At 37.5% G+C, this 71478-nt stretch overlaps 4 protein-coding genes and 1 long non-coding RNA gene across 7 annotated transcripts; 3 read left to right on the forward strand and 2 right to left on the reverse strand.

The window, feature by feature from the left end:
• Positions 1 to 1409: 1409 nt before the first annotated feature.
• LOC148188122 (uncharacterized) lies at positions 1410 to 3779 on the reverse strand. Its single transcript, XR_015778140.1, has 3 exons — positions 3656 to 3779; positions 3097 to 3186; positions 1410 to 2104 (listed from the first exon to the last, which is right to left on the reverse strand). It is a non-coding gene; the product is annotated as an uncharacterized LOC148188122 (long non-coding RNA).
• A 6330-nt stretch (positions 3780 to 10109) lies between these two features.
• On the forward strand, positions 10110 to 12022 carry LOC121951879 (apolipoprotein D-like). The gene is made up of 5 exons (XM_042498365.2): positions 10110 to 10229; positions 10364 to 10497; positions 10611 to 10732; positions 11472 to 11557; positions 11654 to 12022. Exons 1-5 carry the CDS (start codon positions 10178 to 10180, stop codon positions 11893 to 11895), a joined length of 636 nt encoding a protein of 211 aa, XP_042354299.1. The 5' UTR covers positions 10110 to 10177; the 3' UTR covers positions 11896 to 12022.
• Positions 12023 to 12553: 531 nt separating this feature from the next.
• samd7 (sterile alpha motif domain containing 7) lies at positions 12554 to 36710 on the forward strand. 3 transcript variants are annotated; one of them, XM_088085721.1, is made up of 11 exons: positions 12558 to 12709; positions 13885 to 13938; positions 20962 to 21021; positions 29959 to 30093; positions 30929 to 31052; positions 32553 to 32677; positions 32770 to 32851; positions 33663 to 34327; positions 35074 to 35189; positions 35277 to 35387; positions 36009 to 36710. In XM_088085721.1, exons 4-11 carry the CDS (start codon positions 29991 to 29993, stop codon positions 36243 to 36245), a joined length of 1563 nt encoding a protein of 520 aa, XP_087941847.1. In that variant the 5' UTR covers positions 12558 to 12709; positions 13885 to 13938; positions 20962 to 21021; positions 29959 to 29990; the 3' UTR covers positions 36246 to 36710. The 3 variants fall into 3 exon arrangements, with proteins under 3 accessions (XP_042354246.1, XP_087941847.1, XP_087941846.1); XM_042498312.2 differs by lacking the exon at positions 13885 to 13938 and having other exon boundaries at positions 12554 to 12709; XM_088085720.1 differs by lacking the exons at positions 12558 to 12709; positions 13885 to 13938; positions 20962 to 21021 and adding an exon at positions 23707 to 23975.
• On the reverse strand, positions 15297 to 23181 carry LOC121951829 (apolipoprotein D-like). The gene is made up of 5 exons (XM_088085722.1): positions 23059 to 23181; positions 17046 to 17179; positions 16726 to 16847; positions 15727 to 15815; positions 15297 to 15606 (listed from the first exon to the last, which is right to left on the reverse strand). The coding sequence occupies exons 1-5, from the start codon at positions 23138 to 23140 to the stop codon at positions 15365 to 15367; spliced, it is 669 nt and encodes a 222-aa protein (XP_087941848.1). The 5' UTR covers positions 23141 to 23181; the 3' UTR covers positions 15297 to 15364.
• Positions 36711 to 38265: 1555 nt separating the features above from the next.
• sec62 (SEC62 homolog, preprotein translocation factor) lies at positions 38266 to 52557 on the forward strand. Its single transcript, XM_042497693.2, has 8 exons — positions 38266 to 38395; positions 43593 to 43701; positions 44945 to 45050; positions 45623 to 45824; positions 46692 to 46787; positions 47297 to 47357; positions 47499 to 47618; positions 48586 to 52557. The coding sequence occupies exons 1-8, from the start codon at positions 38312 to 38314 to the stop codon at positions 49116 to 49118; spliced, it is 1311 nt and encodes a 436-aa protein (XP_042353627.2). The 5' UTR covers positions 38266 to 38311; the 3' UTR covers positions 49119 to 52557.
• The last annotated feature ends 18921 nt before the right edge of the window (positions 52558 to 71478 follow it).

The following is a 71478-nucleotide window of genomic DNA, read 5'->3' on the forward strand; positions in this document are numbered from 1 at the left end:
ACTAAGTGATGTTATGCCACTTTCCTCTCAGGATAACAATCCAAGAAGCATGGGATGGATGTCCAAAACATTAGCAGGTTTATTTCTGTTGCAGCCACCGCACTAACCGTCATTATTTCCAGTCAAAGGCAATTTAGGCCTGTTATGCGAGTGATTATGGAAAAGCAAGCCCCTAATATATGGGAGTGGCCACTTTTCAACTTTTGAAGAGTTATGTGATGCAATAGCAGCTCTTATAGCTCCTGCTGCATCATGAGGGAGCCAGTTCCTAATGACAAGCCCATAGCCACAGCATCATGTGACCTATAATAGCCAAAAAAGTGTTTCCATTGCAGCTTTGCAAAATATGGCTTTTTCGAATTCCCTGACTTACCAACTCATGCGAGTGAAAAACTTTTTTGTGACAAATGTTTTGACATGTTTCCATTTGATGTATGATTAGGATTCACAATTTCACTTTGTGCAATTTGAGGGTTAATGGAAATCCGCCTAATGAGATCTGGGAGCTCTTTATCCTCAGAGCAGAGGACGAGAAAAACCATCACATAACCGGGATGATAAACTATCATTATTGCCATGTTATGCCATTGAAATTTAGAAAGCACTGCCTGACACATATGTTATGTGGTATGTTACATACTGGCCAATGCTGTTACGTTAAATGTGGTGCCATCACGCCTCTTTTGCTTCTGCAATGCCAGCATGCTATCTCCAACACCATTTACTCTAACAAAATGTAGATTGATAATTAGCAATACAGGTAAAAGGAAAAATAAGTATTTTTGATTTTGGGTGAACTGTCCCGTTAAAAAATATATCAATATGACCATTACTGGTTTAACTATCTGCATTTAATTTTTGTTACAATTAGCATTTACAACCTCACAAGGCTGTAGAGTCGTAGTCTTGTTTTCAAATATCACGTTGGTGTCTATGTTTACCACATGTCTGACGCATGCACTCATGATTCTTCTTACGCCCACATATTTCAACGCTTGTCTGACCTTTTTTTTTTTTGCTCAGCGTGTTGTGAGCTGAATCTGTTGCTCCATTTTCATCCAATCTGACCGACTCTCATCCTGTCAGTCATCAGGACTGAGGCCAAGTGCACTCAGTGCAAGAGCAAACAGGTCAAGAGAATCATTTTTACATAATCAAGTGTTTTGCTTGTGTTTATTTGCTGGCGGCATGTTGTTTTTTTACTCATTGAGCTGGATTCTGTAATAGTTTTGTATTAATTCTGATGGGAGTGGATTGATGTTCTTGGCTTTGAGTATAATCAGTTTCCTGTGAATAGTCAAAACAACAGACACCAAGAAAAGAAATGATTCATAAAAAAAAGAAAAACTAAAAGATTGTGGCAATTCATCATTGTTCATCAAACCAACAGATGTCATTTTTACCTTGAATAGTAATTTTTCAGCTTTTCTTTTCCGTGGTATTGATTTTACTGTAATACACATATTCATACACACAAAAGAAATACAGAGGACCTTTTCTATACTGCTGTGGTTATCCTTATTTTTCATCTGATTTTCTTAAAATGATTGATAGCATGCTCATGTAGTAAAAGTAAGCTGGCACATAATCAGTAAGAGCTGAACGTGTGCCAACTTAATCAATTCTCTCAAAAAGTCGGGATCATCCATCCATCATTTGAGAAATTTGGCAGCGCCTCTGTAGTCATTAAAAAGTTGAAGAAACATGGTCCAAATGAAGCAGAATATGCACAAAAATACATAAACTGAACAGTATTAGATACCAGTATCTCAGTCTGTAGCCCGACATTTGAATGTCTTAGTGAAATAAGCCGCCACTGTTTAACACTCAAAACAGATTAAACCAAATACTGTCAATTATGCCATTAAATGCTGTCTGCTTGCAGACAAAGTCCCGCGGCAACAAACAAGGTTAAATTAAAGAAGAGAAAGATCAAAAGGCTCAGTTTCCAGCTAATATGCTTCAAAGAGGAATGACTTGTTGGTTGCACCCGGATACTTCAAAGGCTGGTGGAGGCAAATGCGGGTTTTTCCTTGGATGGAGCCAACGTGCCTGACTGGTCAGCCGATGATCAAGGACAGAAACAACCACACTGGTTAACTGGCTTAAAGATGGAGACAGAAATATTAAAAGGGTAAGGAATATTAAAGGAGCAGATGAGAATGCAGATACTGGAGCATTTCAACAAAAAAAATCAGCCCATACTCATTTTGATCAAATGCTTGATTTTTGTTTAAAAATTCTATCACATGGATGGGTAATTCTGTCGCCATAAGTAAATCTTGTTTTGATTTTTTTTTTTTTTTTAAGCTGAAGTGTCTGTATGACTGGATTTACACTACAACTCTTGACGCCCAGGTGGCCTATTGCTAAGTCCAGCCCTCGAATGCCACAAGCCGATCATATTTTGCACAGCTACATGATGCACTTGGACATCCTGATCGTAGAAAAGCATCAGAAATTTTGATTTCCCTGCAGTTTTATTGAAATTTATGCAGTTATAACTTGAAAATATGGTCAACTGATGTGCATGGGCTAAATGCAAAACTGATACGAGGGTAGAGAATGGAGTGTATTTTATCCTGTTTTGGATTAAGCTGTGTTGCATGTAAAGAAGACAAACAACGATGTCAACATTTGTCCTAAGGTAAGACAACAGAGTGTTTGCAAAAGCCCCAAGTATATAACGTCATATATGTTGTTAGCAATATCATGTATGACGTAACTTTGCAGCAAACTTCAAACAAACAAAACAAGCAAAATCCAGCTCTCATTGACATCACCATTGCAAGACAGCAACGCCCGTGTCTTGTATATTTTAACCTCACTTAAGGATAGCGGGGGTAAGTGGGATTGTGTCGCCCATTTTTATATACAGTCTATGTTTACAACCCTCACGAGATGACTCCTTTCACCATCAGGATTTGATCCAGTCAGTCTGACAACATTTTGAAGGTGTAGCAGCAGCCGCAAAATGAAATCTTTTGATCCCCATTTAAGTTAGCAGAGCGCTAAACCGAAGTAGCCTGGTAATTTAATACTACAGAAATTTAGCTTTTTTTTGCTTTATGAACCACTGAACAACTTTTATCCCACCTCCAATGCTGTATCCAGGTCTCTTAATACATCCATGCCGTAAACCAATGGTTGGCAACCTCGGGCTCTTCTTAATTTATTGCTTATTATCTGTGAAATAAGAGATTAAAAAAAAGTTATTTCTGCTAGGGAAAATGGTTTTCAATTTACAAAAATAAAAAGGCCTGTGTCACTGCAACATGTAGTTCTCTAAGGTGCACGTTATAGCAAAGGGTGCGTGTCTATGCTGAGCCTAAGCTGTCGTTATGGTGTCTATTCAATGCAGAAGAATAAATCCTTCTTTTAACTTAACCAGCCAGTAACAGCCACCGACCTCTTTTACATCAGACATTTTGACTTGTCATATAAAAATACAATACAGAAATTCATAACATTAATGATTGCTCAGTTTTGGTAAGCGTCCGAGTGAGCCAGCATGCACAATACCAGGGCCGTCTCCAGAATGCAGCTATCATTAATGTTAATAAAAACACCTGTGCTTCTCCAACTATGCCATGTCAAAAATGTCTGCTGTGGAGTGATAAAGCCCACTCACAGTCCTCTTCCTGTGGACACCCACCTCCATGTCTCCATGGTGAACTGATCCACACCTGATCTTATTCCTACAAGAATGAAAGTCTGTTACTACCCTATCAGCAATGTGAGGACATGACGCTCATTAGAAAGAGTTTGCAAAAGATTCTGTGTGTGTGTGTGTGTGTGTGTGTGTGTGTGTGTGTGTGTGTGTGTGTGTGTGTGTGCGCGTGTGCGTTCGTGCACCAAGACAGCCAATTGTTAGACATTCCTGCTGGCAGACATTCAGACTCGTCAAACACAGGTGTAACTAATTATGTCACTAAATTAGGTGTTCAGCTCTGGGAGTCTGGTGTTGCTCATGTTGGCTCATTGGCTGCATGTAATCAGGCATCTCAGGCCATAACAAACCCAAAAAGAGGCCCCAATATTCTGTAAGGACCAACAGACCTGCCATATGGTGTTTCCCCTTGTATATACCATAATCTTCATGTACCTTTTTGTACCATTTGCATATATGTGGTCTTGATATATTATTGCTGTATATATGTTTAATACGTAATTTATTTTCTCAACTATTTCACAACTATTTAATAATGACGTTTTACGAGTAGTGTGTTGCATGTCCTTTAGTTAACAAATACCATACAGAAGTGTACCTACATCACGCAGGCTACATCAGTACATCCGCTAAGCAGTGTGTCACATTTACATACATGACTGACAGGGTTACGTGATAGCTGTAGTTTAAAAAACATGCCACACGTGGGGTCATCTTGGGGCTCTTGTCACCTGTATACACACACAAACACACACAGAAGGTTAAAGATGTGGAAGTGAAAATACCGTAACGTGTGCCGTAACAAACACACAGAGCTTGAGAATATTTCCTGCTGCTGCTGCTGAGGGACAACAGAGGTCACAACACCATCTGTGACCTTGTACCTACATTGAATTGACAGTAAAACTGTATTCTTAAAACGGTTGTCTTACAGGGGTCAAACAAGTGAAAATAACTTAACTATTACACAAGATAAATTCATTACAGTAGGACTGAAATCAATTGAGTAAAAAAAGAAATAAAGAATGTGACCTTTTTTGAGAAATCTTACAATAATGTGGGTTTCTTTCTTATTGTTATTCTTTGGTGTTTTTATTATTCTTTCTTTCTTATTATTTCTTATGCAAACTGTGTGTAATGGAGCAAGCCGGTCAAAGAAGAATTTCTGTCGCCACTTGGGAGAGAGAATAAAGTCTATCTATCTATCTATCTATCTATCTATCTATCTATCTATCTATCTATCTATACCATATTGACTAGCAACAACTTTATGCTAAAAGCTTTCCAAAGGTTTCAATTGTTATATGGTATTTTTATTGCATTTGGTTGATTTATACAGTGTTTATACATTTGTCTAAATTCAAATGGCTGCTCTCCTGTAGGTTGCTGCGATCCAAACAGCTAGAAAACACATGTATTTGATCTGACTCACTGCGGAAAAATTTAATTAAAAATATATCTTCTATCATTTGGAGCCTTTTTTTCAGCAAGTGAGCTGGCAGATGACAGGATATTTAGGGGTCAAAAGTTGGAGAAAATTGTCTCTGCAATCTTCTGACAAAACACTGACTTTAAAATAACAGGGTTTTTTTCACAGCAGTCAGAGTAGGAAAAGCACAGGTGTCACTTATAACACTAACGACAGCTCTCAGTTTAAGTGCTTCAGTGAGAGCGACAGTGACAGCATGCATGATACCACAAACCCTCAAAGCAGCTTCATTCAGCCATCATTCATTTGATTACTCACACCTGTGCTGTTCCTACTGGGACAAGTCGGTGTGTCTTCTTGTTGTTGCCATACACTATAGACATTTTGTTACTAGAAAAAAAAAGATCCTTTGAAACAACCCTGGACCCTAACAGACTGAAAGAAGGCTCCTTTAAGGCATTTCCATGACCTTGGGCTGCTCACCACAGTGCCCCAAGATGTACAAAAAGAGCAGAGCAAGGTCAAAAATATATCCTAAAAGCAGTGTTTTCAGTCTTCCATGCATTAGGTGCAGATTTCTTAAACAGTTGCACAAAAACCCAACTATCTGAAACCTTACACAACTGCTCATAATTACATTTTAACACTGACCACAAACACAAACTCTCCCTGTTGTCATCATATTAAACCATTTTCATGCTCATTGTGCCAATTCAAAGATGTCAGTTAATATTGTAAAAGAAGATCAGGTATAATATTTTTATTTAGCATTACACTTAATTAAATGCAAGGTGTATTACAGGGGTTACTGTTTGACTTAATAGTTATTTTTTTCCTAGTTTATCTTCCTCTTTTTTCAATAAATAATATTGTAAAATTATAAATATTTGATTCTGGGTATGTGGGTGTATGCATATTAATTAATAAGAGTATAGGTTTGAATTCATAAGTAGGATGTTTCAAGGATTGCTAATTCAAGTATTTATGGAGATGGGGTGGGATTAAATACGTTTTTACTTCTCACTCATTTTTGAATATGTAACCATGTCATCTTGGGTTTGACAGTTTATTTTGCTTTACATTTGTCATTGTCTCTAAATATAAGTTTTCTTGTCTGTCCACCTGTTTATATAATAATTTCTCTCTCTTTCTTCATTGTCCATTAACAGCTTGGTGTTATCGCCACAGAGCCTGAGGTGCCTGTTTGGTTAAGCTGATACAGTTTGTAGTTATCCTTTAACAAAGATAAGATTCCCGTTGCCTTTATTCTTATGTTTGGTGAAACATGCCTGAGAACGTGTCACATTGGAGGGTCAGAGGTTATTTCTCAGGTGAAAATCCTTTTTTTTTTTTTTGAATAGAAACTACATAAGTGCAACAACATGAGACACAGAGGATCGATACAACAGCTGAATCACCTTCAAAATCACCAAACAAAACAGATCAATCACAGATTACGCTCAGCAAAATTTAATGTATTTCATTTTAATGAAGAATATATATGGTTTGTTTAATGTCAAATGATTGCAGGTGAAATGGAGAATAAAAAAATATCTTGGCCCTCAAACTGAAATATCTCAACATTTATTCAATAATTTTTCCTTACATTTGGTATAATCATTCATGGTTCCCACTGGATGAATCTACCTGAATTTGATGATCTTCATACTTTTTCTCCAGTGCAACCATGAGATGCACATTTATGATTTTAGGAAAACTATCTTCACAACTGTTGGATGGTTTTCCATTGCATTTGTATGTTGCCAACCAGGGCAAACACACTGCAATGGCCCAAAACACTTTCCAGGAGAAAAAAGCTCCACATCACAAATAATGCCAATCTAAAAAAATTAAAATTAAAATTCCAAATCTATAATATTAAAATCACTAGATAAATAATTCTGTTGCTGTTTTATAATAATATAAGAATATAATAATTGAAAACTACTTAACCCAAAATTACACTCCAAAATTACAGTTTGATGGATGTCTGATGTTGCATGTATATCATCACTTCATGTTACATTGAACTGAGTTGAACTGAACTGAACTGAATTGAATTGAATTGAATTGAATTGAATTGAATTGAATTGAATTGAATTGAATTGAATTGAATTGAACTGAATTGAACTGAACGCCTGTATTGTCACTGCATGTTCACATACAATGACATTTGTTACATATGTGGTTACCATGGTAACAGTATAATAGTTATCCCTCTAACCATACCATGGTAAGTGGTTAGGTATGTTGTTTTTTTCTTATACCAGCTGCTAAAACAGTATGAGAATGAATATGTAGAACATACTGTACGAAACGCGTAGGCCACTATAGCATGGATTTGATACTTATTCTTGTTGTGATACAAGTGAAAGAGCAAGAAACTTGCTGCGTGAATAAAAATAAATATATTAAAAATTCTTTTTAAAAATGCCCACAGTGGGTTTTCATCTTTTTTTATCTCTGACGAACTGAAACACTGTTTTTGAATCAAAGGACAAATCTGCCTCTGAATATTTTGGACTGAGCTTTGAAAAACTTTCCCTCTAAGGACATAAACATAATTTCTGTTGTGAAACTGTTGTAGGAAAACAGACTTTAATTATCATGAGACAACAGGGTTTTTTTCCTCTAAAATGTTGCCAGACAAAACATTACAAAACTGAGAATGTAGATAATGCATTGAAAGTAATAACTAACCAATTAAAATTCAACTGAGGCAGTTGTTTATCACAATATACAGCCAGCCTGACCATCTTTTCAATGCCTCTAATGCTCCTTATAATGATATCTAAATGTTAAATGTATTTAATGAGCATTTTGTGTCCTGCAGCTCTTTGTCTGATCTGTTTTCTCCATCTCTGCTGCTGATAAACCACCCCGGACTCCTTCAGCTTCAACCCATTTTCAGTCCAAAGTGGTTTCCAAAGCCCTCGCAGCTCTCTTGTAAAAAGCAGGGCAGGGATTAAAAGTGACTCCAGAGGCGGAGAGAGCTGCTGCGGGAGCATCAAGAAAACCAGATGCACCTGTGCCCAATTAATCTTTCTTTACACCTGTGTGTGCTTTAGTAAACACCAAGAGAACCTGAGGTCTACAAAAGAGGGAAGATGCAGTAAATGTTCACCTAATCAGCACTTATGTTTGGTGATCGAGAGACGGATACTGGAAACAGTGGAGTGTAATTTGTACTTTTTTTTTCATTGCTGTTGTTAATGCAAAACAGGATGTCTTCTTTTAATGACTCTTGTTCTTAGAAAATAGCAGCTAGTGCTGCAGCGGATATTAGAGCTGAGTTGGTGTGGTTTCCAACACGTTCTCAGCCCAAGTTGTCACATGTTGCAGCTTTGCAGTGGACTTTTGTATTTACATATTACACTGTAGGTATCCTTCTGCTCTTTATGTTCTGGGTGCCGCTATTGTGATGTCAGCAAAAGCACATGGTGGGATTACGCTGCACGTGGTTCTGTTTATGCAACAAAAGCACATGGCAACCAACGCCAGGAAGTCAAACACACATGCTGGATGGTTGGGATTAGGGGAAGGAGGCACATGGTATGGTGCCAAAAAAAACCCATCACATGCAGGCACGAAGCAAACACTGAACTCCTGCATGAAAGTCTGGGGTTTGTAAGATCCATCCATCACACCTGACACCATCCAGTAACATATCATACAGCCACAAGAGGTTCCATCCGACTATTTTTTCAAGCACGCTGCCCATCTGTCCATCATGCTGCTGTGGCAAAAGACGTTCAGCCATCTGGCGGCGCAGAGTAACAACGCAAATGGATCTGACCGTCCGCGTTCTCAGCTAATATTGTCCAGCAGCTTGTCATGCAGACGCGAAAAGTGACTTTTGGTGTCGGGATCTTGCACCAAAAGCACTGCAAAAGCGGCAGTATTTAACAACTTTGGAACGAAAACAGGCTGTGGTTTTACATGGTCTGCGGGATGTACTGCCAAATTCACGAATTTGACATTGGAAACAGCTTATGGTCGTAAAATGAACATTCAGTCCACACATCACATTAGTGTAAACACTAATGCATCCTGACACATCCCTGACAAGAGCTTCTTCATCATTGCAGGACGCTGTGATTGTTCTGGTGTCTGCGCAATTAATGCTCTTTAAATTTACGTACAGTTGAACAAAGTGTCGCGTGACTATCCCGTGTTTTGCCCTGTGGAAGAAGTTGTGTTGAATTCTGCTGACAGTGATATCTCCAGCTGTACCAACACAAACTATTACATCAGCTGTGTGGTAATGATGCTGTTTAATCAGTATCTTGATGCGCCACACCTGTCAGGTGAATGGATTTTCTTGGAAAAGGAGAAATACTCACTGACACAAATTTTAACAAATTTGTGACCAAAATTTGAGAGAAATATTTTTGTTAAGTCATTAAAAAGTCTAAGATCTTTAACTTAAACATGTGAAAAAAATTGGAGAAAAAACACAGTGCTGCTTTTAAATTTTTGGTTCATTATATAACAAACTCTCTGTAGAAGTGAGGACAAACATAGATCCCAAAATGTCAAATCATTTCTTTAATTAGTGAGATTGATCATGCAACTATCTCTCTTTCACAAACATGAATATGTAGAGTGATGGCATTCATATTATCTTTAGATCACGATTTTGGGGAGAAAAAGTAAAATATTTAAGCAATGAAAATAAGCAGATGCTAATTATAATCTCAAGCAAACCTAAGAAGGGAAATGTGGCCTCTAAAGTCCACAACATGAAAAATGCATTTCTTTAGTTCACAGAGTATCAGCTGCTTTGATTCTGGCTTTCTGTCTACTGGAGCACGCAGATAAAAGATATTTTGGATTTGTGTTTATTATTTATCTTGTTTGTAACTCACATTTATCATGCTGGTTTTTGATCAAAGTTCCTCTTGAAAAAGATGAAAAAGTTTGTCATTGAGATGAATGGACAGAAAATGAGTGAATGGGATCAATGGAAAGGTATGAGGCCTGTTTGAACAGCGTTGTCATTTGAACAGGTGCCAACTCTCCCACTCCACCTCCTCCACCCTTTAACATGTAAACACCAGAGAGGAATGTGATCAATAATGAAGCTTTGGATCTATAAAAGACCCTCAAGGCTGAGCGTCCTGCACACAGGTAGTAACACTGATTACTCACAGGTGCGCACACTGCAGACATGACTCTTCCTCCTCACTTCACTTAAACCCTCAAAGATCAGCTTGTAAAGCTGACTGTTTAAACATTGGTGCTGTGTGTTTTGTTCTCTGCAGGTGGTGGTGAAAAGATGAAGGCCATGCAGGTGATTTCCTTGACTCTGCTGTGTGCTCTCGCAGCCAGCGCTCAGGTGTTGAAGTTCGGTAAATGCCCCACACCTGCTGTTCAGGCCAACTTTGATCCCACCAGGGTGAATAAAAACTTTTTATAATTTCCTTTGCTGCTGATTAATGTTATGCACAGCGTGGGAATCTTGCCTGTTTAGCAACAATGTAAATGTGAGCTCCTGTGTTTCCTCTGCAGTACATTGGTAAGTGGTATGAGATCATGAAGCTGCCGACAGCCTTCCAGAAAGGCGAGTGCGGCACTGCCACCTACAGCCTGAAGGGTCCTGGAGTCCTCGGGGTCTTCAACAGGGAGCTGCTGTAAGTACATGCTGCCTACATTTTAGATTTGATGGTTTTAATATTCTCTTATATTGTTTTTTGGAAATATGATCACTCACTCATCTTTGAAATCATCATTTGACCCTTTGAAATCTGAGGAAATTGGTTTGATGGGGCTCCAAAAACAAACAAGAAAATGAATTTTAAAAAGTGCAAAAAAAAAAAATATATACAACAGAATATATACAATATTTTGCAGCATAGTTTAAATGTAAAATTATCCAGTTTCTAAATAGATTTTTCCCCTTTCTTGATTTTGTTTTTCTAATAATCCTCCCCTCTTTTTTAAAAGTATTTTTTAGATAATTGTCTTGTCACCTTTTACTAATTTCTTCCAATTTGTGGGACATTTCTTACCAAGTTGGTTATTGCTTTTTTTAAGTTCCTCATACCACACCACTTCAAAAAATTGAGAATTATCCCTTTAACTTCTAGATTAGTGCGTAATTCCTCAATAAACAGCACTGTGATGGAAGTAAGGCCACATTTCATATTTTATTTATTTTTTCTTTTTAACTTTAAACATTAGATGTATGAAATTTCCTCTGCCAAAATTCACACGGGATCACAAACTGATCGTTTTAACTGTTTCAAATGTATGAACAGGAATCACTCAGTGAAAAGGGGAGTATATACGATACATTGGAACTTCCAAAAATGTGTGAAAGTTAAAGGAAATGTATGACTGACTTTATATCTCTATCTTATTTTCTTTCAGTGATAATGGAAGCATTAATTCTATCGTCGGCCAGGCCAAGGTCAAGGACCCCGCTGTGCCCGCCAAACTTGAGGTCTCCTTCTCTGGTAAAGAAGTTCATTACAAATATATCCACATATTTAAATAGTTATTTGTGTATTTAATAGTTCAGCAGCTTTGACTCTTATTCATCTCTCTTGCAGGAACTCCCCCTGGTCCCTACTGGGTGCTGTCCACCGACTACGAGGGCCACTCTCTGGTCTACGGCTGCACCGACTTCGGCCTTTTCCGCATGGAGCTGTCCTGGATCCTGAGCAGAGAGCCCACCCTCTCTGCGGAGACCGTAGAGCAGCTGCATGGCATCCTGACCTCCGTCGGAGTCAACGTGGACAAGATGATCCCCACCAACCACGACGAGGTTTACTGCAGCCCCATGGACGAGTAAACAGAGTCACTCCTGTTTCAGCCTCTGCAGGTCTGAGAGACAGGGGGACATGTCACAGTGGACTGTGGTGTGTGTTATCCTGTCAATGCGTAGTGTAAAGACAGTGCAATAAACCTGTAGAAAGAAATGCATGTTGTGGTGTGTTTTGTTTTTAGAGGACTTACAGGACTTATTCTGAACAACATACAAGTGCTGCAACTCACATTTTTTAAAATTTAATGTCAAGTCAGATATATTTATAGATCTTTAATATTACTCACTCATATTGCTCTGCACACAAAATGTGAATTTCAAAATCAAGCTTTAAAAATATTATTCATTAATGAATTTTTCTACTTTCATGTTGTTTGTTTACTTTATTTTTCACTCATTTTCAGGGTAATTTTTTTGTAACTTTTGCTAATTTTTGCATCAGTTCTTCTTGCTCATTGCCTTTTTCTCATGATTTTAAAAGAAATCAAGTCAATTTGTTAGAAGGTTAATTGAAGTTTTACGGCATAATACATTGTAGTTTATATTTTTCATCTGCAAATAATAAGCTTTGATTTATAATGTGCTGGATGATGCTTACAGTGTCTTTTGTAGTTTTTTGGGGAAAATATGTAAACATCCAAAGTCCCCCCCCTCTCGATTTTCATGAAATGGTTCAGTCCTGCAGATACACCTGGCGCTAACGGTTGTTGCTAACAGAGTTAAGTGAGTCGGTGTTCATGACCCTCAAATAACAGCGTCTAAGAGAAAAGTCTGGCGACCAGAAACAAAAAGAAACCGGAGAAAGGGCGACAGCGTGTCACCTTGTTCTTCACAAAGAAAGGTGGGTCACTGTGAGCGGTGGAATTAACCTGTTCGGCCATATTGAAATAAGCTAAATTTGCTCCACCAAGTGTTAGCCTAAATTGCTATACGGAAGCGGATTAGGGCCGTTTATGATGGAGAAAATAATTTTGAGCAAATCGAGATTAAAGTCGAAATGACGAGAATAAAGTTTAAATTTCGAGAATAAAGTCGAAATTTCGAGATTACAGTCGAAATGTCGAGAATAAAGTCGTAATATAATTTCGAGGTTAAAGTCGAAAGGAGAGCGGAGAGCCTCGCCGACCTCTGTTTACTTGCCCGGGGAGGGCTGCTCGTGGACGGGGTGCTACTACCGAGGCTCCCGGGGATGAATTTCCAACGTTTTCCCCTCCTCCTCGCCACCACCAGCCAGCACAGAGTGGTGGGAGGTGAGACCCCCAGGGCGTGGTGGGATCGAGGCGGGGGTCCCGGAGGCCCAGCTCGGGGTGACCTGACCCGGCTGGGAGGGGACCCACGGCGGGCAGGGGTCCCTCAATGCAGTCGCGGCTAAAGTGCGGGAGTAACTTTGACTCTTTTGAGGTAGCCACGGCTGGTTCTGGGGGTCAGATGAGACCCCCAGGGTGGGTTGGGATCGAGGCGGGTGTCCCGGAGGCCAGGCCGGGGTCAGGGTGAGCCTGACTCTGCGATTCTGCAGAGTCATGCTGAATAGCCTGGTGGTGAGGAGGAGGGGAAAACGATGGAAATTCATCCCGGGGAACCTCGGTAGTAGCATGCCGGCCACGAGCAGCCCTCCCCGGGCAAGTACACAGAGGTCGGTGCGGCTCTCCGGAGCTTCCCCCTGGGAGACAGGAGAGGGGCACCTCCCCGCCGCCATCACCCCGGCCACGAGCAGCCCTCGCCGGGCAAGTACACAGAGGTCGGCGCGGCTCTCCGCTCGCCTTTCGACTTTATTCTCGTAATTTCGACTTTAATCTCGAAATTATATTACGAATTTATTCTCGACATTTCGACTTTTTTTCTCGAAATTTCAACTTTATTCTCGTCATTTCGACTTTAATCTCGATTTGCCCAAAATTATTTTCACCATCATAAATGGCCCTAATCCGTTTCCGTAAAATACGCTCTCATTTTTAGTAAGATATTCATGCTAAATCAGTTTTCCCTGTTGCTGCCTGGTATCCGGCCAAACTACAGATGCAGCTTCCTCAGCAGCCCTGTCTCCCCACAGCCGCCCTACCGATGAACCAGGTGAGCAAATCACACGTCAGCTGACAGTAACGGAAAGTTTGGTTATGAAAGAATCAAACTTCTACCAGTGCTGAAAGAAGTACTCATGTTTTACTCAAAAGTAGAAATACCACAGTAAAAAAGTACTCCATTACAAGAAAAATCCTGAATTCATTATGTTATTCAAATAAAAGTCCAGAAGTATTTAAACTATAAACAGTAACAAGTAGTCACTATATTGAATAGAAAAAATATTTATATGCAGTGGTGGTTCTAGCATATTTGGTGCCCCTGGCAAGGCATCCCAATAACATATGTTTGCTTATATGTTGTTATACTTTTTGTTTTTTTTTTTTTTATTTTAATTTGATTTTATTATTATTATTATTCTTTTGTGCCAGGAAAACAAAGAAGCCTACACTGTCAAAAAATAACTAACTAAAATAACTTAACATTATATAGCCCTTAATTACACCATCTTTGAAACAACTATAAGAAACAACCTTTGAAAAAAATAACTGCCTTAAAAGACCATTTTCTTTAGGCCTATGTAATATATCATAATTCCCTCTCTCTAATATCTATTTTATATTATACTGAAAACAACAAATTTCTCTGACAAACAACTTAATTCATTCAAGTTTCTCATCTAAAACTACATTTTTTTTACACTGAACACATCATGAGAACCTTGTAATTATATATATATATATATATATATATATATATATATATATATATATATATATATATATATATATATATATATATATATATATATATATATGAACATTGAGTATATGTGTTAAATATGTGGAGTACAGTACAGTACAGTATTGCAAAGGTAAAGTTATCTAAAGCTTTGAATGGGTTGATTGGGTCCCAGGCTTGTGTTGTGATATCTTTTTATGGGGCCCAAAATCCCTCACAGACCTGTAGGCAGGTACAAGAACATTTTAAGTGGGTTTTTTAAGTACAGTAGTTGTCACCAATCATAATTTTTCCTATCACAACATATTTTATTTTATTACAACAGTGTTTTTGTTGCTATAATCTCAGTATTCTGAGATTATAGCAGCCTTCACTTAAGGGTGCACACAGGAGGATTTATAGTTTTTGATAGTTACATTAATAAATAATACTTGTTAACAATGGCATTACAGTGTGATATAAGTTATTTATTAAAAGTTTGTATTCTGCAAATAAGTAGTCACCAGGAAGCCCAAAGAGAATAATTGTTACTGTTTATACTCAAAAACATGCCACTATAAAAAAAAAAATCCAGTAAGGTAGAATAATTCACAAATGAATAAAGAATACTGAGACAAGCTGCTGTTGTCAAGAAGACACCAAAAGCTGCACTAATGTTTGAATAAGTTTATTGCATTGACTTTGCATGAGGCAAACGGTGACAGGTACTTCAGAAGCACCACACATCTCAGTCTGTTTACTGGTTCATGGCGCTGCAGTACTCTACGTCCTGGTTGGTGGTGAGCAGCTTGTCCACTCTGACTCCGATGGAGGACAGGGTGCTGTGCAGCTCCTCCAGGGTCTCCTCGGGCAGGGTGGGCTGCCTGCTCATGATCCAGGCAAACTCCACGTGCAGCACACCGAGGTCGGTGCAGCTGTAGACCAGAGAGTAGTTGTCGTAGTCGGTGGACAGCACCCAGTAAGGAGCAGGGGGAGAGTCTGGAGGTGTAGAGAGGACAGGCAAGTGAAAAGGTTTTTTAAAAGTTTTTTCAAAAGACTCAACTTCAAGTGCTGGAATTGTAAAATGTCCAAGGTTTGTAATAAATTCAGGGTCCTTACTCTCAAAGAAGGAGACCTGCAGCTTGGCAGGCTCAGCTGGGTCTTTAGACCATGCAGAGCCACTGATGCTGCTAATGGTCCCATCAGCACTGAAAAAAACAGTACAAAATATTATTATGAACATTTACATAAACAACCAGTGGTGGAAGAAGTACTCATAATATAACTCGATACAAGTAAAAGTTCTACATTCAAGATATTACTATAGTAAAATACTTATTAGGTAGAATGATCCCTTTCAAAGAGTTATATAATTATACATTATATATTTGGAATATTATTATTGATGCTCACTTTATTTTAAATCATTACCAAACCAAAACATATCAAGAACACATTTACAAAGTCTTTTACAGACATAAAAACATAAAAATACACAGTGCAATACGTTGCTGTATGTTAAATCGTTAAATTTTTTTCAAATCATATTTAACATATTTTTAAATACAGAGTGCAATTGCAAAAACTGAATAAGCTCAAGAAATAGAAACCAAGATAAAAGATGTTGAATAAAAATTTAAGAATAATCAAATGTATAAAAGCATAAAACAAAAAGAAAAACTGCAATTAAAAGCAATTTTATGAAAGTTAGAGTTAGTAATTTTATTGCCAGAAATGTAACTATTACAGGAGGCGCAAAACTTTTTCATTTTTTTTTTTAAATTAAATTTAATATAAACTTTTTTTTAAACGTATCCAGTAAAATACTAATTGGTAAATTGCTGGGAGGAATGTATTATAGTAATAATAATAATAATAATAATAATAATAATAATGATAAATCTGTTATTTTAAAAAAATATATATATTTTTATATGGCACATATCAAGAAAGAATTTACAAAGTGCCTCACAGACATAAAAACATAAAAATAAGTAAGTTAAAATAGACCTCCTGTATGTTCAGTTGTTGCTCTGGAAAGCAAGTTTTAGAAGTCAGAGTGCTTTTAATAATAAAATGAATTAAAAAAATAAAATTTAGATGTAGGCGAGTACTCACAGCAGCTCCTTGTTGAGGACACCAACGACTCCGGGGCTCTTCAGGCTGTAGGTGGCAGTGCAGCACTCGCCCTTCTGGAAGGTGTGAGGCAGTCTCTGGATGTCGTACCACTTACCAAGGTACTGCAGAGGAAACACAAGGAATAAGTTGTTGTTGATGAAGAGCTGCAGAATCTTGAGGCATTAAGTGCAATCTTTATGTACTGGGAGAAATGGTCGCCCCAGAAGGCCTAATTTGTAAACTTCTGTAATTTAGATGAAAGAAAGTGAAACACATGCTGCCTGGTTTCTCTACAGAATATATAAAGGTTTAGTGCTCACCCTGGCGGCATCAAAGTTTGCCTGAACGGCAGGTTTGGGGCATCTTCCCGGACTGATGACCTGAGCGTTGGCCGCCAGAGCGGACAGCAGAGTGAGGGAAATCACCTGGATGGCGTTCATCTTTTCTCCACAACCTGAACAAAAAAAATGTAAATACATTAGAAAAATTGATGCAGGTGAAAAAAGAAGAACATCACACGTGACTTTCTTACCTGTGTTACTGGGTAGAAGTGATGTTCGGAGTTTTGATGGGGTTTTTATAGATCAGTGACCGTGTTTTTCAGCGCCCTCCCTCATATTTACATGTGAGGGTATTTTGAGAAGATTTTGTGAGAATAGGCACCTGTTCACATTTTGTGTTTAAAGAGGCCCCTGACAGATGAAGAGGTGATTGACGATTGGTGTAAATGTTAGATAACTGTTGTGCTGCTGACGCTAACAGCCTCCTGGAAATTAAGCAAATAGTAGTAGTTTTTGGATGGTGATGTTAATCAGTCCATTTCTTTGCTCAAGATTAAAATGTCTCAACAACTGACTCATGGATTAACATCAAAATTTATACGAGTATTAGTTTTTACCCAGAAGATGAATCCTGCTGACTCCTCTGTAGATGGATTATAATACAATTTAGTGATTTATCTTTAATTTCATTTTGGAATAGCACATTTTGTGAGCCAATTATTAAGAAATTAAAAAAATATATTTAAAATATATTTTTCCTTTTACCTCTAGTGTTATTTATCAGTCTGGAGTATTTTGGTGTGAGTTATCGAGTGTTGGAGATATCAGTCGAACAGATGTCTGCCTCCTCTCCAATATAATGGAACTAGATGGCGCTCGGCTTTTGGTGCTAAAAGTGCCACCAGTGTCTCTTTCCAGAAATCATTACCTGGTTACTCAAAATAATACACACCTCTTGCGTAAGCAGTTTCATGTAGGAACTATTTTCCTTTCTACTAAAGTACACCTTTACTGTATCGCAGCACAGGGGGAAGTGTGCACGGACGAGGGGCTCGTGTTCGAGCGAGATGTAAGCGTCAAACGGCATCCTCCTCAAGTGTGTTGTAACATAGATGCACGCTTCCTTCTGTGCAGCAATACAGTTGATGAGTGTAGTTTGGTAGAAATAAAATAGTTCCTACATGAAACTGCTCACAAATTTTTGTCAGTGTTGCTAACTCAACCCTTACGCAAGATTTAGTAACTTTTCAGACACTCTCAGCTGCTTTAGTCATAAGAGGTGACTGGTGATAAATTTAGCAACTTATTCAGAGCATCAGAGAATAAAAGAAAAATATGTTGAAATCAGTTTTTTGATTTTATATTGTAAAAACATTATGGTTATCTTGGTTGGGTTTGGGAACAAAACACAGTTAGTTATGTTAAGAAAAACATCGTGTTTAGGCTTAAAATACCCAGTTTTTGTTGCAGTAACCCCCTGCAGAAATGTAATGCCTAAACATGTCAATTTTCAAAAAAAAACAATTTTTTCGCAAAAAAGTTCTTACGCTTGCATGAGGTAGTATTTCAGGTGATTTGAAAAAGCCATATTTCACGAAACTGCAACGGAAAAATATCCTTCGGCATTCATAGGTCACATGATGCTAGGGCTATGTGCTTGTTGGTAGGAACGATCTCCCTCGGGCATAAATACAGCAGCTGCTACAAGAGGTGTTACAGCATCGCATAAGTCTTCAAAAGTTGAGTGGATCATCAAGAAGTTTTGAATCCACAATTCCTCTGTGAAATCGTGGACTATCACCTCCCAGAAATCCCTCATATGGTCGCTCCGACATATAAGGGGCTTGCCTTCCTGTTATCTCTTACATAACACGCCATCTTCGCTTGTGTGGTGGCTGCGGAAGAAATAAACCCGCTAATGTTTTGAACATCCACCGCCATGCGTCTTGGAATGTTATTGTGAGAGAAGTCGCATAACATCACTCAATGGAAACACAGTTATTTCTTAATTGTATTTTATCAACATTTCGAGAATATTGCTAAAGCACAAATCTGTAATGAAAACCTGCCTTCTATAGCTCTCCACGCTTGGCGCACGCTTCAGGAGAAGTTTCAGGTCCACAGCCTCAACACTAGATGGCATTAAATCCTGAATTGAACATTTATGTTAATTGCTGTTGTTGTTTACTTTTTTACACTATAATCTATAATGAATAGTGGTTTTTACTTGGAACAGTGTATTTTACAGAGCAGTATTGCTACTTTTACTGAAGTTAAATGTATGAGTACTTCCTCTACCACTGCATAAAAGACTTTCACTGTGTCAGTGGGTAGTTCCTGAATGTAGTACAACTAGGATCTTAAGGCTTTGCCAGTTATTTCAGGGATTCCTTATCCCGAAGAATCCTACTACCCAGGATCTCACGGTAATCAAGGCCTAAACAAGCTTTCCACTGAGTGTAAAAGACGTAATGCTTCACCTCTGAGGGATTTACAGCTTTGTCATTCTATGGGGAAGAAGACAGGAAATGCAGGAGATCCGGACACCAGATTGTTTCTGTAATCAGAAGATGGACGGTTGTTTGCTCTGAGTCAGTGAATTTATAGCCGAGCCTGTTTCTGGAGGTTAAACCTGCTCTGATCCGTTCGCCTCACTGTGACTCTATAATGCTGGGTGCACACAAGACGAACAGAAATCCGTTATAAAAAGCTTACACCTAGGAGATTCCTAAATTAGCGGTTTAGATGTCCTAAAGCTCTGCTCACTTAATTCCTAAGTCCTTTAGTAGTCTCTTTTCAGGAAAAATGATCAACCTGCTTGTATCCTGCAGAAAAAAACAGAGGAAATGTCTTCTTTTAGAGGTGTTTAGTGAATGTAATAAAACTCAGTGAAGTAAGTGGGCTTGTTAACAAAACAGGGATGTAGCTGCAACTCAGTATAAATTAAATAGACCAAAAGAGAAAACATTTACAAGAATACTTCACCCACAACATGATTATTTGTATAACAATTACCCACTCTGTGTTATTTTCAATGCAGGAAGAAACTGTGTTTTTCTCGTATGCCCTGACAGTGAATGAAGAATCCAAAAAATTGAGAAACTTCTTGATGAATGGGAATGAAATCTGTTTAACAACAGCAAAACTTTTGACTATCAAAACATTCATTTACAAACTCTTACACAAAGTGAGACCCAACTTCAAAACCAGACTCCACTGACAAAAACAGTAATTTGACTTTACTTTTGTGTGACTTTGCTGAATCCAAACCAAGCATTTTAAACACCAAAGTCACACAATAATATAAACTAAAGAAGTATTTCACTGCTGTAAGGGTGGCCTTTTAATGAAACTAGGATATCTTCTGCAGTAGAAAGAAGCAAATTCTTTTGAAACTGGTGCTACATAACCAGAGAAAATGGAGAAAAAGGGATTTGCTTTTGCTCAAGAGGTTGAAAATCTACAACCACCATTATGCACCGCACCGCACCAGCCCAAAAAAAACCGCTCCTGCTGGTGGATCAAATAATGCAAACTGATATGTGACACAATGGTTATTTTGTATAACAGTTAAATGGTAAGCTAAAACATGTTTCTAAAAACATTTGAGGCAAGAAATATGCAACTTAATAAGATAGTCTTGGTTTATATTTGACAAGCACCGTTTGATCTCTGTTTTTTTTTTTGGCCTCCATTGAATGCACAAGCAGAGTTCAAATGCACAGCGAGCCCTGATGAGTTACTTATATGCAGGAGTGTTAGAAATATTTAGTATAAATGTGGTTTTAGAGGAAATGCATGTGTTTGGAAATACTGACCATACGAGTTTTAGAATATACTTCATGAGCTGTGTGATAGTTTGTAAACAGATGCTTTAATATAGTTTTGCTGTTGTGAAACATGGACCCCATTTACTACGATTAATCCTAATTTTTCTCCATTTTTTGATTTTTAGTTCACCAGGGATGCATATGAGAAAAACAACGTTTTCTTCACATATTCAACGTAACACAGGGTGAGTAACTCATCTACTAATTATCATTTTGTGGGTGACCTATTACTTTAAGAGGTTCACTAACTATTAAAACAAATGCTAGAATGAATGGGACTATAAAAGACTGTTGGTGCTCAGAAACAGCGTCCCTCCAACAAACCAAACACACACATCCAGCCGCAGCAGGTCTCAGTGAGAGGTCACAGCCAAATGACACAGCTTATTAAAGCTAATGGTCGGGCCACTTCTATGGTGTGCAGAATGACATCTCTCCATAATTATGCTATAGCAGCGTGAGGCCACACCAGGTCCCCCTGCTGCCTGCAGAGAACCACATCAACATACCTGGACGACTGCAGAGAGGTGAAACCTTCCACACTGACACATTATAATGTGTCTGTGTATCTGTGCTGCAGCACGCTGAGGGTAAAAGCCTGATTTTGGGGTAATGTGTAATGTAATGCACCCTAATGGTGTGTTAAAGTGATTTCCTGGCACACAGTAGACCTCCTTCAATACCAAATGAGCGTCATTTGAATGTCACAGAGCACCAAAGCTTTGTTGACGACCAGGTGCAGCTCTTCATGTTGTGCTGCAGAATAATTAGCTGTATGGCGCTCGTCACCGGGACATAATTTGGGGAAACATGACAGTGACTTCAGTGTCCTCCAGTCCTTAGTGCAGCATGTTTTTGTATGAGGTGGCAGATCAAAGAGAAGATGAAAATAAAGTAAATGCCTTTTATCAGATTTGTAAAACACAAATTGGCCACAAAAAAATGAATTCAATAGAAAAGTGTCCAAAAACTTTTTCGACTGGTCATTCGAGGCCCTGAAACAGAGTAAAATCCCATAGACCCCCATGTTAAAATGCCCAGCTTTACAGCAGAAGTTTTTAATCTGGTACAAAAACGGTTTTGGTTTCTGCAGCTAATTTCAACATTAATGACGACTCTGCCTGAAGTTGCACATAAATAAGTGCGCTTGTGTGACAGGCTGTCTGAGAGTCATTGCTACAGTCTGTGAGTCCGAGCTGCCTCTCGCTCCTCCACAGCCCCAAGATGCCTTCTTGTGTCAGTCACTGACACTGAAATCACTGAACAAATTTTGAAACATTGGCATATTGGCTTGATTTTTTTCAAGAGTACAAGTAGATTACCTGAAAATTAGATAAGTAATGAATAATTAAAATAAAATAAAATACAGAAGAGTACATTACAAAAAAAACAAAGAAACAAAAAAAGAAAATATCATAAAAATCATTTAAAATTTATAAAATTTAGAAAAATTATATTGAGTATTATGACAATTTATTAGTATATAGCTCTTTGGATGCTTTTAATTAGCTTTTTTAAAAAAAAACAATTTTCCAAATCTGCTAATTTCTAGCAATTTTGTAATTTCTTGCCAAATCGCTCTTTGCCTTTTTTCCTGTGTTTTTAAAAAAAAATAAATAAATTGAACCAATTTGCTTGGAGTTAAAAGTTTTAAATGCTTGGGGAAAGGTGTCCGAATGCAACACAAGAAGAGTGATATTGACCCAGGTTTCAAACGGTTAAACAACTTGGGAATGAGAACGGGCTGTCAAAACAGCAATCCACTAACCAGTGGGTGACGTCACGGTGGCTATGTCCATTATTTTTTAAGTCCGTGTTCGTGGCACACTTTTTAAATAACAGTTTTTGATCTGTGGGATTGGGGGAAGGTATCAAGTATTTTGAAGACAGAAGGTTCAAGTCCAAGTCAAGTCAGTCATTGGTGTTGAAGTCCACATTGAGTTGCAATGATTTTTTTTTTTCAATGAAGTCTAAAGTCATCAAATTTATGACTTGAGTACACACCTCTGCAAACTACAGCCTCCAAAATGGTCACAGAGTTAAATCAAACATCTCTCTGAAACAGTTTCAACAAAAACTAAACATTATAACCTGTATGAAGGAAGGATTAATTGCAGGACTGTTGTATTAGACTGCAGTAGCTTTAGCTAATTGTGTACCTAATAAACTGGCAGCTGAGTGTTTATGTGCATGTATATGATAAACAACAAGGGTTCACTGACCTTTGTGTTGACTCAACTCTCCAAGAGCTCTGTACTGACCTGCAGGCTGTTCAAGGAGACAGAAACACCACACTGCCCCCATCCTTCATATCATGTCTGCTTTTTAGCACAATTACCATCAGCCCCCCGACTGCGCACACCTTTCTGCCAGCCTGGCATTAAGAAAAACATCATTCAATGAAGTGCAGGCCCATGCAGTAAGCGGTTGGTGAGCACAAACTGTCAGATTAAGAGGTCTGAGAGGATCATCCGGCCAACATTTAGTCGGATTTCTAGCAAATTACCATCAAGCATGTTTGGGTCGACCCTTTGGCACCCTGGGGAGCACAATACCTCTGACACCCCAACTAGACAAGTGAGGAAAAACAAAAACAAGACTGATCTGTTGGATTTTTTTAAAGTCTACAAGCAGCATTGTGGAGCTTCTCAGCAGGTGGCCATAGAGCTGCTAAGGAGGGGTTGGACATTTTGCCACTGGAAAAGGAAGCTAAGCATTTAGGTGTCTTAACTATGGTCTAAAGTGCTAACAAGGGATTAGTGAGGTAAACGTTGAAAGAGGTTTAGCGCTCCATGCTTAGGACCAGTGCTGCTTCAGTAATTACACATCAGTTGCAAGGTGCGGTGAGCAGTTGGATGGAGATCATAGTGATGTCAGGACAGGGAGGGCTTACCGCAGGAGATAAGGCCATCTAATGGAGATGAAATGAATCGGTATTTAAAGGTCTTTTTTAGTTAAGGCAGTTAGCTGGCAGTGCTCAGACCAGTTGGCTGGTTAGCGGGAGGCCGTTTAGTTGGAAAGAGGGACAGTGAAGAGAGAGGCAGTCAGTCAGCTTTTCAGAGGCTTTTTATTTGCTTTTTTTTTACCTGAATTGGGACAAAACCAGTTCCAAGCTCTGCTCATTGGTGTGAACTTGAAGGTAAGTCCATTAAAACTTCCTCTTTTAATGTTCCAACTATCCTCTTGCACTTTTCAATATGTGACTGATTTGTTTAGGTTTTATTTTAGTTGCTTTAAATCACATTTACTGCGTTTCTTCCAGTGTATAATATGTCTCTGAAGCAAAAATAAAACCATTACCAAGTTTAAAATCCATCCACAGGAAGGAATATTTGCATCACAATGCTGTAAAACTTTCAAATGGTAAATCTTGTCATGCATAATGTGCGCAGTAAACTGTATAAAAGGCTACTGATCCCTCAGTAAGTGATTAATCTAAAGGCAAATGCGATTAGAGAAACAACCTTGAAATCTGTTTAATTAACCTAATAATTAGCCCAGATTCTGTAAATAGTGCTTATTGAAATGAAAATAATGCTAAAATACCTGATGAACTAATCTTTGGTTCTTATCAAACTGCAATGATTTTACATTAAAATGCTTACTTACATATACATATTGATTTATATGTAGTTTTAGCCTTTTCAGTTATCTTTTTTTATCATATGAGCTTATGACACCATAAATTATTCTTAAATCAATACCTGCAGCATGCCACTTACAACTCATAAAGTCTAATCTGCTTCTTGTAACTGACAGAATATGACACGGTTTAGCATGTTTTGTGAGGGCGGATTAGGAGGGACTAGACAATACTTCTGTCTTGTCTGATATGACCTCCTCGGGGCTCCATCTAAGTCGTCAGCAATTTTTCCCTTTAATTCATTCTTGTAATGAGATTAACCAGGCAACAGCAAATCCAAGGAGTCCAATCCCTGGATTTGGCAGCTGCGTTGTGGCCTCTGTTTGTGGAGGAAATATGAGACAAGTTTTTTTTACCTGTAAATGATAGTTTTACTCACAAAATGCAAACTTTAATGTGAGATTCTGTAAGAAGTTTTAGGTCAGGTTTAAAGATGTTATACACATTAAGTCTCTGGCTACAACTTCACTTAAAAGACTTAAAGCGAAAGCTAATCAAAGTGTTAGCTGTGACTAAACAGGCCTTAATGCAGGGAACTTGCATTTCAAGGGGGCCACTGACAGGAGACCAAGGGTCAGTTTCTAGGAATTATGGAAAATCAAAACTTATCCTGAAACTCTGGGGCCTGTGGATTAACAAGCTCTATTTTGATACTCTTATATGCAATACGGCACCGTATTTATTTCCAACGTATAAAAACAAAATTCCCTGAGTTAATCAATTTATTTTTATTGTGAATCAAAAGATTTTGGTGGTCCACCTGGCACACTATTAGTGATACTCAACTTTCAGCCTGCAGGTGGCCGGAAGTTGAGTTGAGTTTTTCCATTTCTTATTTGATATAAAGAAGGTATAAATACTGTGAAAGAATCAAAACACTGCTAAGCAGGAGCAAAAAAACAAAAAAAAGTTGTTTTTCATAAATACTTGTTACTGATGCTGATATTTATAAGATCATTAAAGACGTATTGAATTATCTGGATTAAAAACAAATACTGTGTCTGCTGCACAAGGAAAACTATTTTTTAACCCATGTTGCAATTCTATTTCTTAATCCAAACAAAGATAGTAGACGGATCTTTTTACACAATTTGAAACAATTCAAAATTACCAGCAAACCTCTCATACTTTAAGGTATTAAGTCTTTAGCTAATCTTTCATTTATGTTAATGTGTTTATATCTATACAGGAGTTTTATTATAAGTGGGCTATGTGTTGTGTTGAATGTTGTCCTGTTGGACTATGAGCTTATGAAGGCAGGTTTCAACAACAACATTTGTTGTTTTACAAATATAACTGTTCAGGTCCAAGGACAGAGGAAGGTTGTATGTTGTAAAGCCATGTGAGGCAAATTGTGATTTATGATATTAGGCTACATGGATAAAACTGACTGAATTGAATGTTTCACATTTCCATACAAAATAATAATGATATGTTAATATTTTGCTTGAGTTTTACAAAAAACATTGTATATACAGTTTTGTAACTGCAACCCAATTGAGGGGAAAAAATGGCATTGTATGTTCCTACAAACAACAGAGATGTTACACTTGCGTGTTATTATGGAGCAGATATGTTGAAAACTTTACACCTTGACAACACTAAGGTTAAGGCACAAAACCCAGGTGGTTATGATTAGGAAAAGGTCATGTTTTGGATTAAAATACCTGGCTTGGGGGCGCAATCCAGGCTGGAAAAGCAGAAATGTCTTGGTAAAAAAAACAACCCTGTTTCATAGCACTATCACATCTGACAGGTCACCACAAAACACCCACGTCTGGAGCTTTAAAAACTGCTGGAGAAACACTGTTTGCTATAAAACAGCCATGTTTTGAGGTTAAAAGGCTGCTGGAAAAACACAGACAGGTCGCTACAAAACACTCAGGTTTGGTGCTTAAAAGCTGTTGGAAAAACACTGGTTTCTTCAAAACACCCACATTTGAAGCTTCAAAAACTGCTGGAGAAACACCGACTGGCAGCTACAATAAGCCCACATTTAAAACTTAAAAGTGAAAAAAAAAAAAAACAAACACAGCAATGACTTGCTAAAACACAACCAGTTTCGGTGGTTGACGTCTTGCCTCGGCGACGCTCCATCCACCATTCCAGATGACAAAGTCAGCTCATTTATTACTTCACTTTAGGAACATTAATATGATATGTATTAAACATGTGAATGTAACATATAAAATTCCAACATTTACTTCTAGCAACTGGGTTAGTCAATCCCAGCTATATTGTTCAACAAACTGCATCTTTTTTCATCCAGATGGTTGGAGTCTTTGGGAATTCTGGAAATATTTAGAAAGTGTTTTCAAAGATCAATGCATATTTATTTTTTTGAAAACTATCTTTGCAGCTGGCATGTAATGCTAATACATGGGAGGCACAGTCCGGTTTTAACACTCTTGTCCTAAATCAAAAGCCTGTTACAGTTTGTGGCTCTTTTTTTTCTTGTAGAGATTCAGGATCAAACCTCTGTATTTGTTTATTTGTTTACATTTTGATTATTCTACTTTATAAGAAGTATGTAAGCTTTTCAAAAAAAGTTGCATCATCTTGAAATAAGTTGTTTTTATCACACGTGAAAGTGTAAATCATTAATGCACAGTGGAGAGAACGTGCAGGCGATAATAGGTTACACAACGCCCTGCGGCTCAGAGCTTAGTGCCCACTCGGGATTTACAGACACATAAATGTTGAAATACATTTCTCCTCATTTGCTGATGCTAGCCGTTATGACATTGACAGAGAAGTAGGTGGAAGTAGGGTGCATGTGTTCGCACCACATAGCTCCACATAAACCGATTGCATCCCCAGATTTATCCCCAAGGTGTTTTTAGGACATCCTGGGAGCTAATGGAGGCTAATAGGCTTAGCACTTAGGGTGTATTGTCCGGGATGCTTACAGGCAAGGTTTGCTGAGGGTAAAACTCTAAACGTGCGGATTACCTCCAACACATCCCTTTAAAGTGCTGTATAGCCAGGACTTAGCTAATAGGATCCTGGGGGTAGCAGGGGCCTGGGAAGGTGGGGAGGGGGTTGGACAGGCCAGCGGGGCGGTCTCAGGCAGGTCAGCAGATGTAGCCAGCAGACTGTTGCAGGACTAATAGGCGGATTACAGCCCTCAGATTAGATGGGCTTCAGAGGGAACTTGAGGGACTGTGGATAATGCTTGAGGCCTCAGGGCAAATCTTATAGCAGCATTTCTCTGGGGGAGGGGGAAATATGGTATTCGGTTTGTACAACATTGCAAACATCAGTTATGATCAGTTAATATCACTTGAAGAGGTGGATTTGTGTGTGCAGATTCAGATTCATCCACCCAGGAGCATATTGCACTGGATTAGCAGAACTGGATTATTGTGCTGTCGTTTACAGTATCATATTTTGTAATGGGATTTCTGCAGAGTAGAAGGCTAATTGGAGGTGTTTAAGTCGATTGGGCTTGTTTACACAAGCTGCTGGCTCAGCCAAGAACAATGTGGCCGTGTGTGTGAGTGTGTGTGTGTGTGTCCTTTTATTACTACACGTACGAGGACCAAATGTTGTTGCAAACTTGAAAAGATGAGAAAAATCGTCCAAACAAGGAGAATTTTTGCTGATGGTTTGCACGTTTTAAGGGTTAGTATTAAGGTTAGGATTTGGATTTAGTGTTAAATTTAAGTTTGGGATTAGGTGTATAGTGAGGGTTAGGGTTAAGGTTGGTTTTAAGATTAATGCTTAATGCCAGGATGGAGGTAAGAGGTAAGAGGAGGGACCAAAGGTTAGGGATTGAATTTCTGTGTGTGCATTGATACCATGTTGGCACTTTATTCTAGGCTCTGTTTTTTATATTTTTATTTAACTTATTTTTCAGTGATAACTTTTCAACCTGGACCTTATATTCCCATTTTTTTGTTTTTGTGTCTAAGTACCTAATGGAAACAACAACTTTTGAAAGCGAGAGGGCTGCAGCTGGCAGCGGTGAAACAGGCTGCTGTAAGCGCTGCAGGTGATTGTGCACCATCAATGTACATCTATGAAAAGTGCTTGTTTTTGCCTTCAACAGGCTCAGATTATTATTATAAGTGTCTGACAACATTATGGAAAGGATCTCTACAGAGATAAATAACTGTTAAAGAGTAAGATCCCTTTTGTTTACCCAGAAACAGCCCCAAAATCGCCATCGCCAAACCCACCAGACTCCATTCAGATAAACAGTAATTTTAGCATAATATGGAGCCAGCATATTTTCACAGTTTACTGGGTGAATTAAGGATTTATTTCATCCAAACCAGAGTTGGTAATTGTTGGGACAGTAGAAAGACAAGCCAAGATGGTTTTTGTGAATTTTAATTTGTTTTTGACAGCTTCTAATGAAATGTGTTGACAAAATAAGGGACAAAATAAATGTTTATTTTAATGAAAATAAAAAAAGATTGTACTCTTTAACAAGAAGGTCTGTCTCTGTAGAAACTTACTATATTGTTGTCAGACGCTTAGGATAACAATCTGAGCCTGTCAGTGACAAAAACAAGCACTTTTTATGACTTAACGGTGTTCAACTGCCTGCAGAGATTACATGGAATCATTAATATTCATGCACATAGTGCTTTATAATTCAGCAGCAGAAATAAACAGCAGATAATTAAAAAGCAATCTAACTATACAAACACTCATTCAATAAAACTTTAGAGAAAATCATAAAATAATAAAACAGACAGCTGCTAGTTATAAGCTATATTTAAAAGAGTGTCGTTTAAAACTCTCCAGTGAGCCAGCAGGTCTAATATTTAAAGACAGAGTGATCCATATTTTAGGGCCATTTTAGGTAAGAGAAGCATCTCCCAAAGGTTTCTGTAGTGACTTTGGGAATAGTTAAAAGAGCAACTGTTGAAGAGAACAGGGTCTGTGGTGATAAAAATGATCTGTGATATAAGAGGGACTTAGGCCATTTAGTGCCCTTAAAAACTAACCGAAGGACTTTACAATTAATTCAAAAGAATTTATTTTTTTTAAATGTTATTATTATTAGTCGTTTATACACAAAAACATGGAAAAATAGGATCCAGGTTGAAAAATACCAAAGTTGCCCTTTACATAAATAAAAAAACTAGGTAATTAAATCAATCTGGAACATGACACCTGCAACAACAAACCAGCCCACTAATGTCGTTAAGATTAGGTGTGATTGATAGAATACTTTTTTGCCTATGTTTTCTTGAATATGTGATGACATTGCCCACTGACAAATCTTGTTTTCAGTATTTTATTGAGATTACATCCTCTTCCGGAGTTCAGTGCCTCTTTAATGTAAATATTTGTCGCTCCCTGGTGGCAATAATAAGACATTACAACATGTATACATCCACCCAAGTTCAATTTTCTATGAAAATGTACTTCAAATTTACTATATATCATGCAATATTATGGTTACCAGGCTGTCAAAGTAGTTCTTTCAGTTTGTAGGAATGACCCTCTTTTTAATCTTACACAGTATTCAGGTGGAGGTCAAAGGTCGTGTGTGTCATGACCCCACGGGAGCAGCTTAGGAAGATGACAGCGATGGGAGAGCAGGGGGCTTTGGATGAGAAGCACTGGTACCGTCTGGTCAACGGCATGTCAGCCGGAGGTGAGAGATGAAAATACGCAGGAAATAACATTAAATATAAGAGGAGTCCAAGAAAAGTGATATTTTTTTATAAAATGTGTTTAAATTCATCGATTTTTTTTTTTTATATATTGACATTTGATCATTTTTTCACTATTTTTTTTATTAAAGATTTTTGGGGGGCATTTTTGTCTTTTTATTAGATAGGATAGATCAGTAGCATGATGGGGAGATAGTGGGGACGACATGCAGCAAAGGGCCTTGAGCGGGAGTCAAACCCGAGGCTGCTGCGGCAAAGGGTTCCTGCTTTATCCCCTCAGCCAATGTAGTAAAATTAAGTAAAAAGTAGAGATAGATAAAAATTAAATTAAAAAATAAATACATGAGGAGGTGGTGGGGGGTTGTAATTACGTTTTATGAATCATAAACACGCACATTAATCCTAAAAAAAATACATTTTATACACATGCACATGCTGTTCCTGACACACTATTGTTCACATGCAAATCACTCATAAGTGAATTTCAGAAAAGCCTCTGGAGTTTTGTGTTGTCTGTGTGCTAAATATGTAGATGTCACATTTCCTTAAATCTATTACACAGAAAAAAGGAGAAAGAGGCTCAGACATATTATTCCCTCCTATTCTTCCAAATTCATAGTTTTTTAATTTACACATTTTCTGTCACCATCTAAATTTTCTAATCTGGAGCAGACTAAACCAGCTCTGTGATTCTGCCTGTATTGATTTTAGAAAACTGTTACCTGCAGTCTCCAGTTTTCCCAGTCAGTGCACGTCTCAGGTTTTGTGGCTAAACTGGCTTCTGGCTGACCTGTGGTGCTTTCTCTTCTCTTGCAGAGCTCAGGCAGAGGCAAGAGCTGATAATGAGGAACCAGATGGCCATGGCTCCACAGATCCTCGCTCAGGGGCAGCAGAGGTTACAGGGGGTCCCAGCGCAGTTCGAACCTCGCTTCATGGAGAGGTCGGTACCCGAATTCACTCTGAAAACTGAAACTGTAGCTTTGAGGGGAACGCCTGAGAATTGTCGGTTACAGCCGCATAAATGAAGAGGACTGCTGGAGAGAAACATCTTTTTCTGTCTTTTCTGTTGAATTAAATGTTTCATTGAGGTCAAAATATGCCTCGGTTTCAATAAAATAGCAGTTATTAACTCTTTAATGTCCTCACTCAGAAAAATGTGTTGTTTTTTCTTTGCTTTTATTATGTCCTTGGAACAATCTCAAAAATATTTTTTGTTTTGTTAATTTTTCACAGACCCCACAGCTTGTTTAATATAGGTCTCTACTCTACACAGTAAATTCGCTTCATCGTATTTGTAAAACAGAAAGAAAAAAATCTCAACTACAAGCCATGTACTATTATAATGCTTGTAATATGTTGGTATACTAAAACATATCATTATGATATCATTGAATTAGAAGTATTACAATAACTATTATTATTTCCATGTATTTATTCTAGATTTTTACTGAAAGACTACTTTAAAACATCAAAGAAACTGGGTAAAAACAAATGATACATATTAATTTCTCATCAAATATGTAATGGAATAATATTAAAGATAGGATGTTAACAACAGTAAATATACATAAGATGTTTTGATTTTAAATTGTAACTGTATTATTTGGATGGATAATGAATAACATTATATGTATCGTTTTACAGCGATGAATGATCAGAAGTGTTTTTATTACGTGGCAAATAGGTAATTTTTATAACATTAGCTTAGCTTCACTACCTTTACCGTCAAATCAACTGTTTGGTAGAGCATGTTTTTAGAAAATTATTTGTTTTTTGTATAAAGTTAAAAAAATTATCTGCCAAAAGATATGCCTACGTTTGAAAATCCTACCACACTGAGCCCTCGTGTTCGGACTGATTTTCTCGTTATTAACTTCCTTTAGGAGGCGAACTGAAAAGGCAGACCGTTTACAGACACAGCGATATCTGGTGGATTTTGTTTTAGCACAAAATATCTAAACTGAATGGTAGCGATGTCTCAATCAGGTTGAAAGTTCATGGAAAAATAAAAATAAATAAAATATAAAATAATCAAGTGAAAACCCTACATTAGTGTTATTTCCCCAAACTAAAATATGGTTATTTTGACTGATGTTAGACACAAAAGCTCACCTTAAAACATTAAAACAATTACAGACATGAGTTTATGTAAAGCTAGACTAGATTATAACAGTTTGCAGCCATAACATGTTTTATTTTGGGTGTGACATGAAAAAGAAACACAAATTGTCTGAGGTTTTCGGCAAAATGTCCAGTATTGTGTTGGTGTTGTATTGACCCAGTGGTTTCAAGTGCGCACATTTTTTCAGTAAGATATAGTGACTGAAAACGTGCTCCACCAAGCATTTAAAGGGTTAGATAATCTGATTATATGTCTATAAATGTTCAGCCCCTTGATTTCATGTCTAGATGACTGATTTTCCGTGTTTTCCCTCCTCAGAGAGCTGGTTCCCCCCTCGGAGATGGTAACTTCTGATGCCAGACAGATGCACATGGGACCTCACCTGGGTCCTCCTCTGCCTCCCCACGCTAACGTCCTGCCTGGCAGAGCTTTCCCTGGAGCCGGTGAGTTCAGCCTAAAGTACACTCAGCCTGTCTGCATCACCTTCAGGAATGTGAATGAGCATTAACAGCTCATCTGTCTTTTTCTCTTTCAGCCGGCTATGGCTTCTTGCCCTCGGAGCCCATGGAAACAGTTGCCCGGCGACAGGAGCTCATCCACAAGCAAAACATAGCCAGGTAATGCGTACAGAATATCATCATCATCTCACAGAAATATCCCACCCACACACAGATCTACATCACAGTTTGCTGAATAAAATGGAGACATTTCATGCATTGTCAGACTTTAACCCCCTGAGACCCACATACACATAATAGTGGTTTACGCCATCTGAAAGCTGGGAAACTGAAGATTAATTTGGGATGCGTGTGCTAAGTTTTCCAAGTCATGAATCTGTAATAAACTTTGTGTTTTGGTTATGCACCTACTGACCAAACCTAACTAACGACTCTATTGTTAACACAACAAAAACAAAAAACTGCTTTGAATCTTCCATCTCTGCCAACTTTAGGCTGTGAAAAAGAGCCCTACCCTCAACGACCCTGCCCCCATAAAAACCTACAACGCAGATAAACATAATAAATACCAGCATGTGGAAGTAAAATGACTTTTATGTAATTTTCAGTCTTAAATGTATAGCTAACGGTAAAAAAGAAAAAAAAAACTTCAAAATGAACAATAAAAACTTTCACCTTAGTGTCAAAACAAGGCTGTATTGTCACTGTTTGTTTTTGGGGTGTAGACGAGACTCTTGGTCCCACTGTGTCAGGATGTGCAGATTCTGCCCTTGTTAGTCAATGAAAGCAGTCTGACTTATCTGTGCAGTTTATCTGCTATAATTTTAATGATGAGATTAATGAATGATGATAAAAATGTCCCATTATCGACCGATAATTTATCAGACTGACATATATTATGCATCCCTAGTGATAATGAGGCTTCATCATCACTCAGAAATATGTCTGATGTTTGTGTCTTTGTGTTCAGAATGGAGATGAACGCCATCCTGCACCAGAAGGAGCTGGAGAACGCCCACCAGAAGGGGCTGATGGGAATCGATAACCCAATGTCGTACCCTTCCAACCCCATGGCGTTCAGAGGCCGCCAGCGTATGCCCGACGGCCACGACGTCTTTGTCCACCGTCCCACCCTCGACGAACTGCACTCAAACAGCATCCTCATGTCCGCCAGCCCTTACCCGCCAATCAGCACGCTGCACAGAGAGCGCGGACGCAGGGCCGGCAGGAGGCCGACCGCTCACAAGAGCGCAGAGAGCCACATGGCCCACCTGAAGGGCCAAACTGAAGATAAGAGTGTAGAGCAGAGCCCCGGGGCCATATCAGGGGAGGAGAAAGAGGTGGAGGTGAAGGGGGACATGGGGGAGGAGTGTCCCACCAGCAAGACGCATCATCAAGCAAAGATCGACACTGAACTCGCCGCCGGAGGCAGGAAGAACTACAAAGAGGGCGAGCCGGGCCTGCGTAAGGCCTGCGTGAACAGTCAAGACGGGCCAGATGTGGTCAACAACGGTGCAGCTGATAAAGACATGTCCAGCCAGTGTTCGGCTTTCCAGGAGAAGTTCATGTATCCCTCCGCTGCTGGCGGCATGCCTTACATGTTCCCAGTCCCCGGAAATGGTTTCCTTCCACCTGGTACGCTTCTGAAGATAAATGAAAACATAGAAAATTAACCTTTTTAAACCTGAGCAAACTGGTTTAATTAATTACTTTATTTATTTATTTATTCATTCATACAATTTAAGATTACAGGGACATTGTCCATTAATATATATTTCTGTTAACGTGCCAGTTTAGCCAGCTTTGCCCTTTTTAAACTGTAGTCCCTCGCAGGTGTGATAACAACTACAGAAAGATAACAAAGTACAATACAATACATTAAAACAGGAACAACATCACAGTACATAAGACAGAATACACTTAATATGAACGCATCAAATGTGTGAAAAAAGGGGACAACCGTACATAAGACATATAAACAAGGCAGACTTTAGGTTTTAAATTAGTTACAGAGTATGGTCACACAGTTGATTGTCTTTAAGCATTGATTTATGGTTATTTTTAACTAAATGTTACGTGTCACAGTCCCTGAAAACTGTAGGCAGATTGCTCCATGCATGAGCTTCTCTCACTGAAATTTCAAAATCATGGGAAGAAGGCAATGAGCAATGTAACAAAAATTATAATTACCTGAATATAAGCAAAGAAAAAAATACACATATACACACATATATGTGTAAAATATATAGTTTTCTTGACATTTCGTCCTAATTATTTCATTTTCTGACACAGATTTTCTGACACAGATTCAGGTCTTATTGGGTTAATTTAATGTGTCTATTACAACACTAACAAAGATATTTGTTACATTTTTTCTCCAGGTCCCCCCAATCTCTTTCTAAATGGCGATGATGTGTCTGAAGATATAAGGAAGTGGACCGTGAATGACGTTTACAACTTTATCAACAGTATTCCAACATGTTCAGAATACGCTCAGGTAGGTTCCTGCCATTTTTTCTAACTGTCTTCTTTCTTCTTTCTGCTTTGTGTTTTTGTGCTAACATTATGCTATTCCACTCTGCAGACATTCAAGGACCACATGATTGACGGGGAGACGCTGCCCCTCCTGTCAGACGAGCATCTGCTGGACACAATGGGGCTCAAACTGGGACCAGCTCTTAAGATTCGCTCACAGGTAGGAAACAGAGACTCTGACTGAACATTCGAAGTCATGCGCAGGTGTAGATTATAAAAAGAGGGTCCTTTGTCAAAGCATGTAAGTAGCAGAGGACTTTTATTCTGACGAAATTAATGGCACTTACACCATAAACTCATGCAGAAAAGGCACAAATTAGAGTATACATATTACCAGAGTGCAGGAAATCAAGTGTTTGATTTGATGAGATAAACGACATGTTAGCGAATGTTCATCAGTTTGCACCGCTGCATGTAAACAGGAACATTTGTTCATTTTCATCAGCCATGTAAACATGTTGGTAGGTATATTGTATTTTAGGCATGAGGGCAAAAGCAGAAATATTGTGTTCACTTAAACGTAGTCAGTGGAGCAGCTTAATTTGAACTCAGCCATCATTCATTTTGCACCTGTGCCTTTCGTAGTGTGACGTTTCAAAATCTCTTCTGTGGAAAAACACACGGGGAGGAACATTATACTGATTGCTCTGTTACACAGCTGTTGATAATTGTTCCTATCCTCTGCGGCACTTCCTGTCCTTTACAGGGGCATCACTTCTTTTAGAGACTGACACATGTTTTGAACACTAACATGTCTAATACTGTCTTTGTTCGTCCGCAGGTGTCCCGGCGCCTGGGCAACATGTTGTACATGATGAACCTGCCGCTCTCCACCTCCACCCTGCAGGCCACTCCAGAGAAGCCCACCGACCGCTCGTCAGAGATCGGCTCCCCTGTGAACTGCAACAGTGAGGAGATGATTGCAAGTCCAAGAGACCCCGATGTCCTCAAATCCACAGAGCACCTGCACGAGATGGAGAACAATTCCCCTCCATCTGCCAGCAGTGAGACAGCCTGACTTATCAGCACTGATAATGTGGACAGATGCAAATCTAACCAGGCTTGAACTGCAACAGTGATGGATCTTTACATTAAGATGATTTTTTTTTACTATTTGCTACCTGGATGTTCAATGCACAAGTTCACATTAGGCCCAGGTGTGTCCTAATATTTGTATTTTACATATATATACATATATGTACATATATTTTTAACAACATTGGAGTGAAACTCATGGGAGTTACGAGAAAATAAGAAGGTCAAAAATAATGTTTCCTTTTTTTTCTTTTTTCTAACAGGCCTCTAAATGTCTGATCATAGCTTTAAACTTATTTTTTCAAGCTGCTTAAGTGTCATTTCTCCAGTATGCCATCATAAGGACGCATAATCACAATAGTTTTATATCTGAATGATGAAATATTGAAGTGAGATATTTGATACTTTTTTGTTGGATTGTAAATAAAGGGTTTTTCTACACAGAAAAGCTGCAGTGCCATCTTTCTGTCATGGTAACAAATAATTAAGTGAAGATCAAGAAATACATATTTTAAGAAAACACAAAGTTTTAAAAACTGGAAAAAAAAACAATTTTTCTTAACATATCCAATGATAACAGCAAAAAACTAAAATATGGAGACATGCTTGACTTAAGCTGTAGACGGGTGTGGAGGACTAAATTGAACATAGAAGAGAAGAGAACTGCAGTACACGGTGCTTTCACTACAAGACTCTTTCTTTTAGATGTTTCGGCCCTCAGACCTTCATCGGGTGAGATGTAGGAACAACGAACATTATAAAACATCAGCAGCAGCAGTCAGCGATCAGTCTCACAGACTGTGTGGTTTACTATTAGCATGACTTCTAATTGGCTAAAAACATACAGACTGTAGGCACGTACACCACTGATGCATTATTATGTAGCTATATTACTTTAATATTGCAGCTGGTAAAGATGGGGCTTACTTTTTACTATGCATCTATGTATGTACATATGGGGTTGCTTGTTGATGTCCCAGGGGATCATCAGTCTCATTTTTATCCATACTAATACATCATAGTTTGACTATATTTTAAATTTTTAATCTTAATATGGAAAGTAAGTAAGTAAAGGCATTAAAAAATGTGCGATATTTATTACTGAATTGTAGAGGGGTATACGCATTAAATAGCAGAAAATGAAAGTGGTTAAAGTTAAGTACAAGTAAGCCTACTTCAAATATTGCACTTAGGGACTGTTTGTTATTTATGAGGAGAAGGGGTGGTAGAAAGAGGGGGGAGGCATGTTAAATATTTTTCTAAGCACTGGGGGGACCTTTTTTTGGGCTTAGGGGAAGGACATACAACCTTAAATATTTGTAATCTGTATTTATTTTAAAGCCCCTCTGAACCACAATCGTGTATGACTGCACGTTTTTTCAATTAATAAATATATAAATGAATCACCAAAATCACACATATTATCATAGCCAAAAACAGTAAAAACTTGCATGATATCAATATGATTTAAGCGGCACATACATTTTGTTCAAGAAATTAGCTTTGTTTTGGTGATAACTCTCATTATGCTGTGTGCTCCTTGTATTTGAGATAAGAATAATAGCCTGGATAAAAGATAAAGGTAAGATAAAGATAATAATATAAAATATTATTACACTGGTAGTAGTCCATTCTGATAGATATTTTTCTTTACCTGTAAGAATGGCTTACGCCCCTATTTATACTTGTTATACTTGTAGGAGTCCATTCTCATAGATATTAAGTATAAGTTAGGCCTACTTAAGTAAACATTCTTCATTAGTCAACAAGACTGCTCAAAAAAACCCTAAGGAATGTGATAAAAAAATATTCAAAGATAAAATGTATGCACATGTAATACATCCATATCTGCATAAAAATACATATTTAATGCTCAACAGAGCAACATAAAGAGTCTCCAGTGTTTGTTTAACTGTCACAGTTATGAATCAGAGTCTATTCTAGTGCACTATTATCATGGATCTATTAGACTATTATGAATGAATGAATGACTTCTTGTTTTTTTTTTTTCAACCATGAATCCGGTGTTCTCGCGATACTTCGCGTTCCATGCGCGTGCCTGCCCCGCGCACGCTGGAGGAGCTGAGTTGGAGGATCATGGCGGAACGCAGAAGGCACAAGAAACGGATCCAGGTAACATCTCTTATTTCATCCAAATTACCGCCCGTACAAGCGAAAGGACAACGAATAAAAACCGTGTGCGAGGTTTCGACCTGTTGCTGGATGTTAATTTAACGGCAGCATCCTCGTAGGCTGCCGTTAACCGGCGGTAGATGAAGCTAAATGATAGCTAACGGTAGCTAGCATTAGCTAGCTAGCGAAAACAAATGTTTGTATTTATGTTTTGAGCAAACGTTTCCGAGCGAGTTATCATGAGTATCACCTGTAGCACTCACGCTGATGTACACACATACACGGTGCTGTTACAGTCTGTACTGGGCTGTCTGTACAGTCCACCATCTTTTTCTGATTGAAGTGGCTGTGAACGTTTTCTGGCTAAGCTGCGTCAGCTCTAAGCAGACGTGTTTACATAACGTGGGGCAATCTGCGGGAATTTTAATTAATGAGTCAACACAGTGCATTATAATGTAACTTACTGTGCAAGTAGCAGCAAATTACTGTGGCTCCAGGAGCACTTAAAAGACTAGACCGTTGATTCCTGTTATAGCAACAGTTTACCGAGTGCTTACGGGTCAGTCAACTTAATCATCACTCAAATACATGTTACAAAAACACTGTTAGTTGTTAGATTTTATTTACGTCCAACCTTAAACAAACAAACAAAAAAAACATGACACAATTCTGTTTGCACAACCACAGCCAGACACAACTAACTGATTACTTTTAAGTCACCTGGAGTGAAGAGATGAACAGGCTCCTATCCCAGTTTACTGATTAATTCACATTCACATGCTAATTAGAAAAAAAATTATTAGGTGTCATTTTGATGAAGTGTGATTGTAGATGATTTAATTCAAACATAGGCGCTGCCCCAGTTTCATACTATGAAGTAGTTCTGATCAGGGTTTCAGTTTGCTGTGTGATAAAACCGGAGGGGAGATAAACAGGGTTCCTGCAAATCAAAAAAAAAAAGTTTTGAAAGGTAGTGAATTAACTAATCTAAAAACAAGACCTCAGTTGGTATTAAAATGTCTTGAATCAGTCTTTCACAAGTCTTGAAAGTGCATGGAAAGTAGGATTTTTTACATCCTTTTTTTCTGACACTGCATTGTAAAATCTCAAAATATTTTGTAATTATTAAAAAAAAAAAAAAATCACCAAATGTTGATTTTACTAATGTTGAGTTAATATTTGGGCAAAATTTTCCCTAATTCTAAGTGACTGATATCAATTATTTTTTTCTTCAATTCTGGTTATTGTAAAATTGGTCTTAAAGTTTTTTAACAGTGGCTTTAAAAAAGTCTTAAATCCCCCTTGCCTTAGATAAATAAACAACATCAAACGGTACAAGTATTGTAAGAATATTTTTATATATATATTTTTTCCTTTATTTAACCAGAAAAACCTCTTGAGATCAAAACTATTTTCCAAGAGTGTCTTGGCCAAGACAGGCACCAACATACATTACAGACAGCATATAACAAAATTACAAAATCAAAAAAAAGGACTCCAAATCTACAATAAAACACAAAAAGAGCCCAAAATTACTTTCTACAAAGAAAAACTAACAAAACAAAAAAACATGGACAACTACAGACAATATACAGACCAGCGAGAATACACACTGACATTGGCATACAATTCTCTGTATGACGATAGTTGCTAAATATAGTGAAGTGATTATTATAGTATTTATACACAGTAAGTATGTAGTAAGGATCAGGAACACAGAAGTAGTGTCCTACAAAGCAGTGGGATAAACTAAACGGAATTGTTTTCACTCCATGTGCTGTAATTATAAATTTATCAAAAAATGTTGGATCTGCCTGTTACAGGTCATTGGGCTGACATTATAACATATAATATATACTTCTTTAGTGTTTCAGCTAAGCTGCGTAACGGCACATACCACAGCTAAAGAGGCCTGTTCATTACCAACATGTTAAGTCTGCATTTCACAACAGTTATCTCTTTTTTTGCCTCACTTTCTCTTGACTACTTAATTACCATTTTATTGTGCTTTACCTTACAGCATTTAGGGGCTGAAATGCATTTATAGCTGAGAACTTGGATAAATTCACAATTGCCAACTTAATAAGTACTTCTTAAACTAATTATTTTTAATAAAGTAGCCCTGCAATAAATCCTGCCTTCAGGAAGTTTTGGTTCCTGTTGAAACAATTTTAGAAATGTTTATATCATTGTACACTAAATATTTGCCTTTGATGCTTTACACATCTTGATTTAACAATTCATCAGCATCACCAATGCAACCTCCAAATTAAACATTTAACCTTCATGAAGGTAGGGTTTATTACACAGTTTATACAGTTTAAACTAGGCATACCTGATATACAAGCAACTGAGAGTAGTTCTCTTGCCTATTCAAGTTCAGCTGCATAACAAACACATGCTGTTTCTCTCAATTATGAGCATACCTGAAACCAAAAGAGGCCTGTCTTTTACCAATCTCACCGCTTTACATTACACACAAGTCCTCTTTATTTTTCATTTACCATTTGATTGTTCTTTACATCACAGCATTCAGGGATTGACACAAAGCCAAGATTATTTCAATGTATGTACACATGGTCACCTCAATAGCTAATGCTCTCTAAACCAACAGGCCTGCAATAATTAAGTCCTGTATCCATGAAGGTTATACTGTTCTCTTTTCAGAGTTTAATCCACTGTATTAAAATCAATTAGTACTTCTACATGCACAAAATAGTCTGGTTTTTGACCTTATTCCCAATAAAGACAATATTCCTACTAAGCTGTTTACGTCTGAATATTCCACTAACACTCCTGTTTACATGCAGCCATACCTACTCCAATTAACACGCCCTAGTGTGGTGCTTATCACATCAAAATATGGAGAAGTAGAACTGTAGAGCTGTAGCCACTTGTCATTTTGCTTCTTTGCATCAAAATAGGATTATTTCCACAGTTTCCTACCAGTGCTGGACTTGTTGAACTCTCTCTTTCCTTCACCTTCTTGAAACGGTCAGTGCGTCAGTGTTTGCACATATCCCAAATACGGTTGATATCCAAGTCTTTCATAATGTTTAAAAACAAGTGTGCTTCTCCTTCTAACTAGAAATATGAGGTTTTCATTTGCATGTATCTACCCCACAGCTTTGCACACTGTTGTCGAGCTGGTTTGTGTACAACATATTCATGACTACGCACAGAGCCGACTGTAAATAAACAACACGCTGCGTGTGGCAATCTGCAGTAAAATCCCAGTTGCGATGATAATATGAATTGGCTGTATATATGTCCAAAAAACTGCTTATAAAACCCAAATAATAGCGACGTATCCTATGTGTCTTTATCAGAAAATTAAAAAATTGTAAAACGGCCTAATTTGGAATATTTAAACAGAATACTCTGTTTTTATAACCTGCATTGAATTCAGAATCTCGTCATACTTTGAATAATAGGAGAATAGTATTGTGCATGTAACCGTCGCCAATGAGGGTCGACTAAAATTTTAAAAATGTCTCAGTTTCATGCATACAGTTCAACAGCAGCTCCACAAATCAACAACAGTTGCAACTTCATTACAGTCACATAGGTAGGATTTATCTGAGGGCTGTTGCATTAGTTCGAGGTGGGTGTCGCTAATAAATCAGCCAGTGCAGGTCTCTGCATGTTCGAGCTCAGTTGCAAAACAACACATTCTGTTATCTCCTTTATGTCTTTACAGAGGCGTCCCAAGATGACCACGCAACATTACACAACAGTTGTCTCCCGTTTTGACATAATTCCTCGTGATTATTCATGTGCCATTTGCAATTGAGTTTTACAGTACTCCAGGGTTGATTTCTTTTCTAGTCAATTGTTGCCTGGATTTATATTTTAGAGGATGCGTGCTTTGATGTTGGTGTGCAGTCCATCTTTATTTACTGTGTCTGTCAGCAGAGCAGCTAATCCTCATGTGATGAAGCGAGGTAGATCATATAGACGGTGGAAGGGGGCTTTCCGTGTCAGGGTCTCGTGTAACTGAGCAGTGTGACTGATACCTGCCTCTTTAAACAAAGGCTTGTTTGATGGCCTCGTCTTCCTCGTGTTGCTGGTCGGAGCCAGCTGGACTGGATGAAGCAGCGCTGACTCTCATAGTGCTGATGCTCTCGTTCCCTCCGTGTTGGCATGTGGTTCAGTGCTGCAGGCGGGCAGACAGTGCAGATGTTGTGAGAAGGGAGGAAGTATGTGTCAGAGTCTGGTTGCAGTCTATTAAACTGGATTTACAAAGTCAAGTCAACTGTATTTATATAGCACATTTCATACAATGTTGGCTCAATGTGCTTCACGCAAGTATGCACAAATTTAAATAAAATAGGGCGTGAATGCATATTTACATATAGAGAGAGGAGAAAAGAAAAAAGTCATAGTAATATTAGTAAAAGAAATACAAATGGTTAATTTCCTTTCCACCCACCAAAGTAAACAAAGTGTACGTGTTGTCTCTGGAAGTGGAGCAGGGTCCCTGCAAATCCTTGAATCTTAAAGGCATTGAATTAACCAATCTAAAAATAAGGTTTTAATTGGTCTTAAAATGTCTTAATGTGAATATTTTTTTCTGACATTGCATTGTTCAATCTCAAAATAAAAACTAACTTTAAAAAAGAAAAATTTGCATTGCTGTCACCTAAATGTTATGTTTTATATTAAAGTAAATAAATACATTTTCACATCGTTTTTCTCCCCCAATTTTGATTCTAGTGGAATCAGTCTTAAATTTCATTTTGAGTGGTATGAAATAAGTCTCGAAAAGACTTAAATTCCACATGCTTTAAGCTGTAGGAACCCTGATGGCGACACTAACTGCACAGAGCTTATTAGATTTCAACAGTATTTGAACAATGTTTGATTACGTCTCAAATATGATCAGAAATGAGGCTGCTGTCTGTGAAGGTGCTATAGAAATAATTTTGCTTGTTTGATTCTACAGTTTCTACAGTAGCTAGTTTAATGAAAGTAGGGATTCACACAAGTTGTTGAAATTTTCAACGAAAGTTAATCTAGGTCAGTAAGAGATCTGACATGTGGGGGGATCTGATATATTTGGTTAAATATCCAACTCTAGATTTGGTTTTGCTGTTTGCTTGTCTGCAGTTCTGTGATACAATCTGGTAAAACCTAACTGACTTTGATTTTGTTAATGTTTGTGTGTATTCATCTGTGTGTTTGTGTGGCCCTGCAGGAGGTGAGCGAGCCCACCAAGGAGGAGAAGGCGGTGGCCAAGTATCTCAGATTTAACTGCCCCACCAAGTCCACCAACATGATGGGCCACCGAGTCGACTACTTTATTGGTGAGTGTTTAGCTGTGGGATGTCAGGAAACAGGCTAAACACACAACACCTACACACACAGGCTGGAGCGTGAACTCAGACATCGACCTGCCCTCTGCTTGTTTTCGGACACACAGACAGTTTTATTTACTGTCTTAGCTGCATTTGAGTTTCTCACATTAGATACAAACCTGTTGTGTTTTTCACGTCAGTAATTTTGGGAAAAACTGTGAGACTTTACTGAAGAGTTTTCAAATTCTTAAATGTTTCCACTGCAGTGTCACTGACCTGATCCTCCCACACAATATTTATATTCCTGTTCTGTGGCACAGTGTTGGGACATGCTGTTTGCTCAGTAGTTGTGGGTAGAATAGGTTATGACTGCTGCGGCCGCTTATTCCTCTCATCACCATCACATGACCTTAAAGCTGCCTACCTTTGCTGCAGACAACTGTTTACAGCCTGTAGTCCAGCGCAAGACAGTCCGCACCCAGCCCATACCTCGAGTTATGAATACAAAAGGTTATAAAGTGTAACCTTTTCTAATTTGAAATACATTTTCTCTTCATCGATAGATTATAAGTGACATTGAATATGCATTATAGTTGGAGACCATCACTGTCTTGTATATTCTTAACTCGTACATGTTTAACCATATTGTGTGTCTTTTTATCTTAATGCTGTTTGTCTTGACCATTGTACACATTGTATCTTCATATTGTGGTAAATGTTGTGAATATATGAGAACTGAATATACTGAGAACACTACAACAGAATACAGTTTATCTGGGTATAAATGAGAAAAAAAGAGTTAAGAGAGACTGAATATTTTACTTAAATCCATAAGGTCGACAGAAACAAACCCCCAGATGAATGGCAATATTGCTGTGTAACTGCTGGATTTGACAGTAAACAACTGCTGTCTCACAAGTGAACCACATCAATTTACAAATGATGATGTATCAGTGACTCAGTGCTGTGTCACTATTTGTTTCTACTGCTCCAAAGTTGCTAAAAAATAAAATTTCAGCTGGCTCAGATTTAAAAAGGACAAATGTTCCAATTTTACTCAAATTTCACAACATTCAGATTTAATTTGAGTTAGAGTCCAATTAATCGGCTGGATGCACATTAACTTAGTGGATTTTGAATGAACGCAGTCCTCTAAAAACGATTGACACACAGTTTAACAGGATGATCACAGCATGACATTTTCACACCCAATACCACTTTTTAATGTCCATCTCTGTGTCCGCACATTCAGCCTCCAAGGCCGTTGACTGTCTGCTGGACTCCAAGTGGGCAAAGGCGAAGAAGGGAGAGGAGGCGCTGTTCACCACCAGGGAGTCTGTGTTGGATTACTGCAACAGGTGAGCTGTGACACACATCCTGATGAATGTCTGATGATTAAATTATTTGTCATATGCAGGATTTTTCGTAAAACAAAGTATCTAAGCTTTTAAAAAACACATTTGCAATAAGGTCGGTGGTATGTACAACTGCAGGTAAGGTTTATTTTCTATTTTCTGTTTATTCACTCTGTTAAGTCTGTACATAATGAAAGCCGTCCAACACACTTTGCCAAAATCTAAGTTGATGTTAGATATTTAGATAGGATGAAGAAAACCTGCAAATATTCACATTTAAAAAGTTGGAATCAATGGTGTGGTGCTTTTGCTCAAAAAGACTTGAGCATTTCATTGATAATCAGAAAAGATGCTGCGCAACGAAGGCATGAAAATAAAATTTGAATAAATTGCTTTTAGTCTTGCATAACAACAAACTGATGAAACTCGCAAATGCAAGGCTCAACGTTTTGCATTTTGGGATAAAATCCTTCTCATGACCTCTGAGTCTTTGTACACTGATGGTGTTTTTTTTTTTAAACAGTGATGATTTAGACTGAATCGGTGTTTATAATCATCACCTCCATCCTCTGCAGACTCCTTAAGAAGCAGTTCTTTCACCGGGCTCTCAAAGTGATGAAGAAAAAACCTGAGAAAGACACCAAGAAAGAGAAGGAAAAAGAGAAAGAAAAGGAGAAGACTAAGGGTGACAGCGGCAAAGAGGAGGAGAAAAAAGGGAAGAAGGAGAAAGAGAAGAAGAGAGAGTCTGAGGTGGCCGAAACCAAGAAAGAGAAGAGCGTAAGTTACCCAACCTGTTGACATCTGTGTTATTAACACACTGTTGTGTAACAGGATAAAGTTATCGCTGTTGAAAATGTTTATGTTTTTTCTCTGTCAAACATCAGCGTATTTGTATATTAGTATACTTGGAAGCTTTGGCAGTGGGATCCATTTGGGAAAAAAATCGTGCCACAGAGGTTACAGACTCCTCCTCACACTGATTTCAGCGTTATATGTGTGTTTTATGAGCACTCACAGTTGCCTTGACACTGTTGAGCCTGACAGTAATCAGGTGCATGCATAGTATGCACATCTTTAGAAAGCACAGAGAGAAGAAGCTGAGTGTGCTCGTGGTGTCTGGTCAGGGTCTGCGAGACATGGTATGATTGAGTGGAAAATTAACAACATTTTTTTTTAGGGTCAGAGTCTTAATAGTGTGACCAGCCAAATATAATCAACTGAAATGCTTCAGTTCAGACCTTCTAATGACGTCGATGCTTCAAAGAAACTTTTGACAGTGATGGAAATATTTCAGTATTTGTACATACAGTATATATGTTTTTATGAGTGTTAGAGTGGCTGATAGGTGGAGTTTTCAGACTGAGCCAAGCAACCTGTTTCCCCTAGTTTCCAGTTTTTGTGCTAAACTAAAGCAAAGCAGCTGCTGACTACAGCATTTACTGTACAGACCCGATAGTGGTAACAATCTTTTCATTTAATTCTCAGCAGGAAAGTGAATAAGCCTTTTTACAAGTGTATTTTATTCAAATGTAAACCCCACTGTCTGTCTAACCAATATGCAGGTCACACTCACTGCGAAATAGAAGTGATTTACAAGTTAATTATAGATGTCATATTCTTTCTGTTCATTATAAATTCTCACAGGATGACAGTCCGGGAACGCCGAAAAAGAAAAAAGAGGTGAAGAAGAAGTTCAAACTGGAGCCTCATGAGGATCAGCTGTTTCTAGATGGAAACGAGGTGAATGTTTTCATATTATCACAATAATTTGGTCATGATACAATATTATAGTGATATAATATAACATTTTGTGATATGCAGAGTATTGCCATAACAATATATTGCCATTTATTATCTTTTTTCAACTGTAAATTATGTCCCCAAAGGACAAAAATTGTCAACATCTGTTTTATCTAATCAGTCTTAAAGATAAAGTTTGTTACTCGAGTCATTTTTATTGCAGTAATATGTATCCAGTGGACTGAAAAAACAGTTGATTTTATTATTCTAGTATGCAACAAAAATGATTTTGTATTTGCACAATTTATTATTTATATAATAAAAAATTCACACTGCATCCATACGATATTACACAGAATACTGTATATTGTATATACTGTATATTATGCGTAATTGATCCCTAATGTGAATATATGTATGTATGTATGTATGTATTTATTTATGTATGTAGAAGAAGTGCTTGCAAACCTGAAAAACATCAAAACTGAAAATATGTCTCTTTTCTTTAGGTGTATGTGTGGATTTATGATCCTGTTCATTTCAAGACATTCGCCATGGGACTGATACTCGGTGAGTCAGAGGCTGAAAATCATAAATGGAGTTCTTTTGAACAAGAGCTGAATGGAGGTTTATCTCTTGCTGATTGCAGCTGATTTTGCTTTTTTGTACTCACACTATCTGTGTGTTTTTGTGTGTGTTTGTGTGTTTCAGTCATCGCTGTGATAGCAGCCACGCTGTTCCCACTGTGGCCAGCAGAAATGCGTGTAGGAGTTTACTATCTAAGTGTTGCAGCAGGCTGCTTCGTGGCCAGTATATTGCTTCTTGCTGTTGGTAAGTAAATTTTCTTCTGAAAAGAAATACTAGTTTCCTGCACTAAGGGAGGGGAGGGCAAGAAAACCATTAGAAAATTGGCAGATAAAAAAATAGAATTATTTTAATATATATATTCAAAATTAGGTACATAAAAATTATATTAATTTTATTTTGCACTTTTTACAGGTCATTTTCTGGTTTTGTTGTTTTACTTTATTACATACATCTTGTGAAGTTGCTTATTGCCTCTTCTCCATGTCTTTGAAAAAACTCAAGCCAATTTTTTCATGTTTTATAGGGGTAAAAGGAGACTGCAGCTCCTTAATCACACCCACTAAATATGTGGCAGAACTACACATGATAGTGTATTTTGTACTGACAACATTGTAACACAAGTTATTGATATAAATTGTAAATAATAGATGACCCAACATGGACCCTTGTGGGACACCATATTTTATATTCAAAAAGCTAGAAATTAAGTTTTATTGCTAAAGTAGTTTTTGAACCACTGAACAATTTTTGAGGAAACCCTTATGTTAACCAGCCTCTGTAACAAAACAGAGTGCTCCACTGTGTCAGTAGTTTTAGAAAAGTCTAAAAGTATTGCAGCGCAGTATTCTTTTGAGTTAACTGCATTTATGCTGTAATTAAAAACCTTTATTGTAGATGCGATGCAGAAGTTAGTTGTACGTGGACCCAAATCCCATAGAAGTGTTGTAGACAAACATTTAGTCACAGGTGAGCAGCATAGGTGTAGTGTGGATTTGAATACCACAAAGGTCAAAGAGATGTGTGTTTGATTTGATCCTGATTGATAAATAAATAAATAAAATCTCCTCCAGTCAGTTTAGAAATAAACATTTTTTTCAGCCATAGCAACAGTAGAACTAATTCAAAGTGGTGCAGCAAGCTGTTTTCTATTTATTTATTAAATTAAAAGATTAATAAATTGATCCCACTGTTTTTTTTCCTTTCTCTTCAGCTCGCTGCATCCTCTTCCTCATCATCTGGCTGGTGACTGGCGGCCGCCACCACTTCTGGTTCCTCCCCAACTTGACGGCAGACGTTGGTTTCATCGACTCTTTCCGGCCGCTCTACACTCATGAGTACAAAGGACCACGAGCCAGCAGCAAGAAGGGCTCAGACAAGACGGACGAAAAAGACAACGGCGGCAGCAAGGCTCAGAAATCAGACAGCGACGAGAAGTCAGACAGCGAGAAGAAGGACGGAGACGAGGAGGAGGAGGAGGAAGAGGAGGAGAGCAAAGAGGTAGAGGAGAGCAAAGAAGCAGAGGGAGAGGGGACGGGGGCAGACCGCCACTCGGACACAGACAGCGACCGTCGGGAGGACGAAGGCTCGCAGCACAGCAACGGAAACGACTTTGAGATGATCACCAGGGAGGAGCTGGAGCAGCACACGGAGGAGGAAGAGGAGGAGGAGGAGGAAGACGAGGAGACGCAAGAGAGGAAAGAAGGGGGCGAGAGTGAGACTAAACCCCAGACTGCAGAAACATAAACTTCTTACAATCCCATCTACTTTCTCTCTCTCTGCCCTTCCCTCCCTTCCTCCTGTGATCCCAGGACCTGCGAGGAGAGGCTCCATCTCTTGTTGTTGAGATCTTCCACTAAACAGACCAGTACCGGGATAGACGCAACGATGGAAAACGGCTACGACAATGGGGAAAAAAATCTAGAAGAAGCCTTAAGGTGGATCTGAGTCCTCCCACCTAAATGTTATTTATGTTAGAATGAAAATTGCCACCAACATGTTTGTCTGAGGAAGCTGTCAACAAAAAAAAATCCACCAGACCAGCAACAGCTCTGATGGAGGGTTTTCATTTTTCTTTTTCCTTTTTTTAAGTTTCTTTTTGTGTTATTTCAACTCAAAATATTTAATTTATTTCCCCTTTCTTTGGTTATTTTCTTTCACCTATTTTTGTTGAGATAATTATGTTTCATGCTTCACATCCTGTTGAATGCCAGTCTGATATCTTTCTCAGGCAGCCCTTAAAGCAGATGGACCTGCTTTGAAACCCGAACCAAGCCGGACGGACCAAATCCTGTACTCCTTTAGGAGGAACCTAAACGTCGACCATGTTGTGGCTGGATGGAGTATTACGAAAGCAGAGTAGCACGGCTCCTTGAGTTACTGGTGGTTTTTTTATGGCTGATGATCATAGTGCAATCCTCCTCACAGTCTGAAGTAGTTCATGTTTAATAATGTGGGACTCATCTTTAAGAGTAAATGTGAGCAACTGGGACACAGCTGGCATACTTCATTTTCTTTTTTAAAAAAAGATTGCAGCATTTGTTGTACAACTAAATCTAGAAGATGTTTAAAGGGATAGTTTGGATGTTTTGAAGTGAGGTTGTATGTGGTATTTAAACATAGTCGGCACACCCCCCGGTTTTGAGAAGCAGGATGGTGTCAGACATGGAAGCTAAGCAATGAACTGCTGTGGATGGGTCAGCAACAAAATGTATTTGAAAAAAAATACCATCTAAAAAAATCAGTTTAAGTGCACACAATATTGAGAGTTTTTTCAGCGCTTTAACTTTTTCGTCAGATGGCCCGATGTGACGGTAAAGATGTCCATTGAGACTCCACTGAGAAAAACGGTAATTTTAGCTCACTGAACACAGCGGCTGCTGGTCTGCTGCGGCTTCAATCTGTTAGTTTGTGTTATTGTGTGATTTTATGAATCCAAACTAAGTCTTTTAAACACCAGAGTCACAAATAAACTGATGGAGGCAACAGAAGAACCAGCAGCTCCTGTTTTCTTTTAGCTAAAATTACTGTTATTCTCAATGAAGTTTGGCTTTGAAGAGAGAGATATAATAGCTTCATTTTCCAGTTAAAATTTACTGACATTATGGCTAAGCGGTCTAAATATTCTGAGTATAGCGCACTCTTTGTGTCAATCATTGTCACAATTAGCAAGAAATTAGTAAAAAGTTACAAAACAATTACTTAAAAATGGGTTTAAAAATGAAGTAAAAACAAACAAGACAATGACACCTGTAACTGTAACAAAATAAAAAATTATAGTAATTACAAATATAGTTTTCTGCAACCCCCCGCCCTTTAAAAAAAAAAAAAAATTCTAGTGACTGTTTACTAATTTCTTGCCCTTTGTGGGACATTTTTTGGAAGCTGGTCATAGCCTTTTCCCCTGTGTTTTTGAAAGATATCAAACCAGTTTGCTCAGGTTTCAGAGGGTCAATCAGCTTCTGAAAGTCTTCTTAACCCAGACAAGAAAACTGATGTCGATCCAGGTTTCAAAGATTTAAAAAAATTTAGGTGGCCATAACATGTTTTGTCTCTGACCCCTCCTTAGCAGTACATGGCGTAGCTTCCATTTCAGACGCGCGCTTGCTTCTCCGAACTGAGGAGGCGTCGACCGACATCCACGATATGTAATAAGCTGACTGTGGGTGAGTACCTCATACAGCCACACTTCAGAAATTAGACCTATCCCTGTCAGTTCACTGATTGTCTATTTGAAAACAGAACCAGATACACAGTAAACTCTAGTGCCAAACACAACTAATAATGATGTTTTGCATGCTGATTTAACGCAGAAAGTCGAGTGTGAGAGTGAGGGGTTCATTTTTGTTAATTTCAAACTCCTCCAATCATTCATCTCTTTTAAAAAATAAATAAAAAGAAAGCACAGCACAAAGTTGTTAGTGTGTAGCTAAACAAAACATATTTGGTCTCAATGAAACCATTTAAAGTTGTTCGCACTAGACTCCCATCCAAACCAGTTCTCTGGTCTCGCACAATCCGTCGTGTGAAAATAGTGGTACTGGTCCACTGACCCGACGACAGTTTCATTTCCAGGCAAAGCCTAGTAACTGGCGGCCGTGGTCCAAGCTGTTCCTTCACATTATCTCCGGGCTACAAATGTCTTAGATGCTCTTTTTAGTCATAGCAAGGATTATATTTAAGTATAAAAATATAAATGTATCATTTATATATGGATTCTATTGATATATCAAATATATATATACAATAATTACAGCATAAGACACTCTAAAACAACTTTTTTTTCCTTTTTATTTTGTATTAGGAGGTATAATTTTTATTCAAGAGTTTGTAATGTTCATTTTTGTTTTTTTATATGATCATAAAGAGCAGATTCATTATTTAAAAGTAACATCTGGGATTAGAAACAGTGGGAATTTATTAGTTAACTGTATTTCTGTAATTTTATTTTATTTTATTTTTTTACATTTGCCACCTTAACATTGAACATGTGATCTGGTCACATCAGCACCTCTCTCACTAACAAATGGTCAGTCATTAACCTGCTGTTTTAACACCAGTGGCTTGTGTAACACTGGTGGTTCCCACTTAATATGACGTGACAAGGACTCTCCTCACAGTGAAACAATATTTTAATATATTCCACCGCTTTCTGTACAGTTGTCTAAAATGAACTCGGACTGTATTAAGTAGTTTGTTCTGTCTCCCGTAATCCCACTGAGGTTTGTAGCTCTTTGACTTTCTAACTCACACCTCCATGTTGTTGTTTCTGTTCTAATACCTTTGTTTTATTTTCTTCCCCAAACGGGCAAAGTGCATCTCTGTGTCCTGAGTTGCCAGTCGCTGAACTCTCAATATTGGCATAACCATTTCACAAAATAGAAGACATAACAACTCTCCCAATTGTTCTTGACTGTTGCACAGTATCGGTCTGTTGTAAATTGTAGTATTATTACTCTATGCTGCTGCTTCTCATCGCACATTACTGGGGGAAACACAAAGTGAAATTGTAAAACATCCATGTTTTTTCTCTGGTCAAAAACCATGTCTTTTGATGGCCTGATTGTCCGCATTTGGATCAATATCATTCTGAAGACTGTCATGCAATATTGGAGAATAATTTAATGAAACTGGATGTCTGGAAATATATCTGTATCTTATCATTGCAATAAAAATGTAGAAGGCACGTGAGTGCTGTCATATTTTCCTGGCATATATAATTTATTTTGGCATATCTTTAATACATCCTCCTGTTTTTGTTTAAAAAAGCTTTTAAGCAGTTAACACCCATGGTCATGTATGTCATGAAAAAAAAGAAAATAAGTCAGAGTTTGCTATGTTTAAAAAAAATGAAATAAAAAATGGCATACTATAATATGTCATAATACAAAGTTAAATATGTAAAAAAAAAAAAAATATACAAAAGTCATGGTATAGTATGTAAAGAAAAATCATAATATATTTAAAATATATCATGGTATGCCATGTCAACATATCATAGAGTGAGAATATTATGTAAAAAAAAAAAAAGTCAAAGTATAATTTGTCAGAAAAACCCATAGAGATAGAATGTATAAAAAGGTGATACTATCATATGTCCTCCAAAATAGGTACTGAAGCGGATTAGGGCCATTTATGTATGAAAATAATTTTGGGCAAATCGAGATTAAAGTCGAAATGACGAGAATGAAGTTGAAATTACGAGAATAAAGTCGAAAGGAGAGCGTAGAGCCGCGCCGACCTCTGTGTACTTGCCCGGCGAGGGCTGCTCGTGGCCGGGGTGATGGCTGCGGGGAGGTGCCCCCCTCCTGTCTCCCAGGGGAAGCTCCGGAGAGCCGCGTCGACCTCTGTGTACTTGCCCTTGGAAGGCTACCCGTGGCCGAGATGCTACTACCGAGGCTCCCCGGGATGAATTTCCAACGTTTTCCTCTCCTCCACACCACTCACCACCACCACAGAGTCAGGCTCACCCTGACCCCGGCCTGGCCTCCGGGACCCCCGCCTCGATCCCAGCCCAACCCGGGGGTCTCATCTAACCCCCAGAGCCAGCCGTGGCTACCTCAAGAGAGTCAAAGTTACTCGTGCACTTTAGCCGTGACTGCATTGAGGGACCCATGCCCGCCCTGTGTACCCCTCCAGCCGGGCCAGGTCACCCCGGGCCGGGCCTCCGGGACCCCCGCCTCGATCCCACCACGCCCTGGGGGTCTCACCTCCCACCACTCTGTGGTGGCTGGTGGTGGCGAGGAGGAGGGGAAAACGTTCGCACTTCATCCCGGGGAGCCTCGGTAGTAGCACCCCGGCCACGAGCAGCCCTCGCCGGGCAATTACACAGAGGTCGGTGCGGGTCTCCGGAGCTTCCCCTGGGAGATAGGAGGGGGGTACCTCCCCGCCGCCCTCACCCCAACCACGAGTAGCCCTCGCTGGGCAAGTACACAGAGGTCGGCGCGGCTCTCCGCTCTCTTTATTCTCGACATTTCCCCCTCTTTTTTTGAAATTTTGACCTTAATCTCGTCATTTCGACTTTATTCTCGATTTGCCCAAATTTATTTTCTCCAACATAAATGGCTCCAATGCGCTTCCGTAAAAAAAATAACATTGTCACGCAATTCTAAAAATAAATATAAATAAAAAACTGTAGACAGAAATTACTTTTCTGGGATAAAAACGATGGCTACTCATATCCGAGTCAGGTTCAGGGTCAGTGAACACAACACGTGAGGTTACGTGCCATCACGCGATAACGTTGGGGATTGACTGACGTGTATGCGTCATGGCGAGTGCCACGAAAAGGAAGACGTGTGCATAATGTCGCGTTTTCCAGGAGAAATGGACAAACATTTATGCGTTTGTCGAAGTAAAAGGCAAGACACTTTGCCTAGTTTGTGGCGCTGGCAGTGATAAAAAAGCGTCATTACAGCTCGAAACGTGCAAAACTACACGAGTTGAAAGGACAAATGTGTTTGCTAAACTTAGTCTTCGTTGGAGTTTGGGTGTCCAACAACACAAGACCACAGACTGACAGAGAGACAATGTTAGGAGGGCAAGTTTTGTGGTGAGTGAATTAAAAGCTAAGAAGCTGAAAGCTCATGTAGAATTAGTTTGTGAAGGTTGTTATTTACTTTAGTATCGTAGGACTTCATAGAAATTGAAATAGCCCCTGATAGGAACAAGGTTCCTCACCCCTGCTCTAAACAGACTGAAAGGACAGCGAGGACACAGACATAACATGTTGGGATGATTTATTCTCTCAAAATCAAAAAGTTGCAACCCACAGGGCGGCTCCTTTTATGCCTTTAAAGCAGGCTCCATAGGGCTTTTCAGCACAGCACACCTGAGGCCCCTTTATACCTGAAGCCCCTCTGACACTCTGCATATTTGACATAATCCAGAACATTTTTAACTTAATTTTCTACCTTCTTTAAACATTTAACTTTTACATTGAACATTCTTTTGGATTAGTAAGAAAAACTCAGTGGTGATGATTACTCTCCATTTTAACGATAGACTGTATATGCATTTTTTCAACATGCTAAATTATGAGGTTTTTGGCCTTTTTTGGCCTTTGTTTTCACTTTTTATAGTATAATGCACTTCTACAAGCTCTAATATGTCATTCTTAGCCATTTTTGGGAGGGGTCAAAATTTCACATTTTTGCCTTACTATACTATGCGATTTTTGGCCATTTTTTCAACATGCTAAATTATGGCGCTTTTTGGCCTTTTTTGGCCTTTGTTTCCACTTTGTGTACCATACCGCACTTCTACAATCTCTACTATGTCATTCTTAACCATTTTTGGGAGGGGTCAAAATTTAACATTTTTGCCTTACTATACTATGTGATTTTTGGCACTTTTTCCAACATGCTAAATTATTACATTTTGGGCCTTTTTTTGGCCTTTGATTTCACTTTTTATACAATAACGCACTTCTACAAGCTCTAATGTTTCATTCTTAGGCATTTTTGGAAGGGGTCAAAATTTAACATTTTTGCCTTACTATACTATGCGATTTTTGTCCATTTTTTCAACATGCTAAATTATGAGGTTTTTGGCCTTTTTTTGGCCTTTGTTTTCACTTTGTATACTTTAATGCACTTCTGCAAGCTCTAATAAGTCATTCTTAGCCATTTTTGGGAGGGGTCAAAATTTAACATTTTTGCCTTACTATACTATGCGATTTTTGTCCATTTTTTCAACATGCTAAATTATGAGGTTTTTGGCCTTTTTTGGCCTTTGTTTTCACTTTGTATACTTTAATGCACTTCTGCGAGCTCTAATATGTCATTTTTAGCCATTTTTGGGAGGGGTCAAAATTTCACATTTTTGCCTTACTATACTATGCGATTTTTGGCCATTTTTTCAACATGCTAAATTATGAGGTTTTGGGCCTTTTTTGGCCTTTGTTTTCACTTTGTATACTGTAACGCACTTCTGCAAGCTCTAATAAGTCATTCTGAGCCATTTTTGGGAGGGGTCAAAATTTCACATTTTTGCCATGCTAGTATGCAATTTTTGGCCATTTTTTCAACATGCTAAATTATGAGGTTTTTGGCCTTTTTTGGCCTTTGTTTTCACTTTGTATACTTTAACGCACTTCTGCAAGCTCTAATATGTCATTTTTAGCCATTTTTGGGAGGGGTCAGAATTTGACATTTTTGCCTTACTATACTATGCGATTTTTGGCCATTTTTTCAACATGCTAAATTATGAGGTTTTTGGCCTTTTTTGTCCTTTGTTTTCACTTTGTATACTTTAACACAGTTCTGCAAGCTCTAATATGTCATTTTTAGCCATTTTTGGGAGGGGTCAAAATTTGACATTTTTGCCTTACTATACTATGCGATTTTTGGCCATTTTTTCAACATGCTAAATTATGAGGTTTTTGGCCTTTTTTGGCCTTTGTTTTCACTTTGTATACTTTAATGCACTTCTGCGAGCTCTAATATGTCATTTTTAGCCATTTTTGGGAGGGGTCAAAATTTCACATTTTTGCCTTACTATACTATGCGATTTTTGGCCATTTTTTCAACATGCTAAATTATGAGGTTTTTGGCCTTTTTTGGCCTTTGTTTTCACTTTGTATACTTTAACGCAGTTCTGCAAGCTCTAATATGTCATTTTTAGCCATTTTTGGGAGGGGTCAAAATTTGACATTTTGCCTTACTATACTATGCAATTTTTGGCCATTTTTTCAACATGCTAAATTATGGCGGTTTTTGGCCTTTTTTGGCCTTTGTTTCCACTTTGTATACTTTAACGCACTTCTGCAAGCTCTAATATTTCATTCTTAGCCATTTTTGGGAGGGGTCAGAATTTCACATTTTTGCCTTACTATACTATGCGATTTTTGGCCATTTTTTCAACATGCTAAATTATGAGGGTTTTGGCCTTTTTTGGCCTTTGTTTCCACTTTGTATACTTTAACGCAGTTCTGCAAGCTCTAATATGTCATTTTTAGCCATTTTTGAGAGGGGTCAAAATTTGACATTTTTGCCTTACTATACTATGCGATTTTTGGCCATTTTTTCAACATGCTAAATAATGAGGGTTTTGGCCTTTTTTGGCCTTTGTTTCCACTTTGTATACTTTAACGCACTTCTGCAAGCTCTAATATTTCATTCTTAGCCATTTTTGGGAGGGGTCAAAATTTGACATTTTTGCCTTACTATACTATGCGATTTTTGGCCATTTTTTCAACATGCTAAATTATGAGGTTTTTGGCCTTTTTTGGCCTTTGTTTTCACTTTGTATACTTTAACGCACTTCTGCAAGCTCTAATATGTCATTTTTAGCCATTTTTGGGAGGGGTCAGAATTTCACATTTTTGCCTTACTATACTATGCGATTTTTGGCCATTTTTTCAACATGCTAAATTATGAGGGTTTTGGCCTTTTTTGGCCTTTGTTTTCACTTTGTATACTTTAACGCAGTTCTGCAAGCTCTAATATGTCATTTTTAGCCATTTGTGAGAGGGGTCAAAATTTGACATTTTTGCCTTACTATACTATGCGATTTTTGGCCATTTTTTCAGCATGCTAAATTATGAGGTTTTTGGCCTTTTTTGGCCTTTGTTTTCACTTTGTATACTTTAACGCACCTCTGCAAGCTCTAATATGTCATTTTTAGCCATTTTTGGGAGGGGTCAGAATTTGACATTTTTGCCTTACTATACTATGCGATTTTTGGCCATTTTTTCAACATGCTAAATTATGAGGGTTTTGGCCTTTTTTGGCCTTTGTTTTCACTTTGTATACTTTAACGCAGTTCTGCAAGCTCTAATATGTCATTTTTAGCCATTTTTGAGAGGGGTCAAAATTTGACAGTTTTGCCTTACTATACTATGCGATTTTTGGCCATTTTTTCCACATGCTAAATTATGGCGCTTTTTGGCCTTTTTTGGCCTTTGTTTCCACTTTGTGTAAAATAACGCACTTCTACGAGCTCTAATATTTCATTCTTAGCCATTTTTGGGAGGGGTCAAAATTTCACATTTTTGCCTTACTATACTATGCGATTTTTGGCCATTTTTTCAACATGCTAAATTATGAGGGTTTTGGCCTTTTTTGGCCTTTGTTTTCACTTTGTATACTTTAACGCAGTTCTGCAAGCTCTAATATGTCATTTTTAGCCATTTTTGGGAGGGGTCAGAATTTGACATTTTTGCCTTACTATACTATGCGATTTTTGGCCATTTTTTCAACATGCTAAATTATGAGGTTTTTGGCCTTTATTGGCCTTTGTTTCCACTTTGTATACTTTAACGCACTTCTGCAAGCTCTAATATGTCATTTTTAGCCATTTTTGGGAGGGGTCAGAATTTGACATTTTTGCCTTACTATACTATGCGATTTTTGGCCATTTTTTCAACATGCTAAATTATGAGGTTTTTGGCCTTTTTTGGCCTTTTTTGGCCTTTGTTTTCACTTTGTATACTTTAACACAGTTCTGCAAGCTCTAATATGTCATTTTTAGCCATTTTTGGGAGGGGTAAAAATTTGACATTTTTGCCTTACTATACTATGCGATTTTTGGCCATTTTTTCAACATGCTAAATAATGAGGGTTTTGGCCTTTTTTGGCCTTTGTTTTCACTTTGTATACTTTAACGCACTTCTGCAAGCTCTAATAAGTCATTCTTAGCCATTTTTTGGAAGGGTCCAAATTTCACATTTTTGCCTTACTATACTATGCGATTTTTGGCCATTTTTTCAACATGCTAAATTATGGCACTTTTTGGCCTTTTTTGGCCTTTGTTTCCACTTTGTGTACTATAACGCACTTCTACGAGCTCTAATATGTCATTTTTAGCCATTTTTGGGAGGGGTCAAAATTTGACATTTTTGCCTTACTATACTATGCGATTTTTGGCCATTTTTTCAACATGCTAAATTATGAGGTTTTTGGCCTTTTTTGGCCTTTGTTTTCACTTTGTATACTTTAACGCAGTTCTGCAAGCTCTAATATGTCATTTTTAGCCATTTTTGAGAGGGGTCAAAATTTGACATTTTTGCCTTACTATACTATGCGATTTTTGGCCATTTTTTCAACATGCTAAATTATGAGGTTTTTGGCCTTTTTTGGCCTTTGTTTTCACTTTGTATACTTTAACGCACTTCTGCAAGCTCTAATATGTCATTTTTAGCCATTTTTGGGAGGGGTCAAAATTTGACATTTTTGCCTTACTATACTATGCGATTTTTGGCCATTTTTTCAACATGCTAAATTATGAGGTTTTTGGCCTTTTTTGGCCTTTGTTTCCACTTTGTATACTTTAACGCAGTTCTGCAAGCTCTAATATGTCATTTTTAGCCATTTTTGGGAGGGGTCAAAATTTGACATTTTTGCCTTACTATACTATGCGATTTTTGGCCATTTTTTCAACATGCTAAATTATGAGGTTTTTGGCCTTTTTTGGCCTTTGTTTTCACTTTGTATACTTTAACGCACTTCTGCAAGCTCTAATATGTCATTTTTAGCCATTTTTGGGAGGGGTCAGAATTTGACATTTTTGCCTTACTATACTATGCGATTTTTGGCCATTTTTTCAACATGCTAAATTCTGAGGGTTTGGGCCTTTTTTGGCCTTTGTTTTCACTTTGTATACTTTAACGCACTTCTACAAGCTCTAATATGTCATTTTTAGCCATTTTTGGGAGGGGTCAAAATTTGACATTTTTGCCTTACTATACTATGCGATTTTTGGCCATTTTTTCAACATGCTAAATTATGAGGCTTTTTGGCTTTTTTGGCCTTTGTTTTCACTTTGTATACTTTAACGCACTTCTACAAGCTCTAATATGTCATTTTTAGCCATTTTTGGGAGGGGTCAAAATTTGACATTTTTGCCTTACTATACTATGCGATTTTTGGCCATTTTTTCAACATGCTAAATTATGAGGTTTTTGGCCTTTTTTGGCCTTTGTTTTCACTTTGTATACTTTAACGCACTTCTGCAAGCTCTAATATGTCATTTTTAGCCATTTTTGGGAGGGGTCAAAATTTGACATTTTTGCCTTACTATACTATGCGATTTTTGGCCATTTTTTCAGCATGCTAAATTATGAGGTTTTTGGCCTTTTTTGGCCTTTGTTTTCACTTTGTATACTTTAACGCACCTCTGCAAGCTCTAATATGTCATTTTTAGCCATTTTTGGGAGGGGTCAGAATTTGACATTTTTGCCTTACTATACTATGCGATTTTTGGCCATTTTTTCAACATGCTAAATTATGAGGTTTTTGGCCTTTTTTGGCCTTTGTTTCCACTTTGTATACTTTAACACAGTTCTGCAAGCTCTAATATGTCATTTTTAGCCATTTTTGAGAGGGGTCAAAATTTGACAGTTTTGCCTTACTATACTATGCGATTTTTGGCCATTTTTTCAACATGCTAAATTATGAGGTTTTTGGCCTTTTTTGGCCTTTGTTTCCACTTTGTATACTTTAACGCACTTCTCTGCAAGCTCTAATATGTCATTTTTAGCCATTTTTGGGAAGGGTCAAAATTTGACATTTTTGCCTTACTATACTATGCGATTTTTGGCCATTTTTTCAACATGCTAAATTATGAGGTTTTTGGCCTTTTTTGGCCTTTGTTTTCACTTTGTATACTTTAACGCACTTCTGCAAGCTCTAATATGTCATTTTTAGCCATTTTTGGGAGGGGTCAGAATTTGACATTTTTGCCTTACTATACTATGCGATTTTTGGCCATTTTTTCAACATGCTAAATTATGAGGTTTTTGGCCTTTTTTGGCCTTTGTTTCCACTTTGTATACTTTAACGCAGTTCTGCAAGCTCTAATATGTCATTTTTAGCCATTTTTGAGAGGGGTCAAAATTTGACAGTTTTGCCTTACTATACTATGCGATTTTTGGCCATTTTTTCAACATGCTAAATTATGAGGTTTTTGGCCTTTTTTGGCCTTTGTTTTCACTTTGTATACTTTAACGCACTTCTACAAGCTCTAATATGTCATTTTTAGCCATTTTTGGGAGGGGTCAAAATTTGACATTTTTGCCTTACTATACTATGCGATTTTTGGCCATTTTTTCAACATGCTAAATTATGAGGTTTTGGCCTTTTTTGGCCTTTGTTTTCACTTTGTATACTTTAACGCAGTTCTGCAAGCTCTAATATGTCATTTTTAGCCATTTTTGGGAGGGGTCAAAATTTGACATTTTTGCCTTACTATACTATGCGATTTTTGGCCATTTTTTCAACATGCTAAATTATGAGGTTTTTGGCCTTTTTTGGCCTTTGTTTTCACTTTGTATACTTTAACGCAGTTCTGCAAGCTCTAATATGTCATTGTTAGCCATTTTTGAGAGGGGTCAAAATTTGACATTTTTGCCTTACTATACTATGCGATTTTTGGCCATTTTTTCAACATGCTAAATTATGAGGTTTTTGGCCTTTTTTGGCCTTTGTTTCCACTTTGTATACTTTAACGCAGTTCTGCAAGCTCTAATATGTCATTTTTAGCCATTTTTGAGAGGGGTCAAAATTTGACATTTTTGCCTTACTATACTATGCGATTTTTGGCCATTTTTTCAACATGCTAAATTATGAGGTTTTTGGCCTTTTTTGGCCTTTGTTTCCACTTTGTATACTTTAACGCAGTTCTGCAAGCTCTAATATGTCATTGTTAGCCATTTTTGAGAGGGGTCAAAATTTGACATTTTTACCTTACTATACTATGCGATTTTTGGCCATTTTTTCAACATGCTAAATTATGAGGTTTTTGGCCTTTTTTGGCCTTTGTTTCCACTTTGTATACTTTAACGCAGTTCTGCAAGCTCTAATATGTCATTTTTAGCCATTTTTGGGAGGGGTCAAAATTTGACATTTTTGCCTTACTATACTATGCGATTTTTGGCCATTTTTTCAACATGCTAAATTATGAGGTTTTTGGCCTTTTTTGGCCTTTGTTTCCACTTTGTATACTTTAACGCAGTTCTGCAAGCTCTAATATGTCATTTTTAGCCATTTTTGAGAGGGGTCAAAATTTGACAGTTTTGCCTTACTATACTATGCGATTTTTGGCCATTTTTTCAACATGCTAAATTATGAGGTTTTTGGCCTTTTTTGGCCTTTGTTTCCACTTTGTATACTTTAACGCAGTTCTGCAAGCTCTAATATGTCATTTTTAGCCATTTTTGAGAGGGGTCAAAATTTGACATTTTTGCCTTACTATACTATGCGATTTTTGGCCATTTTTCAACATGCTAAATTATGAGGTTTTGGCCTTTTTGGCCTTTGTTTCCACTTTGTATACTTTAACGCACTTCTGCAAGCTCTAATATGTCATTTTAGCCATTTTTGGAGGGGTCAAAATTTGACATTTTTGCCTTACTATACTATGCGATTTTTGGCCATTTTTTCAACATGCTAAATTATGAGGTTTTTGGCCTTTTTTGGCCTTTGTTTCCACTTTGTGTACTATAACGCACTTCTACGAGCTCTAATATGTCATTTTTAGCCATTTTTGGGAAGGGTCAAAATTTGACATTTTTGCCTTACTATACTATGCGATTTTTGGCCATTTTTTCAGCATGCTAAATTATGAGGTTTTTGGCCTTTTTTGGCCTTGGTTTCCACTTTGTGTACTATAACGCACTTCTACGAGCTCTAATATGTCATTTTTAGCCATTTTTGGGAGGGGTCAAAATTTGACATTTTTGCCTTACTATACTATGCGATTTTTGGCCATTTTTTCAACATGCTAAATTATGAGGTTTTTGGCCTTTTTTGGCCTTTGTTTCCACTTTGTATACTTTAACGCACTTCTGCAAGCTCTAATATGTCATTTTTAGCCATTTTTGGGAAGGGTCAAAATTTGACATTTTGCCTTACTATACTATGCGATTTTGGCCATTTTTCAACATGCTAAATTATGAGGTTTTTGGCCTTTTTTGGCCTTTGTTTCCACTTTGTATACTTTAACGCACTTCTGCAAGCTCTAATATGTCATTTTTAGCCATTTTTGGGAGGGGTCAAAATTTGACATTTTTGCCTTACTATACTATGCGATTTTTGGCCATTTTTTCAACATGCTAAATTATGAGGTTTTTGGCCTTTTTTGGCCTTTGTTTCCACTTTGTATACTTTAACGCAGTTCTGCAAGCTCTAATATGTCATTTTTAGCCATTTTTGAGAGGGGTCAAAATTTGACAGTTTTGCCTTACTATACTATGCAATTTTTGGCCATTTTTTCAACATGCTAAATTATGAGGGGTTTGGCCTTTTTTGGCCTTTGTTTCCACTTTGTATACTTTAACGCAGTTCTGCAAGCTCTAATATGTCATTTTTAGCCATTTTTGGGAGGGGTCAAAATTTGACATTTTTGCCTTACTATACTATGCGATTTTTGGCCATTTTTTCAACATGCTAAATTATGAGGTTTTTGGCCTTTTTTGGCCTTTGTTTCCACTTTGTATACTTTAACGCAGTTCTACAAGCTCTAATATTTCATTGTTAGCCATTTTTGGGAGGGGTCAAAATTTCACAGTTTTGCCTTACTATACTATGCGATTTTTGGCCATTTTTTTTACCTGTTAAATAATGAGGTTTTTGGCCTTTTTTGGCCTTTGTTTTCACTTTGTATACTTTAACGCACCTCTGCAAGCTCTAATATGTCATTGTTAGCCATTTGTGAGAGGGGTCAAAATTTGACATTTTTGCCTTACTATACTATGCGATTTTTGGCCATTTTTTCAGCATGCTAAATTATGAGGTTTTGGCCTTTTTGGCCTTTGTTTTCACTTTGTATACTTTAACGCACTTCTGCAAGCTCTAATATGTCATTGTTAGCCATTTGTGGGAGGGGTCAAAATTTGACATTTTTGCCTTACTATACTATGCGATTTTTGGCCATTTTTTCAACATGCTAAATTATGACGTTTTTGGCCCTTTTTGGCGTTTGTTTCCACTTTCTATACAATAACACCCTTCTAAAAGCTCTAATATTTCATTCTTAGCCATTTTGGGAGGGGTCAAAATTTGACATTTTGCCTTACTATACTATGCGATTTTTGGCCATTTTTTCAACATGCTAAATTATGAGGTTTTGGCCTTTTTGGCCTTTGTTTCCACTTTGTATAGTATAAAGCACTTCTACAAGCTCTAATATGTCATTGTTAGCCATTTTGGGAAGGGTCAAAATTTGACATTTTTGCCTTACTATACTATGCGATTTTTGGCCATTTTTTCAACATGCTAAATTATGAGGTTTTTGGCCTTTTTTGGCCTTTGTTTCCACTTTGTGTACTATAATGCACTTCTACGAGCTCTAATATTTCATTGTTAGCCATTTTTGGGAGGGGTCAAAATTTGACATTTTTGCCTTACTATACTATGCGATTTTTGGCCATTTTTTCAACATGCTAAATTATGAGGTTTTTGGCCTTTTTTGGCCTTTGTTTCCACTTTGTATACTTTAACGCAGTTCTGCAAGCTCTAATATGTCATTGTTAGCCATTTTTGGGAGGGGTCAAAATTTGACATTTTTGCCTTACTATACTATGCGATTTTTGTCCATTTTTTCAACATGCTAAATTATGAGGGTTTTGGCCTTTTTTGGCCTTTTGTTTCCACTTTGTATACTTTAACGCACTTCTACGAGCTCTAATATGTCATTGTTAGCCATTTGTGGGAGGGGTCAAAATTTGACATTTTTGCCTTACTATACTATGCGATTTTTGGCCATTTTTTCAACATGCTAAATTATGAGGTTTTTGGCCTTTTTTGGCCTTTGTTTCCACTTTGTGTACTATAACGCACTTCTACGAGCTCTAATATTTCATTGTTAGCCATTTTTGGGAGGGGTCAAAATTTGACATTTTTGCCTTACTATACTATGCGATTTTTGGCCATTTTTTCAACATGCTAAATTATGAGGTTTTTGGCCTTTTTTGGCCTTTTGTTTCCACTTTGTATAGTATAAAGCACTCCTACAAGCTCTAATATGTCATTGTTAGCCATTTTTGGGAAGGGTCAAAATTTGACATTTTTGCCTTACTATACTATGCGATTTTTGGCCATTTTTTCAACATGCTAAATTATGAGGTTTTTGGCCTTTTTTGGCCTTTGTTTCCACTTTGTGTACTATAACGCACTTCTACGAGCTCTAATATGTCATTGTTAGCCATTTGTGGGAGGGGTCAAAATTTGACATTTTTGCCTTACTATACTATGCGATTTTTGTCCATTTTTCACCATGCTAAACTATGACTTTTTGGGTCTTTTTTGACCTTTATTTCCACTTTGTATAGTATAAAGCACTCCTACAAGCTCTAATATGTCATTGTTAGCCATTTTTGGGAAGGGTCAAAATTTGACATTTTTGCCTTACTATACTATGCGATTTTTGGCCATTTTTTCAACATGCTAAATTATGAGGTTTTTGGCCTTTTTTGGCCTTTGTTTCCACTTTGTGTACTATAATGCACTTCTACGAGCTCTAATATTTCATTGTTAGCCATTTTTGGGAGGGGTCGAAATTTGACATTTTTGCCTTACTATACTATGCGATTTTTGGCCATTTTTTCAACATGCTAAATTATGAGGTTTTTGGCCTTTTTTGGCCTTGGTTTCCACTTTGTATAGTATAAAGCACTCCTACAAGCTCTAATATGTCATTGTTAGCCATTTGTGGGAAGGGTCAAAATTTGACATTTTTGCCTTACTATACTATGCGATTTTTGGCCATTTTTTCAACATGCTAAATTATGAGGTTTTTGGCCTTTTTTGGCCTTTGTTTCCACTTTGTGTACTATAATGCACTTCTACGAGCTCTAATATTTCATTGTTAGCCATTTTTGGGAGGGGTCAAAATTTGACATTTTTGCCTTACTATACTATGCGATTTTTGGCCATTTTTTCAACATGCTAAATTATGAGGGGTTTGGCCTTTTTTGGCCTTTGTTTCCACTTTGTATAGTATAAAGCACTCCTACAAGCTCTAATATGTCATTGTTAGCCATTTTTGGGAAGGGTCAAAATTTGACATTTTTGCCTTACTATACTATGTGATTTTGTCCATTTTTTCAACATGCTAAATTATGACGTTTTTGGCCCTTTTTGGCGTTTGTTTCCACTTTCTATACAATAACACCCTTCTAAAAGCTCTAATATGTCATTGTTAGCCATTTTAAGGTGAGGTCAAAATTTGACAGTTTTGCCATGCTATACTATGCGATTTTTGTCCATTTTTTCAACATGCTAAATTATGAGGGTTTTGGCCTTTTTTGGCCTTTGTTTCCACTTTGTGTACTATAACGCACTTCTACAAGCTCTAATATTTCATTCTTAGCCATTTTTGGGAGGGGTCAAAATTTGACATTTTTGCCTTACTATACTATGCGATTTTTGTCCATTTTTTCAACATGCTAAATTATGAGGGTTTTGGCCTTTTTTGGCCTTGGTTTCCACTTTGTATAGTATAAAGCACTCCTACAAGCTCTAATATGTCATTGTTAGCCATTTTTGGGAAGGGTCAAAATTTGACATTTTTGCCTTACTATACTATGCGATTTTTGGCCATTTTTTCAACATGCTAAATTATGAGGTTTTGGCCTTTTGGCCTTTGTTTCCACTTTGTGTACTATAATGCACTTCTACGAGCTCTAATATGTCATTGTTAGCCATTTTTGAGAAGGGTCGAAATTTGACATTTTTGCCTTACTATACTATGCGATTTTTGGCCATTTTTCAACATGCTAAATTATGAGGTTTTTAGTCGTTTTGGCCTTTGTTTCCACTTTGTATACTATAATGCACTTCTCTGAGCTCTAATATTTCATTGTTAGCCATTTTTGGGAAGGGTCAAAATTTGACATTTTGCCTTACTATACTATGCGATTTTGGCCATTTTTCAACATGCTAAATTATGAGGGTTTGGCCTTTTTGGCCTTTGTTTCCACTTCGTATAGTATAAAGCACTTCTACAAGCTCTAATATGTCATTGTTAGCCATTTTTGGGAAGGGTCAAAATTTGACATTTTTGCCTTACTATACTATGCGATTTTTGGCCATTTTTTCAACATGCTAAATTATGAGGTTTTTGGCCTTTTTTGGCCTTTGTTTCCACTTTGTGTACTATAATGCACTTCTACGAGCTCTAATATGTCATTGTTAGCCATTTTTGAGAAGGGTCGAAATTTGACATTTTTGCCTTACTATACTATGCGATTTTTGGCCATTTTTTCAACATGCTAAATTATGAGGTTTTTAGTCGTTTTTGGCCTTTGTTTCCACTTTGTGTACTATAATGCACTTCTACGAGCTCTAATATTTCATTCTTAGCCATTTTTGGGAGGGGTCAAAATTTGACATTTTTGCCTTACTATACTATGCGATTTTTGTCCATTTTTTCAACATGCTAAATTATGAGGTTTTTGGCCTTTTTTTGGCCTTTGTTTCCACTTTGTATAGTATAAAGCACTCCTACAAGCTCTAATATGTCATTGTTAGCCATTTTTGGGAAGGGTCAAAATTTGACATTTTTGCCTTACTATACTATGCGATTTTTGGCCATTTTTTCAACATGCTAAATTATGAGGTTTTTGGCCTTTTTTGGCCTTTGTTTCCACTTTGTGTACTATAATGCACTTCTACGAGCTCTAATATGTCATTGTTAGCCATTTTTGAGAAGGGTCGAAATTTGACATTTTTGCCTTACTATACTATGCGATTTTTGGCCATTTTTTCAACATGCTAAATTATGAGGTTTTTAGTCGTTTTTGGCTTTTGTTTCCACTTTGTGTACTATAATGCACTTCTACGAGCTCTAATATTTCATTCTTAGCCATTTTTGGGAGGGGTCAAAATTTGACATTTTTGCCTTACTATACTATGCGATTTTTGTCCATTTTTTCAACATGCTAAATTATGAGGGTTTTGGCCTTTTTTGGCCTTGGTTTCCACTTTGTATAGTATAAAGCACTCCTACAAGCTCTAATATGTCATTGTTAGCCATTTTTGGGAAGGGTCAAAATTTGACATTTTTGCCTTACTATACTATGCGATTTTTGGCCATTTTTTCAACATGCTAAATTATGAGGTTTTTGGCCTTTTTTGGCCTTTGTTTCCACTTTGTGTACTATAATGCACTTCTACGAGCTCTAATATTTCATTGTTAGCCATTTTTGGGAGGGGTCGAAATTTGACATTTTTGCCTTACTATACTATGCGATTTTTGGCCATTTTTTCAACATGCTAAATTATGAGGTTTTTGGCCTTTTTTTGGCCTTTGTTTCCACTTTGTGTACTACAACGCACTTCTACGAGCTCTAATATTTCATTCTTAGCCATTTTTTGGAGGGGTCAAAATTTGACATTTTTGCCTTACTATACTATGCGATTTTTGGCCATTTTTTCAACATGCTAAATTATGAGGGGTTTGGCCTTTTTTGGCCTTGGTTTTCACTTTGTATAGTATAAAGCACTCCTACAAGCTCTAATATGTCATTGTTAGCCATTTGTGGGAGGGGTCAAAATTTGACATTTTTGCCTTACTATACTATGCGATTTTTGGCCATTTTTTCAACATGCTAAATTATGAGGTTTTTGGCCTTTTTTGGCCTTTGTTTCCACTTTGTGTACTATAATGCACTTCTACGAGCTCTAATATTTCATTGTTAGCCATTTTTGGGAGGGGTCAAAATTTGACATTTTTGCCTTACTATACTATGCGATTTTTGTCCATTTTTTCAACATGCTAAATTATGAGGGGTTTGGCCTTTTTTGGCCTTGGTTTCCACTTTGTATAGTATAAAGCACTCCTACAAGCTCTAATATGTCATTGTTAGCCATTTGTGGGAGGGGTCAAAATTTGACATTTTTGCCTTACTATACTATGCGATTTTTGGCCATTTTTTCAACATGCTAAATTATGAGGTTTTTGGCCTTTTTTGGCCTTTGTTTCCACTTTGTGTACTATAATGCACTTCTACGAGCTCTAATATTTCATTGTTAGCCATTTTTGGGAGGGGTCGAAATTTGACATTTTTGCCTTACTATACTATGCGATTTTTGTCCATTTTTTCAACATGCTAAATTATGAGGGGTTTGGCCTTTTTTGGCCTTGGTTTCCACTTTGTGTACTATAATGCACTTCTACGAGCTCTAATATTTCATTGTTAGCCATTTTTGGGAGGGGTCGAAATTTGACATTTTTGCCTTACTATACTATGCGATTTTTGGCCATTTTTTCAACATGCTAAATTATGAGGGGTTTGGCCTTTTTTGGCCTTGGTTTCCACTTTGTATAGTATAAAGCACTCCTACAAGCTCTAATATGTCATTGTTAGCCATTTGTGGGAGGGGTCAAAATTTGACATTTTTGCCTTACTATACTATGCGATTTTTGGCCATTTTTTCAACATGCTAAATTATGAGGTTTTTGGCCTTTTTTGGCCTTTGTTTCCACTTTGTGTACTATAATGCACTTCTACGAGCTCTAATATTTCATTCTTAGCCATTTTTGGGAGGGGTCAAAATTTGACATTTTTGCCTTACTATACTATGTGATTTTGTCCATTTTTTCAACATGCTAAATTATGAGGTTTTTGGCCTTTTTTGGCCTTTGTTTCCACTTTGTGTACTATAATGCACTTCTACGAGCTCTAATATTTCATTGTTAGCCATTTTTGGGAGGGGTCAAAATTTGACATTTTTGCCTTACTATACTATGCGATTTTTGGCCATTTTTTCAACATGCTAAATTATGAGGTTTTTGGCCTTTTTTGGCCTTTGTTTCCACTTTGTGTACTATAACGCACTTCTGCAAGCTCTAATATTTCATTCTTAGCCATTTTTGGGAGGGGTCAAAATTTGACATTTTTGCCTTACTATACTATGCGATTTTTGGCCATTTTTTCAACATGCTAAATTATGAGGTTTTTGGCCTTTTTTGGCCTTTGTTTCCACTTTGTGTACTATAATGCACTTCTACGAGCTCTAATATTTCATTGTTAGCCATTTTTGGGAGGGGTCGAAATTTGACATTTTTGCCTTACTATACTATGCGATTTTTGTCCATTTTTTCAACATGCTAAATTATGAGGGGTTTGGCCTTTTTTGGCCTTGGTTTCCACTTTGTATAGTATAAAGCACTCCTACAAGCTCTAATATGTCATTGTTAGCCATTTTTGGGAAGGGTCAAAATTTGACATTTTTGCCTTACTATACTATGCGATTTTTGGCCATTTTTTCAACATGCTAAATTATGAGGTTTTTGGCCTTTTTTGGCCTTTGTTTCCACTTTGTGTACTATAACGCACTTCTACAAGCTCTAATATTTCATTCTTAGCCATTTTTTGGAGGGGTCAAAATTTGACATTTTTGCCTTACTATACTATGCGATTTTTGGCCATTTTTTCAACATGCTAAATTATGAGGTTTTTGGCCTTTTTTGGCCTTGGTTTTCACTTTGTATAGTATAAAGCACTCCTACAAGCTCTAATATGTCATTGTTAGCCATTTTTGGGAAGGGTCAAAATTTGACATTTTTGCCTTACTATACTATGCGATTTTTGGCCATTTTGTCAACATGCTAAATTATGAGGTTTTTAGCCGTTTTTGGCTTTTGTTTCCACTTTGTATACTATAACACACTCATACGAGCTCTAATATTTCATTCTTAGCCATTTTTGGGAGGGGTCAAAATTTGACATTTTTGCCTTACTATACTATGCGATTTTTGTCCATTTTTTCAACATGCTAAATTATGAGGGTTTTGGCCTTTTTTGGCCTTGGTTTCCACTTTGTATAGTATAAAGCACTCCTACAAGCTCTAATATGTCATTGTTAGCCATTTTTGGGAAGGGTCAAAATTTGACATTTTTGCCTTACTATACTATGCGATTTTTGGCCATTTTTTCAACATGCTAAATTATGAGGGTTTTGGCCTTTTTTGGCCTTTGTTTCCACTTTGTGTACTATAATGCAGTTCTACGAGCTCTAATATTTCATTCTTAGCCATTTTTGGGAGGGGTCAAAATTTGACATTTTTGCCTTACTATACTATGCGATTTTTGGCCATTTTTTCAACATGCTAAATTATGAGGTTTTGGGCCTTTTTTTGGCCTTTGTTTCCACTTTGTGTACTACAACGCACTTCTACGAGCTCTAATATTTCATTCTTAGCCATTTTTTGGAGGGGTCAAAATTTGACATTTTTGCCTTACTATACTATGCGATTTTTGGCCATTTTTTCAACATGCTAAATTATGAGGGTTTTGGCCTTTTTTGGCCTTGGTTTCCACTTTGTATAGTATAAAGCACTCCTACAAGCTCTAATATGTCATTGTTAGCCATTTTTGGGAAGGGTCAAAATTTGACATTTTTGCCTTACTATACTATGCGATTTTTGGCCATTTTTTCAACATGCTAAATTATGAGGTTTTTGGCCTTTTTTGGCCTTTGTTTCCACTTTGTGTACTATAACGCACTTCTACGAGCTCTAATATTTCATTCTTAGCCATTTTTTGGAGGGGTCAAAATTTGACATTTTTGCCTTACTATACTATGCGATTTTTGACCATTTTTTCAACATGCTAAATTATGGCACTTTGTGACTTTTTTGGCCTTTTGTTTCCACTTTGTATAGT

The sequence above is a fragment of the Plectropomus leopardus genome, chromosome 12 (genome assembly GCF_026936395.1).
Source record: "Plectropomus leopardus strain MGB_pleo_1.0 chromosome 12, ASM2693639v1, whole genome shotgun sequence".
NCBI lineage: Eukaryota > Metazoa > Chordata > Actinopteri > Perciformes > Serranidae > Plectropomus > Plectropomus leopardus.

Bases quoted from the DNA above. Each gene is read 5' to 3' on its own strand.
- samd7 (XM_042498312.2), top strand. From the start codon at position 29,991: ATGACCCCACGGGAGCAGCTTAGGAAGATGACAGCGATGGGAGAGCAG. The intron at 35,190-35,276 runs GTAGGTTCCTGC...TCCACTCTGCAG, and splicing joins CATGTTCAGAATACGCTCAG to ACATTCAAGGACCACATGAT. The intron at 35,388-36,008 runs GTAGGAAACAGA...GTTCGTCCGCAG, and splicing joins CTCTTAAGATTCGCTCACAG to GTGTCCCGGCGCCTGGGCAA.
- LOC121951879 (XM_042498365.2), top strand. From the start codon at position 10,178: ATGAAGCTTTGGATCTATAAAAGACCCTCAAGGCTGAGCGTCCTGCAC. The intron at 10,498-10,610 runs GTGAATAAAAAC...TTTCCTCTGCAG, and splicing joins CCAACTTTGATCCCACCAGG to TACATTGGTAAGTGGTATGA. The intron at 10,733-11,471 runs GTAAGTACATGC...ATTTTCTTTCAG, and splicing joins GTCTTCAACAGGGAGCTGCT to TGATAATGGAAGCATTAATT.
- sec62 (XM_042497693.2), top strand. From the start codon at position 38,312: ATGCGCGTGCCTGCCCCGCGCACGCTGGAGGAGCTGAGTTGGAGGATC. The intron at 43,702-44,944 runs GTGAGTGTTTAG...CCGCACATTCAG, and splicing joins CCGAGTCGACTACTTTATTG to CCTCCAAGGCCGTTGACTGT. The intron at 46,788-47,296 runs GTGAATGTTTTC...TCTTTTCTTTAG, and splicing joins TGTTTCTAGATGGAAACGAG to GTGTATGTGTGGATTTATGA.
- LOC121951829 (XM_088085722.1), bottom strand. From the start codon at position 23,140: ATGGGGGCAGTGTGGTGTTTCTGTCTCCTTGAACAGCCTGCAGGTCAG. The intron at 16,848-17,045 runs GTGAGCACTAAA...TTTCCTCTGCAG, and splicing joins CAAACTTTGATGCCGCCAGG to TACCTTGGTAAGTGGTACGA. The intron at 15,607-15,726 runs GTAAGGACCCTG...CTACACCTCCAG, and splicing joins GCAGGTCTCCTTCTTTGAGA to ACTCTCCCCCTGCTCCTTAC.